This window comes from Salvelinus namaycush, chromosome 25 (assembly GCF_016432855.1).
Source record: "Salvelinus namaycush isolate Seneca chromosome 25, SaNama_1.0, whole genome shotgun sequence".
NCBI lineage: Eukaryota > Metazoa > Chordata > Actinopteri > Salmoniformes > Salmonidae > Salvelinus > Salvelinus namaycush.
Genome location: NC_052331.1, coordinates 22,568,130 through 22,640,218, shown reverse-complemented (window position 1 = coordinate 22,640,218; position 72,089 = coordinate 22,568,130). Strand labels below are relative to the sequence as shown.

The 72,089-nt window shown below is 43.0% G+C and overlaps 1 protein-coding gene across 1 annotated transcript; it reads left to right on the top strand.

Annotated features, from left to right (window-relative positions):
• The first annotated feature begins 20,497 nt into the window (after positions 1 to 20,497).
• On the top strand, positions 20,498 to 66,335 carry LOC120020362 (translation initiation factor eIF-2B subunit gamma-like). The gene is made up of 12 exons (XM_038963958.1): positions 20,498 to 20,766; positions 21,039 to 21,200; positions 22,520 to 22,677; positions 34,329 to 34,488; positions 34,870 to 34,981; positions 46,829 to 46,918; positions 49,594 to 49,727; positions 49,887 to 50,077; positions 50,401 to 50,463; positions 51,853 to 52,001; positions 61,361 to 61,464; positions 66,113 to 66,335. Exons 2-12 carry the CDS (start codon positions 21,053 to 21,055, stop codon positions 66,163 to 66,165), a joined length of 1,362 nt encoding a protein of 453 aa, XP_038819886.1. The 5' UTR covers positions 20,498 to 20,766; positions 21,039 to 21,052; the 3' UTR covers positions 66,166 to 66,335.
• Positions 66,336 to 72,089: the final 5,754 nt, after the last annotated feature.

The window sequence follows — 72,089 nt, the reverse complement described above, 5'->3', positions numbered from 1 at the left end:
TGATGGTCATTATGGCCAAGCAGTTCTATTTTTCTTTCATCAGACCAGAGGACATTTCTTCAAAAAGTACGATCTTTGTCCCCATGCGCAGTTGCAAACTGTATGGTGGTTTTGGAGCAGTGGCTTCTTCCTTGCTGAGCGGCCTTTCAGGTTATGTCGATATAGGACTCGTTTTACTTTGGATATAGATACTTTTGTACCTGTTTCCTCCAGCATCTTCACACTATTGTTTGTACAGATGAACGTGGTACCTTCAGGCATTTGGAAATTGCTCCCAAGGATGAACCAGACTTGTGGACGTCTACAATTTTTTTCTGAGGTCTTGGCTGATTTCTTTTGATTTTCCCATGATGTCAAGCAAAGAGGCGCTGAGTTTGAAGGTAGGCCTTGAAATGCATCCACAGGTACACCTCCAATTGACTCAAATATTGTCAATTAGCCTATCAGAAGCTTCTAAAGTCATGACATCATTTTCTGGAATTTTCCAAGCTGTTTAAAGGCACAGTCAACTTAGTGTATGTAAACTTCTGACCCAATGGAATTGTGATACAGTGAATTATAAGTGAAATAATCTGTCTGTAAACAATTGGACAAATTACTTGTGTTATGCACAAAGTAGATGTCCTAACTGACTTGCCAAATCTATAGTTTGTTAACAAGAAATTTGTGGAGTGGTTGAAAAACGAGTTTTAATGACTCCATCCTAAGTGTATGTAAACTTCCGACTTCATCTGTATGTAGTGTGTGTTGGGGTGTCAGTGTAAGTACACTATATATACAAAGTATGTGGACACCCCTTAAAATGAGTGGATTCAGCCACACCCGTTGCTGACAGGTGAATAAAATCAAGCACACAGGCATGCAATCTCCATAGACAAACATTGGCAGTAGAATGGCCTTACTGAAGAGCTCAGTGACTTTCAACGTGTCAGTTTGTCGAATTTCTGCTCTGCTAGAGCTGCCCCAGTCAACTGTAAGTGCTGTTATTGTGGAGTGGAAACATCTAGGAGCAACAGCGGTTCAGCCGTGAAGTGGTAGGCCACACAAACTCACAGAACGGGACCACCAAGTGCTGAAGCGTGTAACGCGTAAAAATCATCTGTCCTTAGTTGCAACACTCACTACCGAGTTCCAAACTGCCTCTGGAAGCAACATCAGCACAATAACTGTTTGTCAGGAGCTTCATGAAATGGGTTTCCATGGCCGAGCAGCCGAACACAAGCTAAGCTCACCATGCGCAATGCCAAGTGTTGGCTAGAGTGGTGTAAAGCTACCCGCCATTGGATTCTGTAGCAGTGGAAACGTGTTCTCTGAATCACGATGATTCAGGCTCACGCTTTACCATCTGGCAGTCCGGCGGACGAATCTGGGTTTGGCGGACGCCAAGTGCCAACTGTAAAGTTTGGTGGAGGAGAAATAATGGTATAGGGCTGTTTTTCATGGTTCGGACTAGCCCCCTTAGTTCCGGTGAAGGAAAATCTTAACGCTACACAGTATAAAATGACATTCTAGATGATTCTGTGCTTCCAACTTTGTGGCAACAGTTTGGGGAAGGCCCTTTCCTGTTTCAGCATGACAATGCCCCTGTGCACAAAGCAAGATCCATGCAGAAAGGGTTTGTAGAGATCGACTTGGAAGAACCTGACTGGCCTGCACAGAGTCCTGACCTCAACCCCATCGAACACCTATGGGGCGGCAGGTAGCCTAGTGGTTAGAGCGTTGGACTAGTAACCAAAAGGTTGCAAGATAAAATCCCAGAGCTGACAAGGTAAAAATCTGTCGTTATGCCCCTGAACAGGCAGTTAACCCACTGTTCCTAGCCGTCATTGAAAATAAGAATTTGTTTTTAACTGACTTGCCTAGTTAAATAAAGGTAAAATAAATATTTTTTAAATTGGAACACCGACTGTGAGCCAGGCCTAATCGCCCAACATCAGTGCCCGACCTCACAGGGCCCAACCTTTTGTGGCTGAACGGAAGCAAGTCCCAGCAGCAATGTTCCAACATCTAGTGGAAAGCCTTCCCATAAGAGTGAAGGCTGTTATAGCAGCAAAGGGGGGACCAACTCCATATGAATGCCCATGATTTTGGAATAACATTTTAGATGAGCAGGTGTCCACATACCTTTGGTCATGTAGTGTATGTGTGAGTGTGTGGGTAGAGTCCAGTGTGTGTGCATAAGTCAGTGCAAAGAAGGATCAGTGTAGACAGTCCAGGTAGACATTTAGCAGTCTTGTTTAGCAGTCATACCTAATCAGGGTCTGGTTGGTTCCACACTTGGTGTACTGGTACCGCTTGCTGTGCCGTAGCACAGTGCTCCCAAACTGTGGTGCGCACAACTCGGTCCGGCTTTAAACTTACTCATGAAAGTTGTGATAGTAGAATGCACAAGGTGCATTTTTGAGATTAGGTAGTGCATCATCAGTTCCTCTTGTCATTTTAGTAATTGCATGCCTTCAGAGAGCTATTTATAGCTTGTCAGAAATGTCCAAATCAACTAGCTCATGTCAGCTAACGTTTTTTATTTAGGTTTTTCATCCAATAGATATTTTTTTTAAATGTGTCACCCAAGTATCATATGAAAACACTTTATACATGGCAAAATGTATAGAATTACAAGAATTTGCAAAATGAACAGTTTGTGACATGAACAGTGCTTGTGCCCATAGAAATTGATGTGGCGTGTGTGTGCGCGCGCATGGGGGGGCGGGATGTTCCCCACTGCTGAAGGGGAGCACTGAGTGAAAAAGTTTGGGAACCTCTGGCGTAACAGAGAGAACAGTCTATGGCTTGGGTGGCTGGACTCTTTGACATTTGTTTGGGCCTTCCTCTGACAGCGCCTGGTATAGAGGTCCTGTATGGCAGGGAGCTCGGCCCCCGTGATGTACTGGGCTGTGCTCACCACCCTCTGTAGAGCCTTGTGGTTGGGTGCCTTGCAGTTGCCGTACCACTCGGTGTTGCAGCCAGTCAAGATGCTCTCAATGCTGCAGTGGTAGAGCTGAGGAGCTGAGGGCCCATGCCAAATCTTTTCAACCTCCTGAGGGGAAGAGGCGCTGTCGTGCCCTCTTCACAACTGTGTGGGTGTGTGTGGATCTTGATAATTCCTTAGTGATGTGGACACAGAGGAACTTGAAGCTCTCGACCCGCTCCACTACAGCCCCATCGATGGGGATGAGGCCGTGCTTTCCTCCCCGTTTCCTGTAGTCCAAGATCAGCTGCTTTGTCTTGCTGACATTGAGGGAGCGGTTGTTGTCCTTGCACCACAATGCCAGGTCTCTGAACTCCTCCCTATAGGCTGCCTCATCGGTGATCAGTCCTACCACCGTTGTGTCATCAGCAAACATGTTGATGTTGTTGGAGGGAGTACAAGAAGGGACTAAGTAGACACACCTGAGGGGCCCCCGTGTGGATGATCAGCATGGCGAATGCGTTGTTGCCTACTCTCACCACCTGGGGGTGGCCCGTCAGGAAGTGCAGGATCCAGTTGCAGAGGGAGGTGTTCAGTGCCAGGGTCCTGAGCTTGGTAATGAGCTTTGAAGGGTTTGAATGTTGAGCTGTAGTCATAGTTATTCCTTTTGGCAGGTTGCATTGCCGTTCTAGGGCACCGGGACTATGGTGCTCTGCTTGAAACAAGTTGGTATTAAAGAACGTCTCAGAGGTAGGTTGAAAATGTCAGTGAAAATACTTGCCAGCTGGTCAGTGCATGCTCTGAGTACGTGTCCTGGTATTAAGTCTGGCCCCGCGGCCTTGCGCATGTTAAAGGTCTTACTCACATCGGCTACGGAGAATGAGATCACACAGTCGTACATAACCGCTATTGCTCTCATGCATGGTTCAGTGTTGTTTGCCTCGAAGCGAGCACAGAAGACATTTATCTCATCTGGTAGGCTTGTGTCGCTGGGCAGCTCATGGCTGGGTTATCCTTTGTAATCCCTTATAGTTTGCAAGCCCTGCCATATCTGTCAAGCATCAGAGTCATCGTAGTAGGATTCGATCTTAGTCCTGCATTAATGCTTTGCCTGTTTGATGGCTCATCGGAGGTCGTAGTAGTATGTCTTATAAGCATCTGGATTAGTGTCCCACTCCTTGAAAATGGCAGCTCTAAAAATCAAATCACATTTTATTTGTCACATGCGCCGAATACAACAGCTGTAGTAGACCTTACCATGAAATTCTTACTTACAAGCCCTTAACAAACAATGCAGTTCAATAAATAAATAAAAAGTAACACAATAAAATAACAATAACGAGGCTATATACAGGGGGTACCGGTACCAAGTCAATGTGCGTGGGTACATGTTAGTTGAGGTGCATAGATAATAACTATGCATAGATAATAAACAGCAAGTAGCAGCAGTGTAAAAACAAAGGGGGGGGGGGGGGGGGGGGGGTCAATGTAAATAGACCGGGTGGCCATTTGAGTAATTGTTCAGCAGTGTTATGACTTGGGGGTAGAAACTGTTAAGGAGCCTTTTGGACCTTGAGTTGGCGCTCCGGTATCGCTTGCCGTCTTTGACAATTTTTTTGGGCCTTCCTATAACCTATATTTCAGTGAGGATATTGCCTGTAATCCATGGCTTCTGATTGGGGTATGTACATGCGGTCACTGTGGGGATGAAGTCGTTGATGCACTTATTAAAGAAGCAAGTGACTGATGTGGTAAACTCCTCAATGTCATCAGATAAATCCTGGAACATGTTCCAGTCTGTGTTAGCGAAACAGTCCTGTGTCTTAGCATCCGCATCCATCACTGGTTTATTTGTTTATTTGGATCCCCTTTAGCTTTTGCAGAAGCAGCAGCTACTCTTCCTGGGGTCCACAAAAAAATACAAAACATGAAAAGTAAAAAACACTGATACACTGACAAGGACAATTTCAAATACAACGATATACAAACAATACCCCAAAAATAAATTTAAAAAATACAACAAAAAATGGTGTGTGTGTGTTTGTGTGTGTGTCCCCTCACAGTTCCACCATTCCAGGAGTTGCTGTTTAATAAGAATTTTTTAAGGTAAACTATTTGCTTGGTGTAATTGGAGATGGAAGCTAAACTAACATATGGGATTGTTTTAAGGTGGTCATACCATAAATAATTTAGGCATAACAAATCTAGGAGATATAACAAAGCTCAGGAAATATTTTTGTTTTCTGGGCACAAAACTCCCTCCATACATATCTCTAGCTTCAACGGACAGATTTTGATGCAGATTTTTTATTGTTACTTAGATTGAGGCATGGGTGCATCAATAGACTCTTAAGGATTAAGGGCAAGGCATGCTGCCAGCTGCAGCTTTGCTAGGTCTTTCTTTGCTGAACTTGACTATATTACCGGACAGTAATCAAGAAGGGACAAGGCCAGAGCCTGAACAACTAGAGCAGTTGATTTTGTGGCGAAAACACAGAACATCTATTAATAGCATACATACCCCTCCCCATCTTCTCAACAACTTTGTCAGTATGACTTGCCCATGATAATTGACCATCCAATTTTGTACCTAGGAGTTTAACTTCTTCAACTTGCTCAATGGGTACACCATTTATGTTCAACTCCAGTTGAGGTGTAGGTCTTAAAGAATGTTTTGAACCAAATACAATGCTTTTTGTTTTAGATGTATTTAAGACCAGTTTATTATTAATCATCGATTCTGATACTGACTGTAACTCCTTATTTTGAATTTCCATGAGCTCACTGGCTTTGGGTGCTGACATGTAGAGTGTGGAATCATCTGCATACATAGTCATTCTAGCTTTGTGCAAGACCAGTGGCAAATCATTTGTAAAAATAGAGAAGAGTAACGGCCCAAGGCAGCTGCCCTGAGGGACACCGCATTGTACGTATTTGATGTTGGAGAAGCTTCCATTGAAGAACACTCTCTGAGTTCAATTGGATAAATAACTCTCCATGTGATGGCAGGTGATGTAAAGTTTTTTACAATAACTATTTATGATCAATAACATCAAAGGCTGCACTGAAATCTAACAATACAGCTCCAACTTTTGTCTTATTATCAATTTATTTTAACCAATCATCGGTCATCTGAGTCAGTGCAGTACAAGTTGAGTGCCCTTCTCTATGTTCATACTGAGTCAGTAGTTAACTTGTTCTCTGAAAATAGCATTGTATTTGGTTTAACACAATCCTCTCCATCAGTTTTCTAAGAACAGGCAGCAAACTGATTGTGCAGCTGTTAGAGCCAGCAAAGGATGTTTTACAATTTTAAGGCAGTAGAATTACTTTAGCTTCCTTCCACACCTGTGGAGACATACTCCTTTAGACTTTGGTTAAAGATAAAGCAAATAGGAGTGGCAATACAGTCTGCTACCATTCTCAATAGTTTCCCATCAAGGTTGTCTATACCTAGTGGCCTATCATTATTGATGAATAACAATATTTTTTCCACCTCTCCCACAATAACTTGAGCAAATTCAAAACAGCAATCCTTCTCTTTCATTATTATATATTTTATTCAAAAATATGATGGTTCTCTGTTCAATGTCATCTACTTTTTCCACTTTACAAGTGAAATAGTCATCGAAATGATTGCCAATATCAAAAGTTTTTGTAATAAATGACCCATCAAATTGATTTAAGGTACTCCAAAGTTTTTCCATTGTGTTTTATGTCATTTATCTGTGTTTGGTAATATAATATCTTCTTCTTTTTGTTAAGTTTAGTCCAACATTTCTCAATTTGCATTATGTCAACCAATCAGCTGAGCAGCCTGACTTGTTTGCCATCTCTTTTGCATAATTTCTTTGAACCATACAATTGATCAATTCATCATCAATACAGGAGGGTCTAACAGTTATCACAGTTAGTTTCTTAAGAGGTTCTTAACTGCTGTGTCATCAAAGGAATTATCTAAATCAGTTTCAGAGATGGCCAATATATGAATGTTATCCGATGTTAGCAAGTTATTGATTTCCTTAACCTTATTTCTAAGGCTACATATATTAATATGGGCTATTCTTAATCCTTTCCTTGGTAGCTTATCGGGAATATACATAATATGGAGACAAAAATGTTTTGCTTGTAAGTAGGAAGCAGGATAGAGTTATGGTCTGATTTGCCAAAGGGAGGTCGAGGGAGGGCCTTGTAGGCGTTTCTGTGTATGGAATAAAATAAATCTAGTTTTGTTTCCTCTAGTTGCACAGGTGACATGCTGGTAAAAATTTGGTAAAACAGATTTCAGTTTCCCTGCATTAAAATCACCGGACATGAGCAACGCCGCCTTTAGATGTGCATTTTCTTATTTGCTTATGGCCCTATCCAGCTTGTTGAGTGCGGTCTTAGTGCCATCATGGTAAATAGTATGGTCTGCAGCTTATCATGAGGTATTCTAACTCAGGCTAGCAAAACCTTGAGACTTCTTTAACATTAGAGATCGCACACCAGCTGTTGTTAACAAAGAGGCACACCCCTCTTCTCGTTATCTTACCCGAGTCTGCCGTCCCGTCTTGACAATGCATAGAAAAACCATTGAGATGTATATTGTCCTTGTTCAGCCACGACTCTGAGAAGAATATAATATTACAGTGTTTCAGGTCCCATTGATAGGATAGTCTCGAACAGAGCTCTTCTAGTTTGTTCTCCAGTGTCTGCACTTTTGCCAATAGTACAGGGGGTGATGGTGGTCTATTTTTTCACCAATGTCGCATCACCTGCCTCTCTTTCATCGTTGCTTCCTTTTACGAGTCCAGGGGATTAGTGCCTGGTCCGGAGTAAGCAGAACGTGCAGAGCTGTCGACTCGTTGAAGTGAAAATGTTCATGCAAGTCGAGGTTAGTGATCGCTGTTCTGATGTCCTAAAGATGGTTTCAGTCATAAGAAATGATGGCGGAGACATTATGTACAAAATAAGTTAAGATCAGCGTAAAAAAACACACACAAAATAGCAGAATTGGTCAGGAGCCCATAACAGGGCTACTATCCACTGCAGTGCCAACTTTAACATCTGACTGAACACGAAGGAACGCATACAGTGAGGAAAAGTGTAAAATTATATAGGACTGGTTTCCCGTACACAGATTAAGCCTAGTCCTGAACTAAAATACTCTTTCAATTAAGATTCACCTTTGAGCATGCTTTTTTAGCATGCAACTTATTATGTGACTCGTTAAGCACATTTTTATTCCTGAACTTTATTAGGCTTGCCATAACAAAGGGGTTGAATACTTATTGGCAAAACATTTCAGGTTTCCATTTTTTATTAATTTGTAAAAAATTCTAAAAAGATTATTCCACTTTTATGTTATGGGATATGTTGTGTAGTCCAGTGACACAAAATCTCAATGTAATATATTTTAAATTCAGGCTGTAACACAACAAAATGTGGGAAAAGTCAAGGGGTGTGAATAATTTCTGAAGGCACCGTATATGCTATATGACATATACAGCATTATACAAAGCAAAACGTCAGACCTTGGCATGTCAGCATATCCAAATAAATTATATCTCAGTTTTCTACATAGCTTTTGCTATGTCTTGTTGAAGTGTCATCATTTACATTCATGTGTTTTCACATATCAAGTTTGATCCTTTGAAACAAAAACATAAACTACTGTCAGTTCTGTATATCAAATTGTCTGTGTGTTACAGTACTGTATATGAGCGTCGTTACCTCCAAACAACCGTCTTTAAATACAGCACTGTGGGAACAATTGGGATGACCGGGGTCTTATGAAACCTACTAAAAGTGTCTTCACGTCAAATATGTGTTATTTATCCCTGCTGTGTGTGACGTTACCTTCCCTGTATGATGGGACCAGGACATCTGGACTAGGAGGTAAGGCCAATGCTCTGGTCAAAAGTAGTGCACTATGTAGGGAATAGGGTGCCATTTGGGACGCAGTCTCTGTCTCCATTAGGCCGACTGTCAGGCCCCTATTTAAAAGTCTCCCTGTTTTCTGTGAAATAGTTTTGTGTAGGAGGGGGAGTATTGTTCTATGGGTTTGGAGAGAAAGATGGATCCAGCTGCACACACACGTGTGCACGCCCACACAAACACACGTATGCTAGCACATGCACAAATGCACGTACAAACACACGCACACACACAGACACATACACAAGGCTGGAGAAGCGAAACACATGGCTGGTTTTCTGGCCTGGGTGCAGTGTGGTGTGTGAGGGGGCTAGTTAAGGATGATTTACTCCCGTTCTGGGATTCACAGGATGCCTCCAGTTCAACTGATTTCCCAGAGCCAGCGGAAGCTGCTACCAGCCACAGCAGGCAGGAATTCTCATCCCATCCTCATCATCCATGTGTCAGACAGGCAGGCAGCCCCACAGGCTGGAGGGGGGTAGGAGGGAGGCAGACAGAATCAGGGCAGGGTACATGGAGCTACCTGTCTGCTTCTGATCTTATGGGGTTTAAATGGTAACGTAACAGCCCTGTCTCACTGGCCGAGACGAAATATGAATCTAGCAATTCCCCAGGCTTACCACAAGGGAGAGCTGTTACAAAGAGTCAAATCTAATTCTCAAATCAGATCTAAGTAGATATACATGTATAAATAATACTAGGTGAATAATGGGTGTAAACCCGATGTGGTTGGGTTTTGTTTACTTTTATATTGGCCTCTTAATACACACAATTGTTTCCACACATTTTATGGTGCTTGGAGTTACAGTCCTATGGGGAAATTAGCAAATGCTGAAACATGCTGAAGTATCACTTAGTAGAGAATGCATTTACAATAGTGATAGCATAATTATTTTTATGGTGTGAGACCATTTTATTTGGAGTGAAACCCTATTACCTTGCTCAAGAAACAATGTTTGACTTATTAGATTGCATGGTTATTTAAATTACATTTTCCACATATTCAATTCTTTGTTGTTTGTCAATAGAATTGTTTCAGGTAAGCTAAATGTTAAATGCGTGCTGTGATATAAAATTATCTTGTGATAATACAGATGTAGGATCTTAATTTGATCACTCTTGTTGGTGAGAATTTTCCTGCATGGCAGTAAATGCAAACTTGTAGTTAGCATTCAATGTTTAAAAATGCTTCTAAAGTTTGTAATTTCCTCTTTAAAATGTCAGACAACCCCTAAATAAAATGTCCATTAATGATAATCTAGATAAATATTCACATTTCCTGTTGCTTCAGGATTATTTTTCTGCTCTAGCAAACTGGCTCAAATGAAGATCCTACATCTGTAACATGATGTGTTTGAGAGTATCTTGGTGAGCCAAAAGGAGTCAGGGCTGTGACCCTAGTATAGTCTCAAGGGCCACTGTGGCTCCAGCAGGTCATGGTGTAGTGCTACATCCCAAATGGCACCCTATTCCCTATGTAGTGCACTACCCTGGTTAAAAGTAGTGCACTACATAGGGAATAGGATGCCATTTGGAACACATACCAGATCTGCAACGATACCTGTTTACATTCAAACAGCTCTGGTGTTGAAGGAACATCCAGGGTGGAACTCTGCTTGTTTGTATCTGCTTCAGTTGTTACTCCATTTCAACAATATCACATGTGGCCTTACCTAGCCATGGGTGTTCCTGCAGGAAGCCACATCGCACATAGAGAAATGCGTGCGCACACAGACAAAATGTATGCACACACACACACAAATGCATGCACATATGCGTCCACAAACACACCCACACACACACACCTTGCCCACATTACACCACACTAGGTGCTGACAGGACCACACATACTCTCACACAAAATGTTTGGAATGCTATAAACATTTATTTAAACAGAAAAGAACATGTCTTAAAGGAAAGAGTAACTACACGTACACCATAGTAAGGGATAAAACATGACCAATAAATGTCAATATTTTGGATGTGTTGTCCAAAGTCTGGATATGTTTAAATGTAAAAACCAGGCAAAGCGACCTATTGGCTGTTAATTGTAAAGGGATTTCTGAGGAACCCGTCATCTCCCCACCATTTGCAGCCATGTTTGTGTCTTGTCTTGCATTTCACTGTAACATGTAACCCAGACATATTGATGGTTTGAGTTACTGCACTGCTAAGCATAATAATGCTTTTCTTAATCTACACTGAACAAAAATATAAACACAACCTGCAACAATTTCAAAGATTTTACTGAGTTACAGTTAATACAAAGAAATCGGTCAATTGAAAGAAATTCATTAGGCCCTAATCTATGGATTTCACATGACTGGAAATATAGATATGCATCTGTTGGTCACATATACTTTTGTGTATATAGTGTATGTGGACAGCCCTTCAAATTAGTCGATTCGGCTACTTCAGCCACACCCGTTGCTGACAGGTGAATAAAATCGAGCACACAAACATGCAATCTCCATAGACAAACATTGGCAGTAGAATGGCCTCACTGAAGAGCTCAGTGACTTTCAACGTGGCACCTGTCCAGCGAGTCAGTTAGTCAAATTTCTGCCCTGCTGGAGATGTCCCTGTCAACTAAGTGCTGTTATTGTGAAGTGGAAATGTCTATGAGCAACAGTGGCTCAGCCGCAAAATGGTAGGCCACACAAGCTCACAGAACAGGACCGTCGAGTGCTGAAGCATGTAGCGCGTAAAAATGGTCTGATCTCAGTTGCAACACTCACTACCGAGTTCCAAACTGCCTCTGTAAGCAACTCAGCACAAGAACTGTTCACCGGGAGCTTCATAAAATGGGTTTCCATGGCCAAGCAGCCGCACACAAACCTAAGATCACCATGCGCAATGCCAAGCGCCAGCTGGAGAGGTGTAAAGCTTGCCGCCATTGGACTCTGGAGCAGTAGAAACGCGTTCTCCGGAGTGATAAATCACCCTTCACCATCTGGCAGACAGACTGGCCCCTTATCTTCAGTGAAGCATACAATGACATTCTTGATTATTCTGTGCTTCCAACTTTGTGGCAAGTTTGTGGAAGGCCCTTTGCTGTTTCAGCATGACAATGCCCCCGTGCACAAAGCGAGGTCCATACAGAAATGGTTAGTCGAGATCAGTGGGGAAGAACTTGACTGGCCTGCACAGTGCGCTGACATCAACCCCATCAAACACCTTTGGGATGAATTCAAACTCCGACTGCGAGCCAGGCCTAATCGGCCAACATCAGTGCCGACCTCACAAATGCTCTTGTGGCGGAATGGAAGCAAGTCCCAGCAGCAATGTTCCAACGTCTAGTGGAAAGCCTTCCCAGAAGAGTGGATGCTGTTATGTCAGCAAAGGGTGGACCAACTCCATATTAATGCCCAGGATTTTTGAATTAGATGTTCTACGAGCAGGTGTCCACATACTTTTGATCATGTAATTGACCTATAAAAAAGTAGGGGCATGGATCAGAAAACCAGCCGGTTTCTGGTGTGAACACCATTTGCTTCATGCAGCGTGACATCTCTTTCGCATAGGAGGCTGTTGATTGTGACCTGTGGAATGTTGTCCTACTCCTCTTCAATGGCTGTGCGAAGTTGCTGGATATTGGTGAAAACTGGAACATGCTGTTGTAAACGTCGATTGAGAGCATCCCAAACATGCTCAATGGGTTTCATATCTGGTGAGTATGCAGGCCATGGAAGAACTGGGGCATTTTCAGATTCCAGGAATTGTGGACAGATCCTTGCTACATGTGGCCGTGCGTTATCATTCTGAAACATAAGGTGATAGCAGCGGATGAATGGCACAACAATGGGCCTCAGGATCTCGTCACAGTATCTCTGTGCATTCAAATTGCCATCAATAAAATGCAATTGTGATTGTTGTCCATAGCTTATGCCTGCCCATGCCATAACCTCACCACCACCATTGGGCACTCTGTTCACAACATTGACATCAGCAAACCGCTCGCCCATACGCGTATCTGCCCGGTACAGTTGAAACCGGGATTCATCCATGAAGATCACACTTCTCCAGCATGCCAGTGGCCATCGAAGGTGAGCATTTGCACACTGAAGTCGGTTACAACATCGAAATACAGTCAGGTCAAGACCCTGGTGCGGAAGATTAGTACACAGATGAGTTTCCCTGAGACGGTTGTGCAAACCCACAGTTTCATCATCTGGCCTGGTGGCTGGTCTCAGATGGTCCCACAAGTGAAGAAGCCAGATGTGTAGGTCCTGGGCTGGTGTGGTACACTTGGTTTGTGGTTGTGAGGCCGGTTGGACGTACTGTCAAATTCTATAAAATGACGTTGAAGGCGGCTTATGGTAGAGAAATGAAAATTATTTTCTCTGGCAACAGCACTAGTGGTCATTCCTGCAATCAGCATGCAAATTGCTTGCTCCCTCAACTTGAGACATCTGTGGCATTGTGTTGTTTGACAAAACCACACATTTTAGTGGCCTTTTATTGTCCCCCAGCACAAGGTGCACCTGTGTAATGATCATGCTGTTTAATCAGCTTCTTTATATGCCACACCTGCTCACAGGGATGTAGACAAATTTGTGCACAACATTTGAGAGAAATAAGCTTTTTGTTTATTTCAGCTCATGAAACATGGGACCAACACTTTACATGTTGTGTTTATATTTTTGAGAGGGAGCGAGAGAGAGCGAAAAAGTGAGAGGGAGAAAGATGCATGGTCCATGACTCAGCCCAGGCCCTGCTTTGTTGGCCTCCTTCCTCTGTTTAATGAAATCAGAGTGTGTGATTTGAGCATGGTTGTATATGGTGTAGTCCCACCCATGTTTGTTCTGCCAGCAGACTGCTCACCCTGTGAAGGTGGAGGACCTCACACAGAGCTAAGCCAAAGCCACAGTTCTGCTTCCGACTTCACTGCAAGCCTGGCAGACACTTCAGGGAAACAGAGGATTTTTTAGCAGAATTACAGTGCCTGGCCAAATTAGCCCAAAGCCTGGTGAGTAATGTTCTCACTAAAGCTGTGATTAAGACAGCTGGATATCTGTCTCGATGACAAGTCTTTCTCTTCAGGCGATGTGTGCCAGCATACCTCCCTCTTAGTCTGGGAATTATTCAGTATTTAAGTAAGGCCTAACTTAGTATAATATATGTGTTTGTGTGCCATCTTTAATTCACTCAAGTTACAGGGCTCACAGTAACATACTACCACTCAATCTAGTAGCGCTTTTCTAAATGTTTTGATGGATCTCATAATCAGCATGATTGCGAACATAACATATTTATCTCAGTAATTCTCTCCACTGATCCTTTTCGATAAACATACCAAAGCATGAAGAGAACTTTAGATTAACACAAAATAGTTATTCTACAACTATACACTCTCCGTTTGTCCAAGACATTTCAACATCATTCAAGGGAAATCACAAATCACTCTCCTTCATGTAATCCGGGATAAATAACATGTTACTGGACTTGATTCCAGACGTTTATATCCTCCCTTTAGCCCGAGGCTGAGATGTACTGCTTCCCTTCATCTGTAATGATGATGTGACTGTTTCTGGCCAGCTCCACATGCCAGACCACAGAGCAGAGGGACCCAGGCATGCAGAAGAATGGACATGGGGCCCATCCCAAATGGCTCCCTATTCCCTATATATTGCACTACTTTTGACCAGAGCCCAAGTAGTGTGCTGATTAGGGAATAGCGAGCTACTTGGGACCTAGCCCAAAGGAGAGATGGAACATATGTTGTGTAACAGGAGGACAGTCAGCGACATGTAATGAGTGAGTCAGTGTGGATTCTGCCCCAGAATGCCTCTGGCTGGCCACTGCGTGTGTGTGCGTGGGGACACCCAGTGGAGCTGTGGCTGTCTGCAGTGTGCGGAGGCTGAGGGGATTATGGTGGTTAATGGACCTCACAGACAGACAGGCAGACAGACAGACAGAGGCCTGCTGGGCGGACACAGCCAGAGGAGAGGACACACACAGATCAGAGGTGCTGGGAAGGGTGCTGTTTGCACTCTTGTGGCTTTGCCTTGCTGGGCACCCCCAAAAACAGGCCCCAGCAGAGTTAGGGCAGTCACCCACATGGCCTGCACCACACACAGATGTCCACATGCAAGCACGCATAAACACACACACACACATACACATAGAAGCACAGAATCACACAATCAATCATCCCCCTATAGGATCAACTATAAAGGGTGATGATGTGCTTATGTTTTAGGTACATACTGTAGATGTTCCTGTATAAACCACAATTGCTGCCAGAGGAGGGGAATTTCTGTTGGCACGACCAAAGAACAACCTTCATGTTTTCATACAGTTATAAAACCCACAACATACCCCCCCCCCCCTTTCTCCTTCATCCCTGTTTGGGTGGGGCTTTTACTGTAAATCCAGGCCTGCAGTAGAGGAAACTCTTATCTCTTCATCTCACTGGTCCTTTTTATACCAAGCTAGCCAAACTACAAGCTGCCCAGAGTTATGGGAATCATTAAGCAGTAGAAATATGAACAATGTCAGAAATGTGTAAAACAGTCACAGACTTGACACATGCACTCAGCACTCACACAGCAGAGCGCACAGACATGCCAGGACCTTCCGGCAGGGAGTTGCCCACCGTTTATTGCTTTGGCTCATCAAAACCATGCAGTTGAGATATTTCCTGTGTCTACCACCTGTGTCTTGGACCTTTTCATGTTGAGGTCAAAGGTGCTTTGCCTATGTAAATGTGAAAAGAATGCATACGAGAAGAATGTTTTATGAAGCAGATCATTGCAATTACAGTAATTATAATTCCCAACCGCTAGAAAATATGACGCTCATCAGCTAAAGGATTGTGTCAGAGACTAGTTTCCCTGATTCAAACAGTTTCCTCTCATTTCTCATAATCCCAAATCAGAGTAGAACAGACAGCAATGTTGCCACATTCCATGACAATGAACCTATTCAGAGAAATTGCAAATTTGAATGTTTACTTAAAGTTTGACTTTTGAAGTTTACAGCATGTTTGAAGTTTACTGAAATCAATCCTTGAAGTTTACTGGATGTCAAGTGAGGCATTCTGAGAAGGCAGTCAAAGATCTTTCCAAACTGTCAAAACACTTCATGGTGCTGGAGTGGTATGGTATAGGGCTGCAGCAGAAATGCCTTCAACATATTAATAACAGTATAAACTCCATGTTTACCATGTCTTGGAATGGAAATTGTCTTGTTTCAGGCTATAGAATTAGAGTATGCAAGTGAATGAAAAATGGTGAATGAAATTCTTTCTACATTCATAAACAATTGATCAATACCATTAAATGTTTATTTTAAATACACCACCTTCTTCTGAAGAATGAAATAGTTATATAGTTAACCTACATATAACTTGTCATAACTTTTCCCTTAATCCTTAATCTTTCTGGCAGATGATAAAAGTGTTTTCATACTATTCAGCTTGTCCCAACAAGAATATAATGTTTGGAATATGCTATCATGTCAGGAAATCCTGTGAATGACATGTCCTTTTGCTGCTTCCTGTAGGAGAATAAAATCTGAAATGTGTGGGACAAACAGACAGGCTCAGATAGTATGTTTATCTATGTCATCGGTGGATGACCGTGAATGGGCCTGTTTTTGTTTCCATGGCAGCTGGGGCCCCAGTGCTGGCCCTGGAAGTGGCGCAAACACAAACCACACTGAGCATGTTGTGCTTCGGCTGCACTGCAACTCAGAGGGAGGCGGCGGTCGGGCCCAAGACACACTCCCTGGGTGGTCTGGCCGGTGGAATGTTTATGATATAACCCAACCCAATCCAACTGGCTTGTTTAAGAGAATTGGAATGATTTACAAGAGCTGCTACAGCCAGGAAAAGGAAATCAGAGGAAATCACGGCAGAGCTTCAAGTCTGTGGCAGCCTTATGGTTCAGGCAGGGCTTTCTCTAGATCTCTTTATTATCATTATGGCGCCAAAATAGGTATTTACATCAATTCCTTTGATTGCCAAAATGGTCAGGCTTTGATTGTCATGATTCAGGGCTCAGTGGATTTTCAATGGGTTATGAAGTTGTAAAGCCTTGCACCTGCATTTCCATCATTTTGCATCTAACTAATTTCCCACAGAAAGATGAAAGACAAAAGTTTTTTTCTTGTTCTTTCTGAAAATAGAATGCCATGTGGAGAGTCTGTGTGTAGAGGTTGAAATTGATCTGTAAGAAAATACTAATACTCTCAAGTTGCACAATATGCCAACATAGTAGATCTAAGTTATTAAATCAGTCATGGGGTCATTCCAATCAGTCTTGGAATCATTGCCCTCTATCCAGGGTTTCTATTGGATAACCATATAAAATATATCTTTAAAAAATATTGATATTTTCAAAGCAATCACATTTGTTTAGGAAGTATAGCATAGCTAGAAAATAGCATGGTCTTATAATAGCTCTTATAAACATTAATTTACACTTTTAAGACACTTTCTTGGTCTGTACTTTGTGCCAAAATACTGAAAACACATTTTCTACTAGTCACATTATTATGAATTACACTACATGAACAAAAGTATGTGGGCACCTGCTCGTCGAATATCTCTTTCCAAAATCCTGGGCATTAATATGGAGTTGGTCGCCCTTTGCTGCTATAACATCCTCCACTCTTCTGGAAAGGCTTTCCACTAGATGTTGGAACATTGCTGCGGGACTTGCTTCCATTCAGCCACAAGAGTATTATTGAGGTTGGGCACTGATGTTGGGCGATTAGGCTTGGCTCACAGTCGGTGTTCCAATTCATCCCAAAGGTGTTCGATGGGGTTGAGGTCAGCGCTCTGTGCAGGCCAGTCAAGTTCTTCCACACCGATTTCGACAAACCATTTCTGTATGGACCTCGTTTTGTGCACGGGGGGCATTATCATGCTGAAACAGGAAAGAGCCTTCCCCAAACTGTTGCCACAAATTTGGAAGCACAGAATCGTCTAGAATATAGTGGAAAGCCTTCCCAGAAGAGTATGCTGTAGCGTTAAGATGTATCTTCACTGGAGCTAACAGGCCTAGCCTGGACCATGAAAAACAGCCCCAGACCATTATTCCTCCTCCATCAAACTTTACAGTTGGCACTATGCATTCGGGCAGGTAGCGTTCTCTTGGCATCCGCCAAACCCAGATTCGTCCATAGGACTGCCAGATGGTGAAGCGTGATTCATCACTCCGGAGAACACGTTTCCACTGCTCCAGAATCACTTCAGCCGACACTTGGCATTGTGCATGGTAATCTTAGACTTGTGTGCTGCTGCTCGGCCATGGAAACCCATTTCATGAAGCTCCCAAACAACAGTTCTTGTGCTGACGTGGTTTCCAGAGGCAGTTTGGAACTCGGTAGTGAGTGTTGCAACCGAGAACAGGTGATTTTTACGCGCTACACGCTTCGGCACTCAGTGGTCCTGTTCTGTGAGCTTGTGTGGCCTACAACTTCGCGGCTGAGCCATTGTTGCTCATAGACATTTCCACTTTGCAATAACAGCACTTATAGTAGACCGGGGCAGCTCTAGCAGGGCAGAAATTTTCTGAACTGACTTGTTGGAAAGGTGGCATCCTATGACAGTGCCACGTTGAAAGTCACTGAGCTCTTCAGTAAGGCCATTCTACTGCCAATGTCCGTGTATGGAGATCGCATGGCTGTGTGCTCGATTTGATACACCTGTCAGCAACAGGTGTGGCTGAAATAGCGAAATCCACTAATTTGAAGGGATGTCAACATACTTTCGTATACATAGTATATCAATTAGACCTCCTTATGTTTTGGGGCAGAAATGTGGAATGTCATGATCATGTTGTAAAAAGGCAGTGTTATGGGTTGACTTTTATTATAGCCTTAGTTTCAGCCAGATCCCTTTTTTATGACAAGAGTAATGCCACCTGCATGTAGAAACACCTAGTAAAGGGTAGTTGATGGGAAGGACCATTTTTAGTAGAAGCATGTCATGTTAACCAGATTTGAATAATGAAGATATTTTGACCCTGTCTTGTAATCCCTCTCAGATGAATACATGCTCCTATATTCTACACCCGTTTTGAGTTACACAGCCAGACCAAAGTTAGCCCCTCATGGGATCCTCAGGGCCAGATTATTATAAAATTTCAGACAAAGTAAAAAGTTATACTTGGATGTTATGCATGGTTGTATATATTTGTAAAATGTATTTGCATGTTAAAAACCTGAAAGTTTAAGATTTAACAAGGTTAAATGTTCCTTTTTGATAGGCTACCATAAGGTGATTTCAAAACTATTTTTCGGGGATAAAATAATTATTTCTGCCTTCCATATCATTAAAATTAAATGTGTGTGTTTAGCTGGTTATAAAAATGTTAATACTGTACCACTAATATTTGTTTGTGATCGTTAAATGGGATTTCATTGGCAAAATATCAGTGGTTCAGTTGTGTACCTTTCTATTGAGGAGGTAGACTACTACATTACCTGCCAGTTGGCAAACTTTGCTCCCATCATCAACACATGATTATCCGGGTGGTCTAATAGCTGTTTTTCACCACAGTAAACATTCTTGTGTCTGAGCAGTGCTATGTCAAGGTGACCAGAAGGAGTTTAAAATGTTTTCTCATAGTTAAGTCACTGAACATTTACAAAGTTACACTGTATAAAGATATAAATGAAGAACAACAGCAAAGGTGCTAGACGAGAGCTAAGAAATGTCCATTTAACAGCAATGTCTGTTAGCGTTCCCTCTTTTTCTCCTTCTCTCCCTTTTTCTCCCTCTCTTCAGAGTGAACTGCAACAGCCTGTCCTCTTATTCCAATGTTTCCTCAACAGGCAGCTACCAATGAAGCTCATCTCCTGTCCAGAGAAAACAAAGCCAAGCCACATTCCCAGCGTTCAATTTGCTGTTACATCGGAGGTCGGTGAATTGGGGTTTGGGCTCTGTCTGGAAGAGCTGGGTGGCTGGTAATCTGCACTGGTGGGGGCCTCAGCCTGGTCCCTGGAAATTACTGGTGTGAATATTTACAGATGCAAGATCTTAATTTGAACAGTCTTTTGTTGCTGAGAACTGTTCTGCACTACAGGAAATGCCAACGTGTCGTGTATTTGAGTTTTAAAAAGTATACTAAAGTTTGTAATTTCTACTTAGAATTTTTAGACTGGATTTGCCCTAACGAAAAAATTTATCAGCCCCTAGAAAAACGTCCATTCATTATAATCCACATAATAATTCACATTTCCAGTTGCTGCAGGAATCTTTTCCTGCTGTAGCAAACTGGCTCCAATTAATATCCTACATCTGTAGGAACGCTCTTCATGTGAAGACACACACAGTACATTTTCAGCTTTCCTTTCCTAAAAATGTATTTTTAAATGATAAAATCATGGTAATAAACTTCATAGAAATATTTAAAACCATCAATGTTTTCAAATGAGCACGTCAACAAAATAGCAAATTAACATGGTGATAGCCTAGATAAAAAGCTGTGATAGGATCTAATGGAAAACAGCAGAAATGTGAAAAAGCCAAAAGTGATCTCGTTCTCACAAAAACAAACCACAAACATATGATGATGATGGTAATGATAATGATGATAGCGTTGTTTTTTTACTGTGTCAATCCTGAATTGTTGTAGTCTGACCAATGACTGTAGGTAGGAACCTTATATACACCGGCTCTAGTTTTCTCCCGGAGTGATTTCATCAATGGTAGCAAAGTGTCATCATACAAGCTAGCATGCCGCTATTCAGTTTAGCGAACTGTCTCTAATATTGTTTTATTATTTCACTAAAAGTTATTACCACGTATCGGTGAAGGTCTTTACATATTATAATAACATCACGATATTTTGTATCTCGGTTGAGGCTGTGGAACTTTTCAGGATTAAGAACTCTTAGTTAGCTAGCTTGTAAACAGTGAATTGCAGCACTGTCATTTGGGTGACAGGCGTGTTGCTGCTGAATAAACCGCTGACGTTATCCAATAGGTAGGTCACGCATGTGATTTGTTTCATCTACTACTAGGGGTCATAACCTGACAATTTGGTATTACTTTTTGCACGTATTGAATCAATGTGTTAGCTACAGTAACGTTAGCTGACTGCATATGTTTGTGTGTCGCTAGCTAGAGTGTGCTAGCTTTACGATTTTGGGATAATGCAATAACTTACTAACTGTTTGGTGTCAACAAGAGAGCAAGTCTGGTTATCAGTACAATCATGTTGATGTGGTCACAAATTTGACGTGTGTGTGTTCCCAGGTGTATAACAGCAGATGGAGCTGCAGGCGGTATTGATGGCCGCTGGTGGTGGGTCTCGTATGATGGACCTAACCTACAACACCCCCAAACCTCTGCTACCTGTAGGAAACAAGCCCCTCATCTGGTACCCCCTCAACCTGCTGGAGAGAGTTGGGTTTGAAGGTAATATTCTCAACATTTAGGGCTCGATCCAATCAAACCCACTTTGGTGTATTACTGTTACACATTTTTTCATTATCAAATAAAATCCCCAAATCCTGGTTTTGTTTACTACAACAACCAGTTAGACGCACTCACTGGTAGATGCTTCCGTTTTCAGAATAAGAGTTGCATGTCTGTGGGCAGTATCAGTAGTTTGTAACCAATGGCCCAATAGATGTCACATAGGGACAGTCAGTCAAAAGTACTGCTCTAGTGCTATCAGTTGCAGAGTCATTCTTTTTAAAAGGACATATACCACCTTTACAATACGACGGCCTCCTACTCCAAGACGCGTTACGTAATATTTGTTTCAGACATAAGGAGGAGTTGGTCTATAGCCTAGCTAACATGTTTTTTGGAGTATGTGAGTTTAGCTAGCATACTTAAATATTGCAGTTAAGACCAAGTGAATGCATGGGTAGACCTATTTACAGTGTTTATAGGTCCCAGCTGTGGTCAGTTTGCTGCCAGGCCTCACCAGTCAGGCTGCATTTGGGTAATGATAAGTTGAAGGTAATTATTGGGGGATAAATGACAAAGATTGTTATAAAGACTACTATTTTCCACTCTAATCATATGCCTCGGGGCTTGATATAGGACTCCTTTCAGCCTAGTTGTAACTTTCATAGCCATCCACTGTGGTCTGGGAAAGCTGTTCTTGTCCACCTGTGTGCTTCGGTAAAGTGCACGTCAGGGCCCTCCACTGGAGTATCAGTCTTCTAGAAGGGTTCCTCATTATCGTTAGTGTTGAAGTAACCTAAAGCAAGGTTTTATCCCACCAAAAGAAACTCACGCTAACTGCTTTTATTGTTAATAGGAGTCCAGTTTCACTAATTGGTGCATACAAATAGGCTATAGGGATTTTGCAAATGGAGATAATGTAGCGAAAGTTGACATACTATCCCACCTGGAATACATGTTCTAGTCAGAGCCCTCCCAGTCCATATAGTAACTTCATGTGTGGCAGTACTTACTGTGAGAAGCCAACTAGTAAGGCCCTGCAATTAGATTTTACAAGGCTAAATAAGGCAACAGTAAACAAACTAGTTTGGATGAAACATTTATACAGTCAAGACTCCATTACAAGACTTCCTTGCAATGTTCTCGATGTGTAAATAAATCTATCACATGCTCTGTTTCCATTGGAAGTGTTTTGAATGATTTTCCTAATGTATATTCTGCCAGTAAGCACATTGTCTAATATGTTCGGTCATTGTCATCTGTCCCATTTGCTTGACTGGGTTTAGTCTTTCTAAATGTCTTTTATTTGTCCTCTGTAGAGGTAATTGTTATCACAACCAAAGAGGTGCAGAAGATGATCAGCACAGACCCCAAGGTGAAGCTGGATGTGAAGATGAAGTTAGACTTGGTGTGTATCCAGGAGGATGCTGACATGGGCACCGCCGACGCCCTCAGACACATCCAGCAGAAAGTCAAGGTGGGTGGAATGGCACCCTACCATTTGGGATGCATACACAGACTGTTGAGCTCAGAGCCAGATTGGCTGCTCTCTCTGCCACCGCATTGGCTGGATCTACTGTGGGTGCTCCTGGGGGATAAATCCTAATTGAGTTATGGGTGTGTTACTCATATATATATATATATATGATTTGTATCAGTATACTGTACAGGCGTATCAATACAGACATTATTAGTGTATGTCTAACAGTCCAAGTCAACACTGTCTCATAGTAGAGCACCTCGTAGATTAAGTGGAATCAATGATTAATTGCTTTGGAATTTGGGGGGGGCCACAGAGTCAGCTTTAGGCACTACGGATGACTGATCATTTCAAAAAAGAAAAGGGGAAAAAATGCCTGCACAAATGTTCTCACAGTATGTCAGTGTTTTAACCGGACCATGTGGGTAGGGGGGGTTCATCCAGTGAGGGAGCGAGGGTACTACTAGCCCCTGAATGAGCCTATAGAAGACAGGCGCCCCATGTTTCACCTGGACACAGTATGGAAAGACTGAGGTCAGCGAGACTATTGAAGCAGGAGATCCTGTGTGCCGCTGGGCGACCACTGATCCGTGCGTTCCTGGCTAAGCGACGGGCCTCATTTCACCTGCTGAAAACCTGCCTCGCCATTGCCCTCCCTCCCCCTCCCCTCGCTGCTCTCCAAACAGATGATGTCAGAAGCAGTCCGTTGCTGTCCAACGTGCAGGGTGGTTCACTGAAACCCACCCTGGTCTGTTGCATTTTGGAGCCCGTACAGGGAGACGTGAGGGGAATCTGGGTCGTTGTGACCCAGAGGGGTTTATATTTTGTATTTTTTGTCAAAATTAGATCATATTCAATTATTTTTGTTATGGTGTTATACTAGTTGGTACTGTAACTGTACAAAGTATTAAGTTCAGACTTAAGAGTGATTGTGGGGCTCATCATGAGTCCCTATTCAGACTCCCTATTTGCGTTAATTTACAGTAAAACCACGTTACAAAAACAAATACATATTCATTAACTGTCTGGGGGCAAACAGAACCAACCGGCCTCAGCTGGCCTCCAGGGTGATGAGAGAACTGGCTCCAGCATGCTCCTTTCCTTCCCTCCCAGTGCCTCCACATGCCTTTATTCCTAATCCACCACAGTCACGTAGATTAAAGGCATTGAGTTGCACAGCACACAGACACTGGGGTGATGAGAGAGGACACCTGGCAATGGGGCTCCAAATCCCTGCATAGGAATCACTCTGTCGTCTCTCCCCTCCCAGACCATCTCCTCACACGAACACACTGCGCCCGGAGAATGATGGGTGTATCTTAGTAAATACTGTTCCATTTGCCTAAAGTCACCTATTGATAAAAGATTAGTGTACAAGCACTTTCTGTTCAGTGCAGTGATTAAGCATTAAGCCACTTTGACGTTTGCCCCTCTTTACTTGGTTGGAGATTCTGGGGAAGAAGCAGCAGTGAGTCCAGTATGTATGACACAGAGCAGCAGGCTTTTCATGTGAGTGGGGACACAGGAGACATGGTTGAGTGAGAGCGGGAGGTCAGGAGTTCTTGCTATTCCCTCCCGTGCACACACAGACAGACACACACAGACAGACACACACAGAGCTTTTGGTAGAGCTCCCCCTCTGTCATAAGTGCATGTAATAGAAGAGACTACACTCTGTATAATCACAATTTGAATTAGGCTTAAATAAGTTTAAACCTCTCAATCTTTGTTTTCTGATATTACATTTTTGGCATGTGTTGGAGATGAAGTATAAATTAGAATGATTATATACGAATTGTAATTTCAATGCAATTTTTACTATTGTAGGCTATTAGTAGGGCCGTTCCACCTCAAAAAGCACAAGAGGATTTCGACACTCACTATATCAGATTGTCCTGAAATTGTTTCTGCAGTTAGAAAATGATAAGATTAGCATTCTTGAAACTTTATTTTGTTGAAATATAATTTGATCTCTGAGAAATTACACTAATTGATTGTGAGCAAGACAAAGGAGCTCATCGTGGACTATAGGAAATGGCCCACATTAACACCAACTGGGCTGAAGTGGAGCAGGTTGAGTTTCAAGTTCCTTGGTTTCCACATCACCAATGAACTATCATGGTCCAAACACACCAAGACAGTTGTGAAGAGGGCACGACAAAACCTTTTCCCCCTCAGGAGATTGAAAAGATTTGGCATGGGTCCCCAGATCCTCAAAGTTCTACAGCGGCACCATCGAAAGCATTTCACAGTTTCATAGACCATTTCAAGGTCTACAATTGTTGTATTCAGCGCATGTGACAAATATAATATTATTTTATTTTAATTTCTAGGATTCAGATTATATTAAATAAATATAGTACCCAATATCTGATTTGGACCCATTAGCTACCAATGAAATATATATCACAAATTTGAATTTCACCCCATCTCAAAATCTAATGGTTTTGACCGTTTGGAAGTTTTTAGTGAGCTTCTTTTCTATTCCTGCTTTGACCATAACAGTGTGCCTTGCAAAGGGATTTTATTTCCTCGTTATGAAATTATCAACTTTGCCCAGTATATCTAAAAAAAAAAACACTGATTGTTTAAAGCAAAACTACCAAAACTTTTGCTGATGGTGAACCTGATCAATTGGGGGAAAAATATATTGTAAGCAGTGCTTGACTCGGACAGGAGCTCACCGGAGCTGCGTTCCGGCACCTCAAATATTCTACTGCTTGAGCTCCTGTTCCTCTCATAGAATATTAGCTAAAAAGTATTGTGGAGCACCTAAATGTAAACAGTACCGGCACCTAAAAAGGAGTACCGGCACCTATTTCAGTCCAAGCACTGATTGTAAGCCCCGTTCAGCAGGTAGCCTATAGCCAGATAGATAACAATAACCTAGCAAATGACATAGGTTGTCACTCAACTAATGAAGCCTAATATCGCACAAGCCATTTTAGCACTTGAATGCTGAAGGTGCCGTGCGGATGTGCAAGATCAGGAACAGACCGCCTACCTTCCGTTGGTCAGAGAGCAAAGCTGGACATAGTGAAAATTTCGACTGGAATACTAATATGCCCTGGGGTTGTTAGGCATGTAAAATGACTTGTAGATCAATGACTATCAACGCATCAGTGGTCATAAACATTTTACCATCCCCAAAATGTTGCTGTTATAAAGCTAATTCTACACATTTTGCCATGGGGCTTAGAGAACATTTGCAGTTTAAAAGCTAATTTCCTGCAATTCTACACATTTTGCTATGGATTATGCCTTGTTCTTATGACTCAAACATTGTAACAAAATAAATGGGGGCACCATGCCATGACATTTTTAGTGATTTTCATTCTCCCTGACTGTCTAGTTTATATTTTGGTGATTTGTTTGTTCTCAAATATGATCTTATTAAAAAATGTAGGTGTGACGCTGCTTAATGCATGTAGTGGAAACACTATGTTTGACAAATAATATGAATTGCTTCTCTGTACTATGTAATGTATTCTCTGTGAATTTGGGGATGTTTAACAAAAAAAATCCCTGGTCAGAGAAATTAGTCATGGAAATATTTACCATGAAGTAGTGTGAAAGTACCAGGTTTTGACCACTAGATGCCACAGTTCCTGCTATACCGCCACGCTATTTTATCCATTTTGCTGGTCTCTTGTGTTTTATTAACTTTGGGTAGAAAACCAATAGTTGTCTCATTATGAAAATAAATCAATTGTGTCGTCATCCTCCATGAAAACAAATCAGTTTGTCCTAATAGCAACCTAATGCTTCAACCCAACTCTTCTTGAATAGTCCAAGTGTCAGCTCTCTGAAAGGGCTCTCCATATGCAATTCTCATATGAAGATTTTTCCTACAAGCCCAGAACTGGAGAAATAGGCTAGGGACTAAAATGTTGTGACAACCCTAAAAAATTATTAATGCATGGCAGTCTTATGTTTTTCAATAAAATGATCAGGAAACAGCTCTATATATATTGTGAATAGTGACATTAAACCCTTTACCATTGAATACCATTAGAGACCATAACATTGAAACCATTAGAACTGCTGTGGCCTAATGGTTTACTTCTTCAGCAGGAATGGTCTAACAGTAATCCAGACCTTTTTGTAAGAGAATAAACCACACACAAAGGGGCCATTTCCTGGACACCGATAAAGCATAAAAGGGCAGATTTGTTTCATGGAGGACAGGCTTGAATTGTGAGGATTATTTTCATCATGCACGAAATATATTGGTTTTCTACCCTAAATTACAAAGAAAATGCTGTGATCTATTTAATAAACACAAGAGACTAGCAAAATGGATGTGGCAATATAGCAGGAACAGTGTCATCTAGTGGTCAAAACCTGGTACTTCCACACTATGGTAAATAATGGACACAAACTCAATTACTAATTTCTCTGAACTGGGGGAAAAAACATCACCAGATTCACATGGAATACATTACATAGTAAAGAGAAGCAATATTTTAAGCCGCAACTTCATACTACACTGAACAAAATATAAACGCGACATGTAATGTGTTGGTCCCATGTTTCATGAGCTGAAATAAAAGATCCCAGAAATGTTCCATATGCACAAAAAGCTTATTTCTCTCATGTTGTGCACACATTTCTTTACATCCCTGTTAGTGAGCATTTCTCCTTTGCCAAGATAATCCATCCACCTGACAGGGGTGTGGCATATCAAGAAGCTGATTAAACAGCATTATTATTACACAGGTGCACCTTGTGCTGGGCACAAAGAAAGGCCACTCTAAAATGTGCAGTTTTGTCACACAGCACAATGCCACAGATGTCTCATGTTTTGAGGGAATGCTCAATTGGCATTCTGACTGTGGGAATGTCCACCAGAGCTGTTGCCAAAGACTTGAATGTTAATTTCTCTACCATAAGCCGCCTACAACATAGTTTTAGAGAATTTGGCAGCACATCCAACTGGCCCCACACCTGCAGACCATGTGTACGGCATTGTGTGGGCGAGCGGTTTGCTGATGTCAACTTGCTGAACAGAGTGCCCTATGGTGGCGGTGGTGTTATGCTATGGGCAGGCATAAGCTACGGACAACAAACACAATGACATTTTATCTATGGAAATTTGAGTGCCTAGAGATACCATGACTAGATCCTGAGGCCCATTGTCGTGCCCTTCATCCGCCGCCATCACCTTATGTTTCAGCCTGATAATGCACAGCCCCATGTCGCAAGGATCTGTACACAATTCCTAGAAGCTGAAAATGCCCCAGTTCTTCCATGGCCTGCATACTGAAAGATGTACAGAGATCCTTGCTGAAAACCTGCTCCAGGGTGCTCACTGGACAACGACCCTAAGGACACAGCCAAGTCAATGCAGGAGTGGCTTTGGGACGAGTCTCAATGTCCTTGAGTGGCCCAGCCAGAGCCCGGACTTGAACCTGATCGAACATCTCTGAAGAGACCTGAAAATAGCTGTGCAGCGACTCTCCCTATTGAACCTGACAGCTTGAGAGGATCTGCGGAGAAGAATGGGAGAAACTCCCCAAATACAGGTGTGCTAAGCTTGTAGCGTCATACCCAAGAAGACTCGAGGCTGTAATTGCTGCCAAAGGTGCTTTATAATTTTGTAATTTTACTTATAATTTATTTATTTTATTATGTTTTATACATTTGCTCAAATTTCCAAAAATCTGTTTTTGCTTTGTCATTGTGGAATGCCAACTTGATGAAAAAACAACATTTTAATCCATTTTAGAATACTTTCCGAATGCACTGTATTTATATATATTTTTACCTTTAACTAGGCAAGTCAGTTAAGAACACATTCTTATTTTCAATGACGGCCTAGGAACGGTGGGTTAACTGCCTTGTTCAGGGGCAGAACGACAGATTTGTACTTCGTCAGCTCGGGGATTCGATCTTGCAACCTTTCAGTTACCAGTCCAACGCTCTAACCGCTAGGCTATCTGCTGCCCCACATTGGATGTTGGGGTGGGATAGGCATGTGCTAAGGGTCGTCAATGGGTGGCTTTTGATTTTTGGGTGGGGATTCCCCAGCTCTTACTCAGTAGGAAGAAGTTGGGTACTATATTTATTGGATATTATCTGAATCCTATAAATTAAAAGGGCCAATTTTGGTGCAATCAATTAGCTTAATTTCTCTGAGGAAATTTTTATTATTAAAAAAATAATAAATTGTGCCCATCTTACCTGTTTCTTACTACAGAAGCAATTTCAGAACAAATTGGCTTGCTGTAATGACATGGAACGACTCAGTAGCCTCATCTACATAATTTGTATATTATGTACAAAATACATATTGAAGAGGGCATCCCTCCACATTATTAATTTTAATAGTGTAAACACTTTCTTCATGTCAAACACACATAACCCAAACTGTTAAATCGAGATCAGTTGTCACTGGAATGTCTCGCTACAATGTAAATGTCAAATTGACAGCGCTCAGCAGAGACTTAGCCTAACTGCTGAAACCAGAGGTGTCTGACTGATTGCACTGTGTGTGTGTGTGTCTATGGACTGTGTGGAGACAGCAGGAATAGCAGGCAGGCCCTCTTGTCAGACACACCCTCTCCTCTCTCCAGTGTGCTACATTCAGGGTGGTCTCACCTGGCTGGGAGGGGAGGGAGCCTGGGAGGGGAGCAGGGCCTTGGGGCAGCCAGGCAGAACCAGGCAGGGGAGGAAGGCAGTGTGTGGGTGGCCCTGACCTAACCACCAGAGATCAGGCCTGCTAAATTGCCACAAACCCCGTCAGATGATCCTCCAGCTGACACCATTCCAGTGTCACACAGTCTGCATCCCAAATGGCACCCTACTCGCTATCTAGCTCACTACTTTTGAACAGGGCTCAGACTACCTTCAGCCGTCACTCCGCCTCCGATCCACCGACCGGACAGCGTGTGGAGCGACAGACCGATAGCTCCCTCACGACCGGCTGCAACAAAGGGATGTTTGTTACTTTTGGTGGTTGGTTAACTTGGTACTCAAAAATAGAAATTAGTGCTATATGTTTAGCCATTAGGAGCGGCCTAGCGGATCGGTTTACCTTGACATCGTGACTTCAGCTAATGGGGGATTATCCCAGCTGTTGACAGCATACATCATTGTACGGCCAGATGTACTTACCCGTGTATTAGATACAGTGCCTTCAGAAAGTATTCACACCTCTTGACTTATTCCACATTTTGTTCGTTTACAAAGTGGGATGAAAGTGGATTTAATTGTATTTTCTTTTGTCAACAATCTACAAAAAATACTCATGTTTTGAAAATAAAACACTAATATATCTTGGTTAGATAAGTATTCAAAAACCCTTAGTCAATACATGTAAGAATTACAGTGGGGAGAACAAGTATTTGATACACTGCCGATTTTTGCAGGTTTTCCTACTTACAAAGCATGTAGAGGTCTGTAATTTTTATCATAGTTACACTTCAACTGTGAGAGACGGAATCTAAAACAATAATCCAGAAAAACACATTGTATGCTTTTTAAGTCATTAATTTGCTTTTTATTGCATGACATAAGTATTTGATACATCAGAAAAGCAGAACTTAATATTTGGTACTGAAACCTTTGTTTGCAATTACAGAGATCATACGTTTCCTGTAGTTCTTGACCAGGTTTGCACACACTGCAGCAGGGATTTTGGCCCACTCCTCCATACAGACCTTCTCCAGATCCTTCAGGTTTCGGGGTTGTCGCTGGGCAATACGGACTTTTTGCTCCCTCCAAAGATTTTCTATTGGGTTCAGGTCTGGAGACTGGCTAGGCCACTCCATGACCTTGAGATGCTTCTTACGGAGCCACTCCTTAGTTGCCCTGGCTGTGTATTTTGGGTCGTTGTCATGCTGGAAGACCCAGCCACGACCCATCTTCAATGCTCTTACTGAGGGAAGGAGGTTGTTGGCCAAGATCTCGCGATACATGGCCCCATCCATCCTCCCCTCAATACGGTGCAGTCGTCCTGTCCCCTTTGCAGAAAAGCATCCCCAAAGAATGATGTTTCCACCTCCATGCTTCACGGTTGGGATGGTGTTCTTAGGGTTGTACTCATCCTTCTTCTTCCTCCAAACACGGCGAGTGGAGTTGAGACAAAAATAGAGCTTTTTGGTCTAATCAGACCACATGACCTTCTCCCATTCCTCCTCTCCTCTTGGTAAACGTCAGATGGGCCTGGACATGCGCTGGCTTGAGCAGGGGGACCTTGCGTGCGCTGCAGGATTTTAATCCATGACGGCATAGTGTGTTACTAATGGTTTTCTTTGAGACTGTGGTCCCAGCTCTCTTCAGGTCATTGACCAGGTCCTGCCGTGTAGTTCTGGGCTGATCCCTCACCTTCCTCATGATCATTGATGCCCCACGAGGTGAGATCTTGCATGGAGCCCCAGACCGAGGGTGATTGACCGTCGTCTTCAACTTCTTCCATTTTCTAATAATTGCGCCAACAGTTGTTGCCTTCTCACCAAGCTGCTTGCCTATTATCCTGTAGCCCATCCCAGCCTTGTGTAGGTCTACAATTTTATCCCTGATGTCCTTACAAAGCTCTCTGGTTTTGGCCATTGTGGAGAGGTTGGAGTCTGTTTGATTGAGTGTGTGGACAGGTGTCTTTTATACAGGTAACGAGTTCAAACAGGTGCAGTTAATACAGGTAATGAGTGGAGAACAGGAGGGCTTCTTAAAGAAAAACTAACAGGTCTTTGAGAGCCGGAATTCTTACTGGTTGGTAGGTGATCAAATACTTATGTCATGCAATAAAATGCAAATTAATTACTTAAAAATCATACAATGTGATTTTCTGGATTTTTGTGTTAGATTCCGTCTCTCACAGTTGAAGTGTACCTATGATAAAAATTACAGACCTCTACATGCTTTGTAAGTCGGAAAACCTGCAAAATCGGCAGTGTATCAAATACTTGTTCTCCCCACTGTACCTTTTGCAGTGATTACAGCTGTGAGTCGTTATTGGTAAATCTGAGGTTTTCACAGCTGGATTGTACAATAGTTGCCCATTATTCTTTCTAAAATTCTTCAGTCTCTGTCAAGTTATTTGATTGACAGCCATTTTCAAGTCTTGCCATAGATTTTCAAGCAGATTTAAGTCAAAACTCAAACTAGGCCACTCCGGAACATTCAATATTGTCTTGGTAAGCAACTCCAGTGCATATTTGGCCTTGTTTTAGGCTTTTGTCCTGCTGAGAGGTGAATGTATCCAAGTGTCTGTTGGAAAGCAAACTGAACCAAGTTTTCCTCTAGGATGTTGCCTGTGCTTAGCTCTATTCCCTTTCTTTTTATCCTAAAAAACTCCCTAATCCTTGCAGATGACAAGCATACCCATAATACGATGCAGCCACCACCATGCTTGAAAATATAAAAGTGGTACTCAGTGACGTGTTGTGTTGGATTTGCACCAAATATAAAACTTTATTCAGGATAAAAACTGAATTTCTTTTCCACATTTTTTGTAGTATTATTTTAGTGCCTTATTGCAAACAGGATGCATGTTATGGAAACATTTTATTCTGTACAGTCTTCCTCCTTTTCACTCTGTGAATTGGGTTAGTATTGTAGAGTACCTACAATGTTTTTTTGATCTGTCAGTTTTCTCCCATCACAGCCATTAAACTTGAACTGTGTTTTAAAGTCACCATTGGCCTCATGGTGAAATCCCTGAGTGGTTTCCTTCCTCCCCAGCAACAGAGTTAGGAAGGGCACATGTATCTTTGTAGTGACTGGGTGTATCGATACAACATCCAAAGTGTAATAACTGCACCATGCTCAAAGGGATATTCAATGTCTGCTTTTTAAATTTATTTTTTACCCATCAATAGGTGCCCTTTGCGAGGCATTGGAAAACCTCCCTGGTCTCTGTGGTTGATGCTATTTATGTGACTTGTTAAGCAGATTTTTACTCCTGAACTTAACAAAAGGGTTGAATACTTACTGACTAATTTTTGTATTAATTTGTAAACATTTCTAAAAACATCATTCCACTTTGACAAAATGGGGTATTGTGTGTAGATCAGTGACACAAAATCTCAATTTATAAAATTTTAAATTCAGGCTCTTGCACAACAAAATGGAGAAAAAGTCAAGGGGTGTGAATACTTTCTGAAGGCACTGGTATGTATGTATGTAGTTATATGAACTGAATATGATTAAATGTAGCCTTTTTTTTGGGTAATGTAACTGATGCCTCTAAGGGACACTCAAAGGGAGATATTTTCTTTTTTTAAAGTTACTTTCGTGATTTACTGTGAATTATTTTTTTTCAGAGCTTCACAAAATCTTTCTTCTGTGTTGAAGGCTTCTATGTTTTCAGTGTTGAAACCAAACCCCCACTCCCACACATGTCTGTTCCAACAATTAAAACCTGTCTTTTGGGGTCTGAAATAAATAGCCTAACCATAGTGTTGGATTAGCAGGAGAAGATGCTCCTGTAGTCTCTCTCCAGTAGCAGTGAGAGAGACCGAGACAGTGGAGTTGAGGGGCCCTGGCTCTGGCCTGGTTGTTATCTGTTGGCCATGTGTGCTACCGTGGAGTAGAGCAGAGCCAGACTGCTGAGCTGCATGCCCCGGGTGCAGAACGTCACGGCAGGGCCTCTCCACAGGCCTCCCCAATGAGGCATGCAGCCTTTATAGAGCCAGGCACGCTTTAACAGGCCCCGCTCCTCACTCGCCTTCCCTGTTTATTTATCCACAGGCCCAAGATGGCCAGAGCAGATGGGAACCAGACATCTCAAACAGAAACAATGGCAAATGCAGCGCAGGATTTATCGCTGGATTCCCCTGTGCCCCTTGCTACACTACGCTAGGATGCCTCGCTAGGAGTTAGGAGAGCACCATGTTTATCAAGGAGGTTCACCCTCCCTATCCACTCCTTCTATCTCTCTTCACCTCTCTCTCTATCTCCTCCTCTCTCTCTACCTCTGTCTCCACTTCCCCCTTATGAACCCATTTTTGTTGTGACTGTAGTTAAGAAAAACATAGCCAAACTTTTCATGCGCTATGGACTTCTTATGGAGCACCGTTGCCTCATATGTTCATTCACATAATTCGAGATGAATGTCACAGCTGCGAAGAAGCTCGGGTGTTTTGAGCATAACGTGAAGCTGGACGGAATAAACTGTATTTGAAGGCTGGAGTGTGATAACTTACTGAGCGTTGCCAGGGAACAGCTTAATGTCTATTCACTTTCATTAGAAGGGTGTTCTTCCTATTAGGCAGAATAATGTAATGGACTCTGATGTGAAAGGGTACTGGGCATGCTTTAGAAAAAGTTGAAGGGGAAATTGTCATAAATCATAGCTGTCTTTTGTTTCATTTTAAAGTTTGGCGATAAACGAATGGTAACGAGTAAGCCCTTTTGACTAGTACCAGCTGTCATATTCTCCTATTCAAGTCAATGAACTGCTAATTGTTCTGAATTATCTGTATCAGTGCTACAATACAACTGTTTAGTGGGGCCTGATCCTTGAGTGAAAACACATCCTCTTCCTCTCAAAGTCCACTAACTACCTTAACATTAGTATTGTTTCATACCAACAGAACTCTGCTCCGGGTCTTGAGGTAAAGAGAGAATGCTTATAAATCTCTGTGGTCCTTCTCCCTCTCTCAAATTCTGATGAATGTGTGTTTCTCCTCCATGTCTCCCTCCAGACGGACATCTTGGTGTTGAGCTGTGACCTGATAACGGACGCTGCCCTGCACGAGGTGGTCGACCTGTTCCGGGCCCACAACGCTACCCTCTCCATGCTGATGAGCAAAGCCCACGAGTTCACCGAGACTGTTCCCGGACAGAAGGGCAAGAAAAAAAACGGTGTGATTCAGATGATTATAGCACAACAAGCATTATTACACCAGATCCTGCATTTGAGTTTGAGTCAACCAAAAATAGTGAATGCAGAACACTACTTCATGTCATCTGTCAGTATTTTTATGGATGATAAAATGGTACATTTCAAAGATTCATTCCCTAAAAAGGATATTCCCCAGTTAGCAAATGTTTATTGCGCTTGAAACAATCTACAATCAAACTCGTTGACATTTTTTATTTCTATATCTGTCTTATTAAACCGAGTGAAGGTTTGTAGGCCTAGATGTTAGTTTACAAGCCAGGCAGATGGCTAGCTTGTTAGTCGTGTGGTGAGATCTTAGCCATTGATGTGTGATTGTTCCTCTGGTGTCTTCCTTCTCCCAGGGGAGCAAAGGGACTTTGTTGGGGTGGATGGCACAGGAAAGAGGCTCCTCTTTATGGCCAACGAGGCCGACCTGGACGAAGGTCTGGTCATCAGGAAGTCCATCATGAGAAAGTGAGTATTACTTTATCACATTTAGTGGTTAAATGTAGACTCTACTAAAGGGCATTGCCACGAACAGCACTGCAGATATTGCGATAAACAAGATGCAAGACGTATTTCCCACACAGTCATACACAGTATCTGTGCATGTGCATAGGTTCGCTTTACGCTGTTCGAGCATGGTAGGTGCGGGACCAAAACAGTGGGGGAGTTTAGCCTCGCGCTTCAATGCTCTTAGTTGTTGCGGAAATTGACCAACTGTGCTGTTTACTTTGTGCACCTATGTCATATCACTGAGTGTACCTTTAAAAATGGTCTCCCCTCAAACCCAATAATGCCTATTGTCTGACTGGTGATGATAAATTGAAACTTATGAAATGTTGGCTGTATTCGTTTCCATTTCAAATATTTTCATTGCCTTGTCAAATTAAATCCCTGTTCTCACTATTAATGATGTGACGTTTTCATAGCCTTACAAATAATGTGACCGAGTTGGTCTGGGTAGGAACTGGGAGTCAGGTACAATAACGCCTCCCCCGGTCTAACAATACAGGGATACATATTTTATCACTTCTCTTTTGAGTCTGACTCTTGAGTCTTTCCACTGGGCTGTCTTATCAACTGAACTGGGTTCAATTCCTATTTCAAAAACTTTATCTGTGCTTGTTTGAGCTTGAGCAACCATCACTCAACTGGCTCTCCAGGCAGGAAAAAGCAAATGCTTGACGCATTTGGAAGATCTCAAATAGTATTTGAACCCAGGTCTGTCTTATCAAGCCAACGTGTGTGTGTGTGTGTGTGTGTGTGTGTGTGTGTGTGTGTGTGTGTGTGTGTGTGTGTGTGTGTGTGTGTGTGTGTGTGTGTGTGTGTGTTAGCATAGCGCAAGGCAAGGCGTGGAGTGTTGAAGGGAACAATGCAAACTTGTTCAGATCTGACCCTGCATTTGTGTGGGATTGCTAATAAAAACACAGCACTCCCCAGCCTTGGCTGTCATGAGACTAACCAATTACTTCAGCTACACAGGGATTTGCTCCTGCTTTGGCTGTGTTCGGGCTGTTTTTCCACGGCAGACCTCCTGTTCCAGCTTAGCGCATGCTGTGGTCCTTTTTCTTTCACTTGTTCTCGCTCTCTTTTTCAAACATCCATGTAGGCTTTATCGTTGTGCTGGGTGGTTGTGTGTGTGCTTGCATTTGGCTGCTCTTAAGCCGTCTATTTATGCTCTTATCTCATCGCCACCCTACGTCTTAAAGCGGCAATCAGCAGTAGAAACAATAATGCATTCTCCCTGCCCCATTTTCGGTTAAAAAGCTGAGGCATGTGGCTGGAGAAATGTAACCACTCTCAAATTCATAGCTATGGCTACAAGGACTGACCGTCCATAATATCAAAACATGTTTTGAGGCTAAATTGTGTTTTACAAACGTTGGAGCAAAACAAACTTATATTTTGGGTTCTGATGGGGTACTACTCTCATGTTGAACTACTCTCATGAGGCATTTCTAAGTTATGTTAATCGCCAAGGGTTATGGGTTTGATTCCCGCTGGGGCCACTCATACATAAAATGTTTGCACGCATGACTATAAGTTTGTCACGTCCTGACCATAGAAAGCCTTTATTTTCTATGGTAGAGTAGGTCAGGGCATGACTAGGGGTTTAGTCTAGTTTATATTTTCTATGTTGAGTTCTAGTTTGTTTTTTCTATGTTGGTGTTTTAGTATGTTTCCCAATTAGAGGCAGCTGGGTATTGTTGTCTCTAATTGGGGATCATACTTAAGTAGCATTTTTTCCACCTGTGTGTTATGGGATATTGTTTTGAGTAGTGCACGTTGCACCTCTGTAGTCACGGTTTGTTGTTCATTTATTGTTTGTTTTGCTAAGTTTCACTTTATAATAAATTATGTGGAACTGTACATTCGCTGTGCCTTGGTCCGTCTCTACACACAAACGTGACAAAGTTGCTTTGGATAAAAGTGTCTGCTAAATGGTATTTATTATTATGGTCCACAATGGATGTAGTAACTGCTAATTGCCTTTTTTTTTTTTTTTTAAGCTTTAAAGCAGAATTCATGTTTGTTTAATTGCCAAAGGTGTAAATCCTACTTGACCAGATCAATAAAATGATCTATTGATGTAAAATACTTGCAAATGTACTGCCCACTACTAAATACATATTGGTATTAAGGCCATTTAGAGTTGATAAAACGTCATGCATAAGGAATTCGGATAATAAGGAACTAGAATAATGAACTAGATAGTCATATTCGTTTTTGAAAGAAATGGCAAACTTGCTCATCAAATACCCGTATGTCTAGTGTGCACAAAACGTATGAACCCATTAGTAGCATTATCTTGAGTCCCATGCGTGGTGTCTATGATGTCTGGGCTGAAAGAGCTGAAGCTGTCGACATCCTGGCTGGACCTGGACTGCAGCCCTAGGCCCATATTCATAAAGTAGTTATCTAGGATCAGGTCCTCCCTGTCCATATAATCTTATCCATTATGATCTTAAAGGCAAAACTGATCCCAAATCAGCACTCCTACGAGACCTTTTGTGAAGATGGGCCCAGGTCATGTGCCTTGGTCCTGGGCTTCTGGTCTGTGGACTGGTCCTGTTCACTGGTCTGGGCTGTGGGCTGCGGTTCTATGACCTATGTTCTAGGTTGTGGACTCTGGGCTGTGGGAGCTGGTCTGTTGGGAGCTCATAAATACTTCAGGGAGCCCGAGCCACTGTAAATCCTGCCCAATAAGAGAGGGGCCGCAACAGCAGCTGCAAGCATGCTTCCCTGCAAAAGGAAATTGGCCACGCGTGCTAATGTGAGATACGCACACACATGCATGTAGCAAACACACACATCAGGATATCACACGCAGTTGTGGGCTTGTGGCACTACATTCATACTGAGCTTACTTATACTGAAATACTTGCATATAGGAAACATCTGAACATTTTGGCCTACACATGCACATTGAAAGACTGGCAAATTGTTTCTCCACAAACAGCCACAACATGCACAACCTCACAGGCCTGAAGTTTATTAGGCATGTTAACCCCAATCAAATTAAACGTCTAGTTGAGCTTTAAAATAGAAGTCGTCAATGAACCCTAGGCCACTTGTTGAAAGACTGAGGTGTATTGAGTTTGTCAGTCTTGTGATATCTTAAAGCTGTCGGCTAACTCTTCAGCTAGCATAAGTATCGATGCTTTGTCATTTATTTCAGCCCCAGATGTCAAAGGTCTCTGTTTCGACTCTGTTTCCCCCCATTAAGCCCCTTTTTCCTGAGCGTAGGAAGTTTGAGATGTCTGAAAGCCTCCCATACCAGCTCAAGTCATTCCCTGGCTGTTTGTCTAAGCTGTCTCCAGAGTCTTTCTTTACTTGTCTGCCGTTGTATTTAAACAGACATAGGCTGGGTGACGTATGGAATGGGATCGCTGGGCTGCTGTCACGTGTTGCTGTCCTATACTGTGGTACGGCTAACCTGGGACCAATGGCTTAACCACCACTCACTTTGGGCCACTCAATTCCTTTGTACAAATTTCCCATTGATATCAATGCATGAGTTATTCGAAGTTACAAACGCAGATCTTGGGCTAGGATAAGGTCATGATAAGCTGTAGTCCACACTACCTACCGAAAGAGTTTTAATCTGCATTCTTCGTAGCTGTTTACAAACCACAATAGTCAGAGGCTGGCACTAAGACAGCATTGAATGAGCTGTATTCCCCTATAAGAAAACGCTCACCCAGAGGCGGCACTCCTAGTAGCCGGGGACTTTAATGCAGGGAAACTTAAATCCATTTTACCAAATTTCTATCAGCACGTTAAATGCTCCCTCGCCCTCCATTTGGCAAATCTGACCATAATTCTATCCTCCTGATTCCTGCTTACAAGCAAAAATTCAAGCAGGAAGCACCATTAACTAGATCAATAAAAAAGTGGTCAGATGAAGCAGATGCTAAGCTACAGGCGTGTTTTGCTTACGGAATTCATCCAATGGCATTGAGGAGTATACCACCTCAGTAATTGGCTTCATCGATGACGTTGTCCCCACAGTGACCGTACGTACATACCCCAACCAGAAGCCATGGATTACAGGCAACATCCGCACTGAGCTAAAGGCGAGAGCTGCCGCTTTCAAGGAGCGGGACTCTAACCCGGAACTTATAAGAAATTCCGCTATGCCCTCCGACGAACAATCAAACAGGACTAGGATCAAATCAAACTACACGGGCTCTGACGCTCGTCGGATGTGGCATGGCTTGCAAAACATTACAGACTACAAAGGGATCCACAGCTGCGAGCTTCCCATGACGTGAGCCTGCCAGACGAGCTAAACTACTTCTATCCTCGCTTCGAGGCAAATAACACTGAAACATGCATGAGAGCACCTGCTGTTCCGGAAGACTGTGCAATCACGCTCTCCGCAGCTGATGTGAGTAAGACATTTAAACAGGTCAACATTCACAAGGCCGCAGGGCCAGACAGATTACCAGAACTGCAGTAGAGCAGGTTGAGAGCTTCAAGTTCCTGGTGTACACATCACCAACAAACGAACATGGTCCAAGCACACCGACAGTCATGAAGAGGGCACGACAAAACCTTTTCCCCCCTCAGTTGACTGAAAAGATTTGGCATGGGTCCTCAGATCCTCAAAAGGTTATACAGCTGCACCATCGAGAGCATCCTGACTGGTTGCATCACTGCCTGGTGTGGCAACTGCTCAGCCTCCAACCGCAAGGCACTACAGAGGGTAGTGCGAACGGCCCAGTACATCACTGGGTCAAGCTTCCTGCCATCCAGGACCTCTATACCAGGCAGTGTCAGGAAGGCCCTAAAAATTGTCAAAGACTCCAGCCACCCTAGTCATAGACTGTTCTCTCTGCTACCACACAGCAAGCGGTACCGGAGAGCGAAGTCTAGGTCCAAGAGGCTTCTAAACAGATTCTACCCCCAAGCCGTAAGACTCCTAAACATCTAGCCCAGACTTTTTGCATTGCCCCCCCCCCCCCCTCTTTACACCACTTCTACTCTCTGTTGTCATCTATGCATAGTCACTTTAATTACTCTACCTACATGTATATACTACCCTAACCGGTACCCCTGCACATTGACTTTGTATCGGTACCCCCTGTATCAAGTCTCTCTATTGTTATTTTACTGCTGCTCTTTAATTACTTGTTACTTTTATCTCATTCTTATCTGTATTTTTTGGAAACTGCATTGTTGGTTAGGGGCTCGTAAGTAAGCATTTAACTGTAAGGTGAAGGTTGTATTTGGCGCATGTGACTAAGAAAATTTGATCTTAAGTTAGTATTCAGCCCTTAAAGAACTTTCTCTTCCGTTCTAATGCCCTCATCCCTTGCTTTCTTTGATGCACTGATATTTGGCCTACATGTTACAGCAGGGTATGGTCAATATTCTTCAGAGACTCTTATTTTGATGACTTTTTAAAGGTATTGTTAGACAACCAGTGTTTGTTGGTTACCAAACTGCATGTTCTTGACCCCTGTCCTAGATTACCACCACGGTGTCCCATGCTAGTAGTCTGTGTGGTGACACCCTTCACTACCCATTTCCACATGTGAATGAAATGCAAGCTGAAAACATGCTACACATATGATATGAGTTGGCCCCTGAATTGATTTGACAGTGTGAAGGCTCCTGCAGATTCCTCTCATACAATGTTGCTCCACTTTCCACTGTAAATCCAGCAGAGGTGAAGTCAGAGTCCTTGCTGTACTACCATAGTTTCATTCTCTTTTAGGATGAAATCATGGATTTGGTCAATCACTTGAGGTCTACAGTACTTGGTTCCCGCTAAACTAAATATATTTGAAGAATTTAGGACCATTGCAAAACAAGTAGCATGTGTCTCGTCCCCTGTGTGCCATGAAGCACACTCCTCAAACATTCCTCTCTTTAAATGGCGTCAATCTATTGTCCAATGGCAAGTGGCAAAGTTTGGGAAGCTATACATTTAATTGCACGTTTTCCTAAGTAACTACCCAAGTCTGGAATGTTTTTGTCCCTTCATATTTACTTTCTGTGCTCAGACAAGAGAGGATACAAAGAGCCTAGGTCTTTATAGTAAAGCCCTGTGTAGCTGGCCGCTTGAGCAAATTTGCCTGGGCCTTGCGGTGGTGTTGACACAGACTAGGTCCAGAATAGCAGTTAGAACTGTCCCTTCAGAGAGAAGCACAAGGACCATTTACCTCACAGCGCTGCTGCCATGTGTAATGTGCTCGTTTAGGGCCTACTACACGTGGAGGTTTTTAGTAGTAAGTCATTAAGCTATTTGGAAGTGAGTCACCCAAGCCCGAGGAGTCTTCCAACAATGTTCTGTTTCACTCACCAGCCAGGCCCTCTAGACCTGGTGTTCCCAAACTGTGGGGCGCGGCCCCTGGGGAGGAGGTGGCTTTAAACTTACTCTTGAAAGTTGTAATAGTAGAATGCACAAGGTGCAATTTCGAAATTGGATAGTGCATCATCAGTTCCTCTTGGTCATTGCATACCTTAGAGCTATATATAACTATAATGTCCAGCTCAACTAGCCCATTTCGGCTAACATTTTTTTGTTTTGTAGCTCATAGATATTGTTGTAATTTTTCATCACAAAAATATCACATGAATACATGTTATACAGGGCAAAATGTATAGAATTGCACGAAAATGTACTTTAAAACTGCAAAATGTTCTTTGCACCCCATGACAAAATGTGTAGAATTGCAGAAAATAAGCTTTAAACCTGCAAAATTCTCTCCACCAACGAGGGGTGTGAACAGTTTGTCTCACTAACAGTGCTTGTGCCCATAGAAATAGACATGGTGCATCTGTGCAGGGGGGGGGGCGGGATGTTCCCCAATGCTGGAAGGGGGCCCTGAGGGAAACATTTGTGAACCTCTGCTGTAGACTACCAGGAATTACACATTAAACTTGTTTGGCAAATGCAGTGGCTTTATGGCCAAACGATGTGTATTGTAGTTCTACTAAAATGATCATGCAAATGGAGGTCCTTCCTCCAGCATGTAGCCCTTCCCAGTAGACAGACTAGGCCTGTTGCTGCTCCTGCTTGTGTTTAACCATGGTGCAATTCTCCATAAAGGGCACACGTTGACCCACACCATTCTCCTCCACACCTCCAGCCACAACACACTGATCCCTGGGTATCTCTCCTGCTGGCCTGCCTCCCTGCCTGACTGCCCAGCCCCACAGGTGCCAAACAATGATGTCAGATGCTGGTTGTGTGCTATGATATTCCTGTCTCTGTTTTCAGCCCCTCGTTGGCGGGTTCAGCACATGTCCCCTCTGTGAGCTGGTTAATGGAATGGCTCAAAGTTGTAGTAATTTACCTCTTGCTTGTTTACCCGCTTCCCTCTTCCCCCTCAAAACATGATTTATACGGCCCGGCATCTGGTTCTGAAATCTGCATGGCCAAACAGAGCTGACTCATTCTCAATGCTTCAAATCGCATTCTTCACCCAAGAAAAGACGGAGCGGGGGAGGCAGTCACATAAAGTCCCGGAGATGAGATGGTTTTCTTATGGTCTCGCTTCATAAATGTCACATTTAGGGGAGGAGGAGAGAATGGGGGGCCCAGTTGACTGCAACACCACCCGGCAGGCTGGATAGCCGGGTCGCTATGATAGTGTTTCACCACTCTAATCATGGTGGAGGTTTGTCATCTATTTCACCTGATGCTCTGACCCAGAGGTCATGTAGAATATAGGCTAGTGAATGTACGGCTATGGTCTTATCTGACCCATTGCGTAGGTTCTGTCCAAGGAGCTGTTTATGGAGTCGGGTCACCTGGTCATACTTTAAGCGTAATTCAGAATCCAGAGACGTGATAGTCCAACGACCCATTGTGACATAGCTATGCGGCTCTAAGACCACCTTCCGCGGGGGATGCACAGCCCATCTGAACGTGGTGACGGTTGGAGAAATTGCTGCGCTGGGAATTCCAAAAGTATGAAAGCCAGTGGTCCAACATTCTATCACGCTGCTGTGCTGCTGTGCGTACCCGTACACGTTTTGGACTCTGAAGCATTTCATTGTAAGGTCTACTACACCTGTTGTATTCGGTGCATGTGACAAATAAAATTTGATTTGATATGTTTTATGTGAGCAGTGCTTATAGAGGCCTTCTCAGAGGATGAGACCTGCATTCACCATGGCCAGAACTGCAGTGAACAGAACACCAGCTTTTCTAACTGACACCACAGTCTTGGAGAGCTGATGTTTGGCCAGGGGTCGGCAACAGGCGGCCAGAGGAACCAAAACGGCCTGCAAGTGTTTTTTATTTTTTATCTTACAAATAAAAAGAGATGTGATCGTGTCTCTAATCAAGGTACGAAATGATTGTTATTTTCGGCCCGAGGCTGACTAGTTGCCTACCCCTGATGTAGGCTATTGTAGGCCATTTTGACTGCAGGTTTAGATTTAATTCTGTAACCAACATTATATTATCATGGTAATTTCACCAGAGCACTTCAAAATAAACCCCAACAGCAATTATTCTCCACTCAATCAAAGCTTTTTAACACATTGCCCCCACACCTTCTGATCCTCTGAGTTTTCCCTCTTTCTTTCTTCAGCTGCACCTCCCATTCCAATTCTCATACCGACTCAACAGATTCACAGATGGTGCAATCTCTTTTGCACTGCACACTGCCCTTTCCCACCTTGACAAAAGGAATACCTATGTGAGAATGCTGTTCATCGACTACAGCTCAGCGTTCAACACCATAGTGCCTTCCAAGCTAATCACTAAGCTAAGGACCCTGAGACTAAAAACCTCCATCTGCAATTGGATACTGGACTTTCTGACGGGCTGCCCAGGTGGTGAGGGTAGGCACCATATCCGCCTCGCTGACCCTCAACACGGGAACTCCTCAGGGGTGCGTGCTTAGCCCCCTCCTGTACTCCCTGTTCACCCACAACTCCAACACCCATTTAGAGTTTGCTGACGACACGATGGTGGTAGGCCTGATCACCGGACGATGATGAGACCGCCTACAGGGAGGAGGTCAGAGACCTGACAGTGTGCTTCCAGGACAACAATCTCCCTCAACGTCAGCAAGACAAAGGGGCTGATCATTGACAACAAGAAACGGAGGGACGAGCACACCCCTATTCACATCGACGGAGCTGTAGTGGAGATGGTTGAGAGCTTCAAGTTCCTCAGTGTACACATCACTAAGGACTTATCATGGTCCAAACACACCAACACAGTCGTGAAGAGGGCACAACAACACGTATTCACCCTCAGGAGGCTGACAAGATTTGGCATGAGCCATCAGATCCTTAAAAACGTATACAGCTGCACCATCGAGAGCATCTTGACTAGCTGCATCACCGCTTGGTATGGCAACTGCTCGGCATCCAACCGCAGAGCGCGACAGAGGGTAGTGTGTAACGCCCAGTACATCATTGGGGCCGAGCTCCCTGCCATCCAGGACTTCTATACCAGGTGGTGTCAGAGAAGGTAAGGCACTAAAAAGGGTCAAAGGGTCTAAAAAGGTACTCCTGCCACCCAAGTCACAGTCTGTTCTCTCTGCTACCACATGGCAATTGGTACCGGAGCGCCAAGTCTGGGACCAAAAGGCTCCTGAACAGCTTCTACCCCAAAGCCATAATACTACTGAACAGTTAATTAAATGGCTACCCATACTTTCTGCTTTTCATTTACTACCTACATGTACATAGTGCTTCAATTAATCACAACCAAACCTACATGTATATTTCCTCAGTCAATCACCCTAACTACCTCGTACCCCAGTACACTGACTCGGTACCGGTACTCCTTGTATATAGCCTCGTTATTGTTATTTGATTGTGTTATTTGATTGTGTTACTACACTCATTTATTTAATTGTAAGTGCTGGTTAATTGTAAGTGCTGTTATTATGAAGTGGAAACGTCTATGAGCAACAACTGCTCAGCCGTGAAGTGGTAGGCCACACAAGCTCACAGAACGGGGCCACCAAGTGCTGAAGTGCGTATCACGTAAATATCATCTATCTTCAGTTGCAATACACACTACCAAGTTCCAAACTGCCTCTGGAAGCAACGTCAGTACAATAACTTTGTCGGGAGCTTCAGAAATGGTTTTCCATGGCCGAGCAGCCACACACAAGCCTAAGATCACCATGCGCAATGCCATGAGTTGGCTGGAGTGGTGTAAAGCTCGCCACTATTGGACTCTGGAGCAGTGGAAACTCATTCTCTGGAGTGATGAATCACGCTTCAACATCTGGCAGTACAACGGACAAATCTGGGTTTAGTGAATGCCAGGAGAACGATACCTGCCGCAATGCATAGTGCCAACTGTAAAGTTTGGAGGCTGTTTTTCATGGTTCGCGCTAGGCCCCTTAGTTCCTGTATAGATAAATCTTCACGCTACAGCATACAAAAATATTCTAGACGATTCTGAGCTTCCAACAGTTTGGGGAAGGTCCTTTCCTGTTTCAGCATGACAATGCCCCTGTGCACAAAGTGAGGTCCATGCAGAAATTATTTGTGGAGATCAGTGTGGAAGAACTTGGCTCTGTGCAGGCCAGTCATGACCTCAATCACATCAAACACCTTTGGGATAAATTGGAACGCCAACTGCGAGCCAGGCCTAATCGCCCAACATCAGTGCCCGACCTCAGTAATGCGCTTGTGGCGGAATGGAAGCCAGTCCCCGCAGCAATGTTCCAACATCGAGCGGAAAGCCTTCCCAGAAGAGTGGAGGCTGTTATAGCAGCAAAGGGGGACCAACTCCATATGAATGCCCATGATTTTGAAATTAGACATTTGAGCAGGTGTCCACATACTTTTGGTCATTGGGTGTATTTTCTTTTTATTTATTTGTTAATGTTCTACTTTTTAACTGTATTGTTGAGAAAGGGGCTCTTAAGTAAGCATTTCATGGTAAAGTCGTCTCTTGTTTTATTCGGCGTATGTGACAAATACGAATTGATTTTCATTTGAGACGCTTCCCACATCACACCGGTTGCTCTGCTCTCAGATGAATTACACTGGCCTCCAGGGCAGGACGTGTCCCAAATGGCACCCTATTCTCTATATAGTGCTCTACTTTTGATCAGAGCATTATGGTGCACTACCCTTTTATACAGCAATATAAATGGAATAGAGTGCCATTTACTACAGACAGTGGCTCTATACCCAGAGCGTTGTCATGTCAATTGCAGGCTGTAAAACAATTGGGGGGTCTGCTTGTGTTGGCTTCTCACCAGACTGGACACGGTTACCATGGCAGCCAGGCTTCTGGGGCAGGGCCTGCGGATGGAGGCTGGCAGGGGACAATACACAGGTGCCATGATATCCCAGGGACTTTTGTCACCTATCTTTTTTTCCCCTTATAGCAGATGTTCTGTTTGTTTGGTCACTTACTGCTTTCAGCAGACGAATAAAAAATCAGAATGAAAGGGTGCCATTATTTTAATTCTGTCATCTAATTAAAACCGAATTCTGAGAAGAAAACAGTGGTTTTGCTCGTGAGGAGGCATGCTGTCTGCTACAGGGTACTTTATGGTGTGTTGTGCCATGAACATTGACATTCAGTTACATTACGTTACATGAAGTTATACCTGTGTAACACACAACTCTAGTAGAATTTTGTCACCTACAAAAGTGAAATTGGGACTAATCCTTAATCCACCTGGGTAATATCAAAAATCCCTTTAACTCCAAACTAACTGTTAACGTATGTCATAGAACATGCCTTTACAATTGTTCTATTACAACTACTGTGTTTTTACGTGGGTATAGAGCAATGTCATGTACAAGTCCCCAGCTTTTTAGTTTGAATGTGATTTGATTTACGCCCCACGTCTGTCTCTCTCTTTCATTCAGACATCCAAGGATGCACATCAAAACTGGCCTTGTGGACGCCCACCTGTACTGCCTGAAGAAGTCTGTGGTCCACTTCCTCGCTGATAACAAGTGAGGCCTTTTCGCATGTTTGACTTTGGTTGCGTCCTTTGTGTATGAACTTTTGCATGTCATTCCATGTCAACTTTTTTGCGTGTCATCACGTGTTTTATGTTAAATGTACACTGAGTGTACAAAACAGTAGACAGACTGACCAGGTGAATCCAGGTGAAAGCTATGATCCCTTATTGATGTCACTTGTTAAATCCACTTCAATTAGTGTAGGAGAGGAGAAAAGGCTTAAAAATCCTTCTTTAACCTAAGACAATTGAGACCGATTGTGTATGTGTGCCATTCAGAGGGTTAATGACCAAGACGAGATTTAAGTGTCTTTTAACGGGGTATGGTAGTAGGTGTCAGGCCCACCGGTTTGAATCAAGAACTGCAATGCTGCTAGGTTTTTCACGCTCACCAGTTTGGACATCCAGCCAGAAGCAGAAGCATTGGAGTCAACATGGGCCAGCATCCCTGTGGAACGCTTTTGACACCATGTAGAGTCAATGCCCCGACAAAGTGAGGCTGTTCTGCAGGCAAAAGGGGGTGTAACTCAATATTAGGAAGGTGTTCCTAATGTTTTCTACACTCAGTGTATATCAAATTATTTTTAAAAAGGTACCAATAACCATCCACATAAATGTGAATACAGTGTGTTGCTAGATACAGGTGAAATAGCGAATGGCACCTTTCTTGCCAAGTTGCATGCATGTTGAATTGGAGTTAATATATGAACAGACTGTGACTGTGGAAAGGCTTTGAGACTGGTATGTATTCTTGTTAGGGGTTCATTTGTTTTACAATGTGCCACTTGAGCAGTTTATTAGGCTTTTACCCCCTTGAGCGTTAGTGTCAGAGGTACACCTCAATCACAACTGTGGTGATCATCTCACTTCCTCATACTTTTTGTACCTTCTTTTCAAGTGCAATCACTTTGGACCAATCAGAAAGTATGTTGTTTATTGCCCATTTTAAATGTTTGGGTTATTATATATAATAGGGCCACCACCATAGATTTACTTAAAGCTTATAACATATAGATGTAATTTATTGGAGCTCTGTAGCCACCACCACCAGATCAAATTATCCATAATTTTAAAGATATACACCTGATCATTAAAATCCAGGCCAAGCAATTAAATGCATTGTTAGATGCCTCACTTAGTTGAAATGCATCTCACTTTGATAAATGTACGTCCTATTGATGTAGCCTATATTTCTAATGGTGTTAAATTAATCTACTCACATTCTCCAGCCAATACATCCTAGGCAGGTGATTCTCCCCCCCACCACCTGCAAGACCAAAAGCAGAAGCTCCAACCTTCTACTCCTCCACCCACCCCCAGTCTAGGCCCCCAGTCCCTTTATGCTTGTTAAACTGGTATTGTGAGGAGACCCAGCAGCTCCTTTAAGTGGTGTTGAAAATAAGCACAGGTGGCATTAATTGGAGAGTACATTGACTCACTAGCTCGATCCCTTTCCCTTCAAATATACATTTTCTACAGGGGATTTACATAAATATGCAGCAACGCAGTCGCTTATTCCTGCTGCTTCCCATTGCTTTGACATATTTTAATTTAACCTTTATTTAACTAGGTAAGTCAGTTGACGGCCTACCCCAGCCAAATCCTAACCCAGACGACGCTGGGCAAATTGTGCGCCGCCCTATGGGACTCAATCACGGCCGGTTGTGATACAGCCTGGCATCAAACCAGGGTCTGTAGTGACGCCTCTAGCACCTATAGCACTAAGATGCGCCACTCGGGAGCCCTATTTATTCACCAGTCCTCCTGATGTGAATATAATTTCATCTAATCTGCCGTCCAGACTCAGGAGACCCCAAAACCACTACCCCCTTTTTTATTTCTCATCAAAGTAGGTTGACTTTAAATTCAGCTCCCTTTTCTTTCACATTTTCCCTCTCTCACTCTCTCTCTTTCTCTCCCCCTCTCTTTCTCGCCCTCTTTCTCGCTCTTCTCTCTTTTGAAGCTGCTCTGCTGTCGAGCGCTCATGGAGAAAAATGGACAGAGTAACTGTTGTTTCTTTCTCAGCATTCAGATGGAAATTCTAATCTCCCTTCAAAGAAACTAAAAAGAGAGTGAGGAGGAGAGATGGAGAGGGACATGGAGTGCAGTGCAGAAGTGAGGAGGAGGAGAAATTAAAATTGCCTACAGGGCTTACTTGGATGTTTGAAACCTTGATTCAGCCGTATTTTTTTTTTTACCTGTTAGGAAACCCTTGAACGCGTACACCATGAAATGATCATGGTTGTTTCTTTGTTTTCTGGTTAGCATAAAACCCTCATGAGCAGAGTTGGGCATTCAGCTTGTGAGAGTGTTCAATACATGGACATTAACCATGTACACTCAAAGGAATTGTCCTTCTTCTAACGCCCCTCTCCCTACATCTATCATTTGGATTGACCATGAGGAAATATCTCCCTCAACCTACGCTGACAATTATTGCTCATAGAAATAGAATGAGTAGAATGTGCCTTCCCATTCAGGTCAATTGCCATGGTCAGATTTCTATGCCCGCTCTACTAATTCTAATTCTATGTTATTACTCTTCAAAAGATTTGAGGGTCAAAGGTTACACACATCATGAGGGTAAAATGTACCTTTTACTTTCAGTGAATGTACTATTTCAGCAATTCAGTAACTATTGTATTTTGTTTTGTTTTTCTCTCAAAGATCAATCTCTTCGATTCGGGGAGAGTTAGTCCCGTATCTGGTCCGCAAACAGTTCTCTAAATCCACCAACTCTCCGAAGGTCAACGATGAAACTCATCAGAACCTAAAGAAAATCGATAGCAATGTTAACTTAGGTAATGAACATTCCAAATAGACTATGCTCTATGCTTGAACATTTAAGACATTCCGTAGCTAGGTTGTAACTCACTTCATGTTCATGCGCGCACACACACACACACACACATACACACACACATTCACCTGTGTGTATCTGCTGAAATATGTGTGTGTAGAGATCCAGATCTCGTCCAGGGATGAGGAGCTGCTGCATCTAACCCAGGAGAGGTCCTGTTGGAATGACCACCGTGGGGACATGAGCGAGGCCTACCACGGAGGACGCTTGCGCTGCTACGTGCACATCATGGACGAGGGAATATGTTACCGCGTCAATACGCTAGCGGCCTACATCGAAGCCAATCGCCTGGTGAGTGAGTGAAGGGACACTGTGTAGAACATGTGACGCTCTTGGTTATTTTACAGAAAACCTAGTTTAATAGCAGGCTCTGTGACCAACATAACGCCAGAGTTGTGGGTTTGATTCCCACGGGGGAACAGTGTGGGGGGAAAAAATATATATATATATATGAAAATGTACACACTCACTACTGTAAGTCGCTCTGGATAAGAACGTCTGCTAGATGGCACAAAAAAATTTAAGAAATGTTCATATTTCAATGATAAGAATGATTCCTGAACATGACTGACAGTATTGCTTTATCCTCATCCATTTTCTCTCCTGTGTTCCAGGCCCCTAAGCTGTTTGATGAGCCTGCAGTCCATCCATCAGCAGTGGTCTCTGAGCGCTGTCTGGTGAGTAACTACTATGACCAACAGGGAACGCACTAAGAGTAGCTAGATGGGTGGTTTTCTTAGACGTCTGGTACAATGTGGATTTTCTGACTGAGTCTGAGAGTGAGTCATTCGCAGGATTGAGAGTTTCTGGTGAGTGAGGGTGACATTAGAGTGAGTGTGCTTTGGTGAGTCACATGGTATTCTTGTTAGTTGTCTATGCGGTAAGATGCTGTAGGTGTCATAGAGGATTTATGAGTAAAGCTCAATTCAGATTGGGATCCGCGATAGTCCAGCTTCCCATTGTGACATAATCCCGCTGGGGACGCACAGCCCGACCTTCGCACCTCCCCAAAATGTCCAACCAACGTGGATCCGCGTACGCGGCGCTTAATCATTTGAATGTGGCAATGGTTGGATTAATTGCTTGAGCCGCTCTGAGAATTCGAAAACTATGAAAGTATATTATAGAACACTGCTGTACGGCCATGTACGTCTTTAACTGTAGCCAACCATAACTTGATATATCTGAAACAGTCTGAATAGCGGAGCATGTATGAGCGCACCCGATGCAGATTAGGGCAGACGGGGCTATACGCTGCTGAATATAGCCTACCCACGTCGGAGTTAGAGCGGCCATTGCGCTGTTTCCTCCTCCCGCATGTTGTTGAAAGACCTTGCCTGAACACTTTGTTTATTGTCACATGCCCAACAATTCAGTAATCAATATCAGTCACGAGGATTTGTTTAGGCATTTTAGTTTGTTTGTCATTTGGCAATGTGAAACCAACCGGACCAAATGAAAAAAATACAATGTAAAAAATTGTTGAATTCTGATTCGAACTAAATCGCAGAACTACAATATGTGTGAAATCGCCCTTACAGATGTAGGATCTTAATTTGATCACTGTGTTGCAGGAGAACTTGGAAATGTTTAACTTGTAGTGTATTTGAGGTTTAAAAAGGCTTCTGAAGTTTATAATTTCCAAGTCTGAAATTACAGATTTGATTTTCCCTTACGAAAAATGTATCAACCCCTACAAAAATGGCCATGAATTATAATCCACATAATAATTCACATTTTCTGTTGCTGCAGGATTATTCTCCTGCTGTAGCAAACTGGCTCAAATTAAGGTCCTACATTTGTAGGTTGCCTCTCCATTATCTTTATGTTCAAACTGCTTTCCCAACTGTCTTACACATTTGAGTTCTAAAATATCATCTTATAGTTCTCTCTTTTCTCTCATTAACAGACATATAAAGAGTTAACATTTTTACACTGGAATTTGACTCACTAATATAGTAAAGTGTAGGAAGGGATCAGAGTGAAATGTGAATTCTGCCGTGGTCTTTTCTGCTCATTATCTTTTTACTGACAACGTTCTACCACGTCTGCCTATTGTCTGTTAGATTGGTGCAGACAGCATAATAGGAGCTTCCTGTCAGATCTCAGACAAGACATCCATCAAGAGATCGACGATCGGCGTGTCCACCACCGTCAGGGAGAAGGTCAAAGTAACCAACTCCATCATCATGCATGGAGTCACCATTGAGGAGGGGTGAGTAGAGTCTACTGTATACAGATTTGGACCATTTCTACCACTGAGCCCTTTGACCCAAGGACAGTCATTTTACCAGATAGTCACAGATTATACTTTATGGTGGAGAGAAAGCAGTGGAAGAAACAATTATCTTTTTCCATTTGAAAGGATTGGCAGTCAACTCCCTTCCCCAATTAAGCCTAGTATAGTGTTGAAGCACATAGGGGATCAATTAAGTTTCAGAGGTCAGTGTAGAGGGAGAGGGAGAGAGAGGACCAAGGGGAACAAGTAGGTTTCAGAGGTCAGTGTAGAGGGAGAGAGAGGACCAAGGGGAACAAGTAGGTTTCAGAGGACAGTGTAGAGGGAGAGAGAGAGAGAGAGGACCAAGGGGAACAAGTAGGTTTCAGAGGCCAGTGTAGAGGGAGAGAGAGAGAGGACCAAGGGGAACAAGTAGGTTTCAGAGGCCAGAGTAGAGGGCGAGAGAGGACCAAAGGGAACAAGTAGGTTTCAGAGGTCAGTGTAGAGAGAGAGAGAGAGAGAGAGGACCAAGGGGAACAAGTAGGTTTCAGAGGCCAGTGTAGAGGGAGAGAGAAGACCAAAGGGAACAAGTATGTTTCAGAGGCCAGTGTAGAGGGAGAGAGAAGACAAGTAGGTTTCAGAGGCCAGTGTAGAGGGAGAGAGAGGACAAGTAGGTTTCAGAGGCCAGTGTAGAGGGAGAGAGAGGACAAATAGGTTTCAGAGGCCAGTGTAGAGGGAGAGAGAAGACAAGTAGGTTTCAGAGGCCAGTGTAGAGGGAGAGAGAGAGAGAGAGAGGACCAAGGGGAACAAGTAGGTTTCAGAGGCCAGTGTAGAGGGAGAGAGAGAGAGGACCAAGGGGAACAAGTAGGTTTCAGAGGCCAGAGTAGAGGGCGAGAGAGGACCAAAGGGAACAAGTATGTTTGAGGCCAGTGTAGAGGGAGAGAGAAGACAAGTAGGTTTCAGAGGCCAGTGTAGAGGGAGAGAGAGGACCAAAGGGAACAAGTATGTTTCAGAGGCCAGTGTAGAGGGAGAGAGAAGACAAGTAGGTTTCAGAGGCCAGTGTAGAGGGAGAGAGAAGACCAAAGGGAACAAGTATGTTTCAGAGGCCAGTGTAGAGGGAGAGAGAAGACAAGTAGGTTTCAGAGGCCAGTGTAGAGGGAGAGAGAGGACAAATAGGTTTCAGAGGCCAGTGTAGAGGGAGAGAGAGGACAAATAGGTTTCAGAGGCCAGTGTAGAGGGAGAGAGAGGACAAATAGGTTTCAGAGGCCAGTGTAGAGGGAGAGAGAGGACAAATAGGTTTCAGAGGCCAGTGTAGAGGGAGAGAGAGGACAAATAGGTTTCAGAGGCCAGTGTAGAGGGAGAGAGAGGACAAATAGGTTTCAGAGGCCAGTGTAGAGGGAGAGAGAGGACAAATAGGTTTCAGAGGCCAGTGTAGAGGGAGAGAGAGGACAAATAGGTTTCAGAGGCCAGTGTAGAGGGAGAGAGAGGACAAATAGGTTTCAGAGGCCAGTGTAGAGGGAGAGAGAGGACAAATAGGTTTCAGAGGCCAGTGTAGAGGGAGAGAGAAGACAAGTAGGTTTCAGAGGCCAGTGTAGAGGGAGAGAGAGGACAAAGGGGAACAGGGAGGGAGGGAGATGACTGCAGCGCGAGGGGACTGACTGAGGCTTGTTTTATGTGATATGTGGGTAAAATGGAGAACTCTATGTTGACAATGTCCATTGGTGTGCAGTGAACCAGAGCATGCTTACAATGCAATACAAAAGCACATAGGTGATGAATATACATGGTTAAACGTCTGGATTCTCAGCAACAATGTATTTCACTTCATCCATATAACTCACAAGTTGTTGCACAGTGAGTTGATAGACTTGTGAACATATTTGCACAAACTTTTGGGATAAAAAAAACATTAATCACACTTGTTTTCTACCTTAAGTTTCATTTTCAACTATTTATTGTGGGTGGATTGCTGACTCTGGAAAGTAAATCTACTATGAATTGGGGGGGGGGGTTTCAGCCTAGCATTGGGAGACATTTTTAATTAAAGTATTTTCACTCGTGCTGGTCGGTTGAAAGGATGTCCTGGCTGGTGATTTAAAACGGCAAGCATGACATGAATCGCAGGAGAGCGACCACTGAGAAGTAGAAAAGGAGTCTGTTATTTTAAATTCACACATCCTCAAATCCGGGGGAAGAGCTTTAACTGGCAGAGTTAGGCTTTAGCACAGTCCCTCTTAAAGACAGGGAGGCCAGAGCCAGTGTAGGTACCCTCATGTCCCAGTTAGTGCAGAAAAAGAAAGAAATGGCAATTCTTTCACAACATAAAAAAAAATGTAAGAGGGGATTAGTAAATCCCTGGCATGTTAAAGAAGGCACTTGCATTTTTGGGCCCTTTGTTTGCATGTAGGAGGGCTTGTTTACAAAGCTAAGGATATTTGGGGGGTCGAGGGAGGCCGGCGGAAGAGGTGGGTGGTTAAGGTGGGGGGGCTCACAGCAAGGAGGAGCATAGTGTCAGTAATTAGTGGTGTTTCAGTTGGGCTTCTTTGGTGGTCTCTCTGTTTAAAACTCCAATCCTTGTAATCTCCAATTGCCATCCACCCCCCCCAGCCGGGTTCCCTCCCTCCTCACCCCCCTCTCCCTCCAACCTTACCACCACCACCTGAATAGAATGCCCTCTGTGCAACAGCAGCCAATACAAACCTGCCTGTGTGAGTGGATGCAGGGCCTAGCGTGTCAGAGGCTCATGCATGTTGCTCCTCAGCCCGCCCCACAGAGCTCAATCTGTTGGTTCTCCCAGCTCTCCTGCCTAACCCTAACCCAACACACTACCACCACTACCTCAGAGTCTTTCCAACTGCTGGTACTGAGATTTAGCATGCCTCTGCCTGCCACCCAGGGTCTGGAGTTTCACTATGACAGTTACATATGGGAAGATGAGATTAAATCCTGAATTGAGGTTTATTGATTTCCTCTTTTTATTGTGCAGTTTAAGTTTGGTTTGATCAATCAAAGGTATGAAGAAACAATTTGGATGTTTGATAATGAGTAAATTAACAGTAAATGAAGATTAGGCTAAGAATTTGAAAGATTATTGACTTCTTACTCCACTCAAAGGAATGAGTATACTGCCTACCTAGACCCCAAACCAACCTACCATTGTTTAGACTGAGCTCAGTGCTAATAATGATTACAACATGGGGGTTTATTTTGACATGGGGGTGTGCTTGGTCTCAGCTTTGATGAACTGTCTATAATGTTTCTTTACTGCATGTCCTCAACAAAACAAACCTGACGATATCGAAATATTATAATTGTTTTTATTATAATATTTTTTTAACCTTTATTTCACTATGTAAGCCAGTTAAGAACAAATTCTTATTTACAATGACGGCCAAACCCGGGCGACGCTGGGCCAATTGTGCGCCTCCATATGGGACTGCCAATCACGGCCGGATGTGATTCAGCCTGGATTTGGGGGGGGGGGTTCGTCTTTTTTCGTATATATTTCAATCTCTTTTTTTCATTTTAAAATTAAATATACCTTCCGGCAACCCGCCTCACCCAATGTGATACGGATGTGCTATTTTTAGAACCTATAGCTAGAACCTCCATCAGAAGCTAGCCATCAGATGCTAACCAGCTAATTAGCTACTAGCTATTTAGTCATTGTTAGCCACTGCTAGCGGCCTTTACCTTTAGCTCAGACACCAGACGCTTTTAGCCTGGATAATACCCGCCAGTCTGCACAGCACGATATCCACCCTGAGCATACCAGACTGCTTTTCTCCACTACATCACCAGATTCCTGCCGTAAGCTCTGGCCCATTACTCCAGATCAACGCAACTAGCTAGCTGCTACTGAGTGGCCCAGGCCCGAAGCTCGCCTTGAGCCAGGCCCATCTCCCGGACTGCTCAGTGGACCCTATGATCACTCGGCTACACAGATGATGCCTCCCGGACTCTTCACTAACATGACTAGAAGCCACTACATCACCGGATTCCTGCCGTAAGCGCTGGACCTTTGCATCGGATCATCGCAGCTAGCTAGCTGCTACTGAGTGGCTATAGTGGCTAACGCCCTTGTCCCGAAGCTAGCACAAGTTAGCCTCGAGCCAGGAGCATCTCCCGGCTAGCAAACGAAATTACTCCAGCTACAATACCTCTTTTGCCAATTGGCCTGGACCCTTTGTAGAAACGGAGCCCCACCGATCCATCATGACTGATCTGCCGATGTAATTCCACCCGTTGTGCCCTCAACCAGCCTTTGCCGGACGTCAGTGAAGATGCTTCTGCAAGCCCCGGCCTGCTATCTTTATGACCGCCATGTCTCCCGCTTGCTAGCGTAGTAACGACTACCTAACGGCTTCCCTGTTTCATCTATTGCTGTTCACTGGACCCTATGATCACCTGGCTACATAGCTGACGCCTGCTGGGCTGTTCATTAATCACGGTACTCCATTTTGTTTATTTTGTTTTGTTTATTTTGTTTCGGCCCCACCCTCGATCTCGGGCCCTTTGTGTAGTTAACTGACCCTCTCTGCCCATTCATCGCCATTTTACCTGTTGTTGTCTCACCCATTTGTTGTCTTAGCTAGCTCTCCCAATCAACACCTGTGATTGCTTTATGCCTCGCTTTATATCTCTCTCTAATGTCAATATGCCTTGTATACTGTTGTTTAGGGTAGTTATTATTTTTTTATTTTACTGCAGAACCCCTTGCCCCACTCAACATGCCTCAGATACCTCTTTTGTCCCACCTCCCACACATGCGGTGACCTCACCTAGCATAACTAGTGCCTCCAGAGATGCAACCTCTCTCATCGTCACTCAATGCCTAGGTTTACCCACACCCTACCATACCCCTGTCTGTACATTATGCCCAGAAATCTGCTCCTTTTATTGTCTGTCCCCAACGCACTAGACAACCAGTTTTGATAGTCTTTAGCCATACCCGCATCCTACTCCTCCTCTGTTCCTCAGGTGATGTAGAGGTTAACCCAGGCCCTGTGTGTCCCCAGGCGCTCTCATTTGTTGACTTCTGTAACCGTAAAAGCCTTAGTTTCATGCATGTTAACATCAGAAGCCTCCTCCCTAAGTTTGTTTTGCTCACTGCTTTAGCACACTCCGCCAACCCTGATGTCCTTGCCGTGTCTGAATCCTGGCTTAGGAATGCCACCAAAAATTCGGAGATTTCCATCCCCAACTACAACATTTTCCGTCAAGATGGAACTGCCAAAGGGGGAGGAGTTGCAATCTACTGCAGAGAGAACCTGCAAAGGTCTGTCATACTTTCCAGGTCTATGCCCAAACAGTTAGAGCTTCTAATTTTAAAAATGAATCTCTCCAGAATTAAGTCTCTCACTGTTGCCGCCTGTTATAGACCCCCCTAAGCTCCCAACTGTGCTCTGGACACCAAATGTGAATTGATTGCCACCTATCTATCTTCAGAGTTTGTTCTGCTATGTGACCTAAACTGGGATATGCTTAACACCCCGGCCATCCTAATATCCAAATACACCTCTGCTGTTTTCAATCAGGATCTCAGCGATCACTGCCTCATTGCCTGCATCCGTTATGGGTCCGCGGTCAAACGACCACCCCTCATCACTGTCAAACGCTCCCTAAAATACTTCTGCGAACAGGCCTTTCTAATCGACCTGGCCCGGGTATCCTGGAAGGATATTGACATCATCCCGTCAGTACAGGATGCCTGGTTGTTCTTTAAAAGGAATGTCCTCACCATATTACATAAGCATGCCCATTTAAAAAAAAATAGAACTAAGAACAGATATAGCCCTTGGTTCACTCCAGACCTGACTGCCCTTTGACCAGCACAAAAACATTCTGTGGCGTACTGCACTAGTATCGAATTTTCCCCGCGATATGCAACTGTTCAGGGAAGTCAGGAACCAATACACACAGTCAGTTAGGAAAGCAAAGTCTAGCTTTTTCAAACAGAGATTTGCATCCTGCAGCTCTAGCTCCAAAAAGTTCTGGGACACTGTGAAGTCCATGGAGAATAAGAGCACCTTCTCCCAGCTGCCCACTGCACTGAGGCTAGGAAACACTGTCACCACCGATAAATCCACGTTAATCGAGAATTTCAATAAGCATTTCTCCACGGCTGGCCATGCTTTCCTCCTGGCTACCCCAACCCCGGACAACAGCTCCACACCCCCCGCAGCTACTTGCCCAAGCCTCCCCAGCATCTCCTTCACCCAAATCCAGATAGCAGATGTTCTGAAAGAACTGCAAAACCTGGACCCGTACAAATCAGCTGAGCTAGACAATCTGGACCCTCTCTTTCTAAAATTATCCGCCGCCATTGTTGCAACCCCTATTACTAGCCTGTTCAACCTCTTTTGTATCGTCTGAGATTGCTAAAGAGTGGAAAGCTGCCGCAGTCATCCCCCTCTTCAAAGGGGGTGACACTCTAGACCAAAACTGTTACAGACCTATATCCATCCTGCCCTGCCTTTCCAAAGTCTTCGAAAGCCAAGTTAACAAACAGATCACTGACCATTTCGAATCACACCGTACCTTCTCCGCTGTTCCGAGCTGGTCACGGGTGCACCTCAGCCACGCTCAAGGTACTAAACGATATAACAGCCATCGATAAAAGACAGTACTGTGCAGCCATATTCATCAACCTGGCCAAGGCTTTCGACTGTCAATCACTGTATTCTTATCGGCAGACTCAACAGCCTTGGTTTCTCAAATGACTGCCTCGCCTGGTTCACCAACTACTTCTCAGATAGAGTTCATTGTGTCAAATCGGAGGGCCTGTTGTCCAGACCTCTGGCAGTCTCTATGGGGGTACCACAGGGTTCAATTCTCGGGCCGACTCTTTTCTCTGTATCTATCAATGATGTCGCTCTTGCTGCGGGTGATTCCTTGATCCACCTCTACGCAGACGAAACCATTCTGTATACATCTGGCTCTTCTTTGGACACTGTTAACAAACCTCCAAACGAGCTTCAATGCCATACAACACACTCCTTCCGTGGCCTCCAACTGCTCTTAAACGCTAGTAAAACTAAATGCATGCATTTCAACCGATCGCTACTCTGGACGGTTCTGACTTAGAATATGTGGACAACTACAAATACCTAGGTGTCTGGCTAGACTGTAACTCTCCTTCCAGACTCATGTTAAGCATCTCCAATCCAAAATGAAATCTAGAATCGGCTTCCTATTTCGCAACAAAGCCTCCTTCACTCACACTGCCAAACATACCCTCGTAAAACTGACCATCCTACCGATCCTCGACTTCGCCAACACTCTACTCAGCAAACTGGATGCAGTCTATCACAGTGCCATCCGTTTTGTCACCAAAGCGCCATATACCACCCACCACTGCGACCTGTATGCTCTCGTCGGCTGGCCCTCGCTACATATTTGTCACCAGACCCACTGCCTCCAGGTCATCTATAAGTCTTTGCTAGGTAAAGCTCCACCTTATCTCAGCTCACTGGTCACCATAACAATACCCACTCGTAGCACGCGCTCCAGCAGGTATATCTCACTGGTCATCCCCAAAGCCAACACTTCCTTTGGCCGCCTTTCCTTCCAGTTCTCTGCTGCAAATGACTGTAACGAATTGCAATAATCGCTGAAGTTGGAGACTTATATCTCCCTCGCTAACTTTAAGCATCAGCTGTCTGAGCAGCTCACCGATCACTACAGCTGTACACAGCCCATCTGTAAATACCTCATCCCCATATTGTTTTTATTTACATTTTTTGCTCTTTTGCACATCACCTGCACATCTATCACTCCAGTGTTAATTTGCTAAATTGTAATTACTTCGCTACTATGGCCTATTTATTGCCTTACCTCCTTACTCCATTTGCACACACTGCATATAGATTTTTCTATTGTTATTGACTGTACTTTTCTTTATCCCATGTGTAACTCTGTATTGTTTTTTGTCGCACTGCTTTGCTTTATCTTGCCCAGGTCGCAGTTGTAAATGAGAACTTGTTCTCAACTGGCCTACCTGGTGAAATAAATAAAAAAAATATATAATAATTCGAACCAGGGACAGTAGTGATGCCTCTTGCACTGAGATGCAGTGCCTTAGACCGCTGCGCCACTCGGGAGCCCTGACAATGGCATTGTTGTATTTTAAATGTTGATGGTGTATAATTTGCCCACACGAGGTAGAGGCTGGTGTTGTTCTTCAATATGCATGCTCAGTCTTTCCTCTAGGTTTTTTTTAGCAGTGCTGGTAACTGTTGCGGGGGATTTTGGGCTGGGTTGTTCATGTGTTTCTGGATCAATAGGGTCTTAGTGGTGGGCGGTGTCGTAATGGCTGTGGTCAACTTGTTTGTGTGGCTTAAATTGTTCTGGAATTGGTGGTGGAGAGAGAAAAAATCAGTTTTTCAACTGATTTCCTGCAATTCGATACATTTTCCCATGGAGCTGAGAGGAAATTGTGCAGTGTGAACTAATTTCCTGCAATTCTATGCATTTTGCCATGGCTAATTCTATGTTCTTATGCTCAACCATTCTAACTGAACCAATGGGAACCCCAATCAGGCCCCCTGGGCATGTGCCCTGCCTGCCCCATCAGTAATCCAGCCATGACCAAAATATTCCTTAATTCATCCTTTTTTGAATTTTCTATTTTCACACTGTCTAGATTTTTTTTTAACTTCTGAAAGATTATAATAAAACATATATGTCAATTATCTTTTCTGCATACTTTGTCTAGTTTTAGTCATTTTAAGTTTAGACTGAAAGCATTTTTCCATAAATAAAATAATTGGTGTGGCGGCAACAATGAATGAATACAGGGGAAACACTGACGCTAATCTAGTCTCTTTAGGAAAATAAAACAAGACAGCTGAAAACTCTGAGGGATCATGTTTCCTTTTAAGGGGGGTCAGAGGCAGGAAAGGACAAGGACCTCCCTCAGCTGTGCAATTAGCTGAAGACATGAAAGAGAAATGTTCATTGTAAATATGTTCTTCTTCCACTCTGAAAAAAACCTGGCCTGGCCCAGGCATGTCAAGTAAACATCAAACTGGGCAAATAAAGTGATATAGTTTTTATAGTGCCAAAGTGATCCCTGAAAAATATTAGTGTGTGTGTGTGTGTGAGCCTGTGCAGTTTAAAGCAGCCACAGACAGCGGGACAATGTTACTGTTCATCCAGAAAACGGCCTCCTTGAAATTGGAGTAGATGTTTAAACAGTACATAAAACCAGGATTTTGACTGTGTTATGTCAGTGACCACTGGCCAGAAATCAACTCTGCTGCGATGTCTTCACAGATACCCACAAGCTGCACAGTGTGATAGTGTACTAGTTCTCAAGGGAGATTGACAGTTGATGCTGCTCTGTGTTTGTTCTACAGGTGTAACATCCAGGGCAGTGTGATCTGCAGTAATGCTGTGATTGGCCGAGGTGCAGACATCAAATACTGCCTGGTGGGGAGTGCCCAGCGCATAGAGCCAGATGGTGAGCATACTACTGCCTCACCTCACCTTGCTATCACACACAGTCCCACTCCCCTCTACTCTATCAGGCAGCAGTAGTATACCGCAGGTTGCAAGATTCCGGTGCCCCAAAATTTTCCAGGTTTTTCAGAAATCCTGTTTGGTAGATTCCTCGAATCAGGAGAGAATAAGTAGGAAATCCAGGAAACTTCCCACTGGGATTTCTGGGAAAAAATGGGAGTTTGAGAAAGGTACCTGAATTTTGCGTCCCTCAACGGGCGGAAATGACACATGCTACAAGTCATGTAGTATTGTAGCCGGGAGGAATGTTCCAAAAATTGAAATTGGGTGTGATTGGTGTGAACTTGTGTGGGTCAATGTTTATGTGACTGGGTGAATGTGTGTGTGGCGCGCGCCTGCGTGTGCCATGCGTTTTATTCTCCTTCTTAAAGCGCATTTATACCTAACCCTATTTTTGAAATATTCTTAATCCCCTTGTCCATAGTCCTTGATCAAACTGGGGGGTTGTGTGTGTGTTCCTGTGTGTTTGTATGTTTGTGTGTGTTTTGGGGATTGTGGGGTGGGGGGAAGGGTGTCTGGTGGCTGTTGAATTCCGGGTGGTCCTGGCCTGGTCTCTAACCTCTCCATCAATGACACTGTCAGGGGCGCCCCTAAGATGTCCAAGGCCTGCTCAGCCTAATTGACTGAACAACAGGGTGTTGCTACACCACGGCCCCCTGCACCAAATACTGCAACATTTACCTCCCTCCCAACCGACCCCCTTCCACCCTGCCCATCCAACTTCCCAGCCCGGCATGGTTATCGGAGTGAGACTGGACCTGATTAGCCTGCCATAACCTGGAAAGCACTGGCTTATGGAACGGCTCCCAGAAATCCCAAATTACAAGCTAGATCCTTGTACTTCCCATACACTCAGCCCCCCAGCCCAGCATCCCCCTCCCTCGCCACCAACACCACCTAACTCCTATAAGCTTAAAGCACAGCACAGCAAGAGAGCACAATTCAAAGATAGCCCCTGAAAAAAGGCTAACAGAGTGCCACAGAGCAGAGGTTAATATAACCTATCATTATAAAAGCATCACTTATAATAACTGCCATAAAGTCTCGAACTAGCCCGGAGGATGCCAACAACCGTTCTCTTTTAAGTTCAGAAGTCAAAAGCACTTTGACTCATCACTTCAAAGTGCCAAGTTCCCCTTCAATTTGAATAGTTTAATCTTAATGATATAAAAAGTACTGTTCTTTTTTTCTTCTTACGTGATATGGATAATTAAGGCCAAATTAGATGTTAAACCTGAACTTTGGTTTAAACTAAGGTTGGATAGTGCTTAGATACAGCCTTCTCTACTATAGTGACTGTCTCGGATTGATATACTAACACTTCGTTTTGAAGTAAAAGGTATTTATTTTCCCTTTCAATCTGGCTTCACAGGGTGGTCCTATTCATGGCTATCCATCAGACATACAGCTTTGACTACTATCACCCCAAGCTATTGGCCCACTGTGTATACATACATATTACATGCATACTGTGAACAGTGGGTTCTCTTTTACAGAAATGATATCCATATGAAACAAAGAGCAGTTGCTTTATATATAAATCCCCTGAAGCAGTTGCTCCTCACTGGCTCAGTTTGCTTCTGAACACCATCCGTATCAGGTGGGTCGCCTCTCTCTCGTCAGAGGATAAATGAGGAGCAAGACTGGTAAAAGCATTATGCCTCCACTCATAAAGCAGTTAGATGGAAGTGTCTGTGGAGAGAGACCACCCTGTCAGGCAGCCCACAGACAAACGTCTTCTGACTGCACAAGCAGTCAGGTGGCGGTGGGACTCTGCAGGTGTTGCTGCTGTTTCATAAAGGAAGAAGACTGTTCTCCATGCTTCAGGGAGACAGATATGCTCTTCTCTCCTCTTCCTCCTCTCCTCCTCTCCCTCACTGTGTCTTAGAAATACACTGCTCTCCTGGTGTTTCATGCTCTGTTTCTCTTTCCTCCTAACTCTGAATGCAAAAACAGAGCCTTTGTTCGGATTCCTTCACACTAAAATGTATTTATATGGATCATGAATCACTTTCCCAGGTTTAGTTTGGATTAGCTGTGTTGCTCTGGATGGATAGCAGGCTGTCCTCGGGTTTGTCTCAATAGGCTGTTAGGCATCGCACTTATGTGAGGGAAAGAATCATCTGCGTTCCCCTTGTTTTTCTCCTGAAATCCTGGTCCATCTGTCATATTGAGAGGGAAAGTGTCGAAATCCTAGAAATGTGTATGATTTGGCACATTATGAAAATATACAGTGCCTTGTAAAAGTATTCAGAACCCTTGGATTTATTCCCTTTATTGTGTTACAAAGTGGGATTAAAATGGATTCAATTTGCTTTTTGTTTTCAACAATCTACACAAAATACTCTAATGTCAAAGTGGAAGAAAAATCATATTATTTTCAAGATAAATGAAATCACTAAAATGTCGTTACATAAGTATTCAGTTCCCTGAGTCAATACATGTTAGAAACACCTTTGGCATCGATGTTAAAGCTGTGAATCTTCTTGGGTAATTCTATAAAAGCTTTACACACCTGGATTGTGCAATATTTGCCCATGTATTCTTTTAACATCTTCAAGCTCTGTCAAGATGTTGGGGATCATGGCTAGACAGCAAGTCTTGACAGCTTTTCAAGCAGGTTTAAGTCAAAACTGTAACTTGGCCACTCAGGAATATTCACTTTCTTATTGGTAAGCAACTTGTGTAGATTTGGCCTTGTGTTAGGTTATTGGTCTGCTGAACGGTGAATTCCTCTCCTAGTCTCTGGAGTAAAGCAGACTGAAGCAGGTTTTCCTCTAGGATGTTGCATGTGCATCCCGTTTCTTTTTATCCTGAAAAACTCCAGAGTATTTGCCGATGTCAAGCATACCCACACCATGATGCAGCCACCACCATGCTTGAAAAGGAGGCATTTACTCAGTGCCGTGTTGGATTTTCCCCAAACAAAAAGTGTTACGCAACCAGCAAAGTGTCTTCCTTTGCTGGTTGCATACAAGATACATATTTTTCTATATTCTGTATATTTGTATTCTTCTTTTCACTCTGTCATTTAGGTCATTATTGTTGAGTCACTACAATGTTGTTGATCCGTTCTTAGTTTTCTCCCATCACAGCCATTGAAAAAGATAGCTGTTCTAAAAGCACCGTTATAAACTGGGTGGTTCTAGCCCTGAATGTTGATTGGCTGATAGCCATTGTATATCAGACCGTATACTATGGCTATGACAACATGTATTTTTACTGCTCCAATTACGTTGGTAACCAGTTTATAATAGCAATAAGCTTCCTCAGGGGTTTGTAGTATATGGACAATCTCAACGTCAACAGTGAAGAGACGAGTCTGGGATGCTGGCCTTCTAGGCAGAGTTGCATAGAAAAAGCCATATTACAGACTGGCCAATAAAAAGAAAAGATTAAGATGGGCAAAAGAACACAGACATTGGAAAGAGGAACTCTGCCTAGAAGGCCAGCATCCCGGAGTCGCCTCTTCACTGTTGATGTTGAAACTGGTGTTTTGCGGGTACTATTTAATGAAGTTGCCAGTTGAGGACTTGTGAGGTGTCTGTTTCTTAAACTAGACACTCTAATGTACTTGTCCTCTTGCTCAGTTGTGCACTGTGGCCTCTCACTCCTCTTTCTATTCTGGTTAGAGCCAGTTTGCGCTTTTCTGCGAAGGAAGTAGTACACAGAGTTGTATGAGATCTTCAGTTTTTTGGGCAATTTCTTGCATGGAATAGCCTTCATTTCTCAAAACAAGAATAGACTGAGTAGTTTCAAAAGAAAGTCTTTGTTTCTGGTCATTTTGAGCCTGTAATCGAACCCACATATGCTGATGCTCCAGATAGTCAACTAGTCTAAAGAAGGCCAGTTTTATTGCTTCTTTAATCAACACATTTTTCAGCTGTGCTAACATAATTGCAAAATGTTTTTCTAATGATCAATTAGCCTTTTAAAATTATAATCTTGGATTAGCTAACACAACGTGCCATTGGAACACAGGAGTGATGGTTGCTGATAATGGGCCTCTGTACGCCTATGTAGATATTCCATAAAAAATCTGTCGTTTCCAGCTACAATGGTCATTTGCAACATTAACAATGTCTACACTGTATTTTTGATCAATTTGATGTTATTTTAATGGACAAAAAATGTGCTTTTCTTTAAAAAACAAGGACATTTCTAAGTGACCCCTAACTTTTGAACGGTGGTGTATATAAACAATCTTCCACTTTGACAGAGTATTTTGTGTAGATTGACAAAAAATGTACAATTACATCCATTTTAATCCCACTTTGTAACACGAAATGTGAAGAAATCCAAAATGTCTGAATACTTTTGCAATGCACTGCATACTTTTTGTCTGAGTTGAGCATGTTAACTGCCTTGTGACACTTAATTTCTGCTTGAAAAGTACTTCAAAGACCAGAACTTCAGTTTATCGAACACTGTTGTTTTACAAACCCAATTAACCACTCGCTATAGGTCTAGGGGTCTTAGGCCTGCTTAATTATACAGTCCATCTCAAATACTAGGTTCTACAGAAGAACAAAGGGTCATAATCTTCTAACTCAAATGTCTAATTGTGAGAGGTTTCTTCTCACCTGTAGCTGAAAGGACTAACGAGGTGATCGTTGGAACTGACCAGCTGATGGAGATCTAGACCAGAGGGAAGACTGGCCGACAGGAACAACACCTTATTGACCTATCCAACAGACCACAGCAGTGAGGCAAACTGACTTACAACCAGGCAGTTACACACATCACCCCACCATCTCCATTGTCTTTTTTTACATTGTGTCCAAATAAAAGCAATTTTATTTATCCCAAGGATCAATTTCAGTGGTGTTCTTTGTGTGAATCTTGTCTGTTATTTCTGGGTGATTCTATAAAGTTTTGTTTAGTGTTTGTTCGGTCTATACATACATTTCTTCACACGACTATACAGCCTGGTAGTCTGTGTCTGTGCCGTGTGGTGCAGCAGAGGACCAGAGCAGCACATTGGGGGTTAAGTTTATTTGTACACAAAAATGTGGGCTGGACCACCCAGTGAGATCTCATCAAGTAACACATAATCTCTCCCACGTTCACAAATTGATAGAAATTTAGGAGTTGGTCTCTTGACTTTTTTTCTTCTTTGCTGTCAAAGATTTATTGCATTCCTTCGCCAGTGCATTTCTTAAATTACAGGTCTGAAGTTCCTTAGTCACAAACGACGACAGATCTCCAGGAAGATGCTCCGTCTGTCGTGTGATTTGCAGTGGCCTGCTTCATATTGTGTCCGTGACCAATAAAGTAATTTATCGTCATTGGCAGAGTAATTATGTTGTCTGTCTTTTCTGTTTTGTTTTTGTCATTAGTGACGCTAGAATAATAACTGAACTTTCAACTCACTTTTGCTTTATATTTTTTATACAGACAATAGATTCAAGTCCCGATACAAAAGTTATTGTAAAAAAAATCTTCGAAGGACTCTTTTTTTTTGGCCATTTAAAGACTTGAACACACAGATAAATGGTAACATAAATTAAAGATAATGTTATTTTCATTCTTCTTCCTGCTTTAAACTTTAACCCTTTCAGCAGCCTCTGACCTGAGAGCATCAAGTCCAATTTATGAGATCTGGCATGGGTTGTTTTTTAAAGCCAGGTTTGTATATTTATACAGCAGCCAACTCCTGAGTCATTGTGGCTGTGTTAGTTAGGTTAGGAGTTAACCAGCTCTGTGTTCAGTGTCAGTCCCCACCTCTCTGGTCCGAATGTGGCAGATGCTTGTGTTTTCCAGGGCTCGGGATCAGATGTCATCCAACAGATCATATATCAGCTCTCGTCTCTGGGTTAGTCTCCATAGGGCTATTTGTTACTATGATAAAACAAATCCCACCATCATGGACAGACTATAAAGGATTAAATTAATTAGAGTGGTCACTCAACAGAAATTGGGAACTTTTTCAAAGTGATGAAAAGAAATTGAATCTCCATGTTTAATGTCTTCTAGATGTACCACTGCTATTTTTTATGATTGTTGATTTCCTCTGTCCACACCTCCGTACCTCTGTGTCAGCTCAGCTGCATGGCTAGCCGTGAACGTTGGCAGGCTCTAATCCAAATAAAGACACTAATGTTAACAGGCAGGCAGTGGTTTAATATGCCTTTGGCAGTTACAGGAAGTAGTGTAAGTGCAGTGGTCCTTGTGAAGCCAATGGAGACGACATGTAGACAGTAATATAAATACTGTCCAGGAGCTGGTCCAAGAGGCTGTGTCCCAAATAGCACCATATTCCCCATTTTAGTAGTGCAGTAAATAAATCAAATCAGTATAGGGATTAGGGTGCCATTTGGGACGTACACCAGGCGAGAGAGCTGGTTGACACCAGTTCTTGTGGAGGAGTACCCTGCCCTGGCTTCCAGGCCAAACGGGGTGCTGGTCACACTGACCAAATGACATCTAGGGGGGAGAGGGAAGAGAAGTTTCAGGGCTTGGAGCAAAATAGGCAGTCACCCGCTCTGCTCCAAGGGAGGAGTGTGTGTGTGTGGTGGGGTGGAGTTTGGGACTTTTGGGGTGGGTGGTTTTGGGGCTGGAGGGCTGAGCATGTTGGAGGGTGAGAGACTGGCTAGGCCACCCAAGTTGCAAAAACCTGCATGTTTGTTGCTGACCTCTACACATTAACAGAACACTTCCTCAATTTGTCTTCTCTGTTCTTGAGGCACAAACTAATTTCCTCCCTTTTTTGCAGCCCTACCTTTTGAGACACTGCTGCGTCCCCCATGCCTCCGTTCAACCTTCACGCCCACCTCCAACACACAGAAGCACACACACACACACAGTGTCTTTTTAAGCAGCTCAACAGAAATAACACTTGCTTATGCTACTTTAACAAAGGGTGTGTGGGGAGGGATCCATGTATAGTATAATAACCTATAGGAACGTGAGGCACACCAACTCCGATATATCTCAGTAGTAAACCACCATGGCTTTCAGCTAGCTAAACAAGCTGTGCAGCAGGTTAGAGGTATGATAAATGATCTGCACCACAGTCAGCAGACCAGACAAAGCCATGTTGGGCCATGTGCACAGCTTTTGTCACCAGTGAATGTATTTAATTGAGTCTGTCAGACAGTCTGGCAACCGGCTATTTTTATTTAGTGTTGCCAGATTAAATGCATTCCCCTGTGTGATATGTTTTATTTTATGGACGCAAAGCTCTTCTGGGTGATTGAACTGTTCCTGTCAGATGATATATGATACATACTCTTTGCTTATGTGTACCAGTTTGTAGTTTTAAACTTGCAAAGACCAAAGCAGTGCATAATTTCATATTACGTTTCAATGGATCATGATGCAATGATGTCACAGAGCACTGACTACACATGTCAATGCATTTTATTTGTAGTCTGTTCTCCTCGCTTTCTCTCAATTCAACCCCAACCCACCTCACAATATAGGTACATAATAGGTAGATAAATAAATGATAAGTTGATGAGAGCCCCATAAACAAAGTTTGATTCTGCCATCGTTGCCACCTGCCAAAGTCTGACAATACCTCTTTAAGGGAACCAAACCATTCATTACGATGACAAAGGGGGAAAGAAATACATTATCATAATGAATCTTATCTCTGGCTGTGTGGCAGGTCTCTTCTTTTAGAGACACATCCCTTCAATGCTTACATGTACTCGTCATTCTGCTACAATGCACCTTTTGGCTTACGAATACTTAAGATAGCCCTTCGTAAACATTCATTAAACATGCGCTCAATGAATATTGGTTTAGTTCGCTGTGTCTTTTTGTTGCTTCAAACACCAGCAGAGAAAAGATGACTTAAGAGTAAACGGTAGAAGTAAACAGTACCTAAGAATAGAGGATGACAAGAGTAAATAGGTCCCTCCATGGATTGTACACATATTTGTGCTGCGTGCTTATTACTGTGTAAATATACTACTGTTATTACTTGTAATACTGTTGCACTGTTATCATTACGGTTTGGCACTTGTTGATTCAAATACATGATTGTGATATGTTTTGGTTATTGATTTATTCAAACCTGAAATCCATTTAGTTAATAGTGATTGTAATAGATTGTAATGGGTTCTGTTTGGACAAATATTGTTTAAAAGTGGACAAATGTGGGTTGAAGGTGGAATTAGTGCACTCTTTATGGAATGAATTTGTTGCAATAACGTAAAATAAATTTCCCTTATATCAGTGGTATTCAAAGTCGGGGTCGCGACCCCTAGTGGGTTTGGGGGGGAACTGCAGTGGGATCGCCAATTATTTTTGGAACAAATCAAGAGTACTGATTATTGTATGGGACTATATTCCATGTTTTTAGGAGAGTTAATTAGAAAATTCAATTTTATTGAGTAAATGTATTTATTGGTTTCTTTTCATTTTGATAAGAGATGAAAATGCAATTCATTGAAGGATATTTGTTAATGTAAAAGTCTAAATGTACTGATTTTAAGGTGTCATTAGACTTTGGGTGGGTGGAGTGAGAAATTCTTTGGGAAAAAAATCGGGTCCCCATAAATTTTGGCAGAAAAATGTGGTCCCTGCTGAAAAAGTTTGAATACCTTATACCATGTTGAACATTGTAATTGTTCTGGTTACCAGAATGCTGTATTCACACATAATAGCAATGAAGTTATATGTTGCCTATCAGCCGTATGAAGTTACAAGTAGTTGCACGGTTGTTACGAAAATGGAAATTAATGTATCTACAAAACTAAAGTTACTTATTTTGTTGACCTTCACATGATGTACAAAAATTGCCGTTATGCCAAGTTCTACCCTTATGGGTTGGTTTCCTGGACACATATTAAAGGCATGGACAGCAGTAGAGTTTGCCAGCTGAGAGTACTTAGCACCTCTGAACAGAGTGCCGCTCCAGACGTAATTTGCTGGCATAATTTGCAAACCGAGTGAAAACTGGCCGAAAATGTCAGCAGTCAGATGCCTACCGGCGGGTGGTCCCTTAAACACACCGGGCCGAACAAAAGGCGAAAGAATTGCAGATGAACGGCAGATCAACATTCGGTGTGGCGTGTGCGGTCCCTAAGACTAGTCCTGGACTAAAAACCTATTTCAAGGGAGAATATCCATTGAGCATGCTTTTTAGTCCAGGAATATGCTTAATCTGTGTCCAGAAGACCAGCCTTTTTAGCGTTTAAAACTTGAACTTCTCTGCATGTACTATTTCACAAATAACAACTAAACCCCCAAGAAACTCAATTTTATCCCACTTTCTAGGTGCTAACGTAGACTGCAAATGATTTGGCCCTGTCAGTTCATGTGAACTCTAACCGAGTAGAATGTGTGCCCGTCTCCACTGGTCCATATGAGAAAGAAATGCATGTATGCTTCCTAGGTTTACGATAACTAATCACGCGGTCAACTGCAGCACAGATCGTGTGATGCATGACTGCGAGAGTGGTTCCGTACTTTGCAATTGCACATACAGAACCGGGGCTAGGCAGGCAGGCCAGGGCCCGAGAGAGAGCGGTTTATGTTGGGGAGGCCGTGTGATGGCAGATATCTGGACAGCGCATGGTCATCTCTGGGGTTTATTTATCCAAGGCCTCTAGACCTCGGACCAGACCTCCCTCAGTTTGTTAGGCTTCAAGGGGCCCCCTACCACACAGGGCAATTCCTCACATTCCACATTAGCTCCAATTTCCAGTTGCCTTTTCCCCTCATCCAATTGAACAAATTGAGTAACTAGCTGATCTCTAGTACCACCCCTGCATGCCACCATGATATGAATATCCTTTCCCACTCATTTCTGTCCACGCTCACACACAGTATGTAGGCTAGACCTGGAGTCTGAGGTTTGCATTGAATGAAATCAAAAATACACTACAGAATGTAACATTGTGTATGTATACTGATATAGTTGCAATTATACATGTATGCTTCTCAAGTATCACACATTTAAAATATATATATATATATATTTTTAAAGTGAGTCTAAATCAAATTGGCAGTCCAATGGTCATCTTGAAGGCCTGGGTTGAAAGCTACATGTTATCCACCGACTGAAATGTTTTTATAAATTGGCCAAATGATGTGTAGACTAAAAGAGAGTATGTCTCAGTCATGTAGGTGTGTGCTAATCTATTTAAATGTGAAGTTATTCTCTTCACAGTTTTTGAACAATGTACAAGATGAAAGGATTATAGAGCTGGGGGGAAATACCCTTAATGGTAACATAAAGTGGCAACTATTGCTGTTTTTACACATCCAAAGTGCAAGTAGCAAGTTTATTTAATTTATCAGCAGTTTGTTGTCCCATCTTGATTGTTACGTATGACAACCATAATCATTTGTTGTCATTTAACTTTCTGTAATAAAGTGGTTATCAAGACGTGCATGGATTTTTTTCACTCCTGACTGCATTTATTTATTCAATAGAGCACAAATAATCTATACGTTATATTGCTTTTGTGCAGGCCTACACCATCCTGGTGTATACATGTCTTACATTCACTCTATAATAAACTATATTGCCTTCAGACTCAGGTAAACAAAGTTAGAATGAAGTACTTGACAGTAGGCTGTGACAGAGAGGAAACAAATAACTGCCTGGCA

What these genes read in the sequence shown, in the direction of transcription:
- LOC120020362 (XM_038963958.1), top strand. Translation starts at nt 21,053, where the DNA reads ATGGAGCTGCAGGCGGTATTGATGGCCGCTGGTGGTGGGTCTCGTATG. An exon ending in GGAGAGAGTTGGGTTTGAAG is followed by an intron (nt 21,201 to 22,519) that starts GTAATATTCTCA and finishes TGTCCTCTGTAG; the next exon opens with AGGTAATTGTTATCACAACC. An exon ending in CACTTCCTCGCTGATAACAA is followed by an intron (nt 46,919 to 49,593) that starts GTGAGGCCTTTT and finishes TTTCTCTCAAAG; the next exon opens with ATCAATCTCTTCGATTCGGG.